Source organism: Rhamphochromis sp. 'chilingali' (assembly GCF_963969265.1).
Source record: "Rhamphochromis sp. 'chilingali' genome assembly, chromosome: 18".
NCBI classification, from domain to species: Eukaryota; Metazoa; Chordata; class Actinopteri; order Cichliformes; family Cichlidae; genus Rhamphochromis; species Rhamphochromis sp. 'chilingali'.
In genome coordinates, this window is record NC_137945.1 from 25,133,289 (window position 1) to 25,198,382 (window position 65,094).

At 42.4% G+C, this 65,094-nt stretch overlaps 3 protein-coding genes and 1 pseudogene across 7 annotated transcripts; 2 read left to right on the top strand and 2 right to left on the bottom strand.

The window, feature by feature from the left end:
* Nucleotides 1–20,950: 20,950 nt before the first annotated feature.
* LOC308385846 (kinesin-like protein KIF1B) lies at nt 20,951–23,765 on the bottom strand. Its single transcript, XM_080865031.1, has 10 exons — nt 23,692–23,765; nt 23,087–23,183; nt 22,735–22,966; nt 22,503–22,636; nt 22,341–22,402; nt 22,101–22,246; nt 21,741–21,922; nt 21,577–21,648; nt 21,355–21,476; nt 20,951–21,261 (listed from the first exon to the last, which is right to left on the bottom strand). The coding sequence occupies exons 3-8, from the start codon at nt 22,756–22,758 to the stop codon at nt 21,633–21,635; spliced, it is 564 nt and encodes a 187-aa protein (XP_080721157.1). The 5' UTR covers nt 22,759–22,966; nt 23,087–23,183; nt 23,692–23,765; the 3' UTR covers nt 20,951–21,261; nt 21,355–21,476; nt 21,577–21,632.
* A 6,161-nt stretch (nt 23,766–29,926) lies between these two features.
* Nucleotides 29,927–44,469, bottom strand: LOC308385845 (leucine-rich repeat-containing protein 31-like; the record flags this gene model as incomplete). Of its 3 annotated transcripts, none has more annotated exons than XM_080865030.1 (5): nt 44,420–44,469; nt 31,723–31,825; nt 31,233–31,397; nt 30,949–31,104; nt 29,927–30,685 (listed from the first exon to the last, which is right to left on the bottom strand). In XM_080865030.1, the coding sequence occupies exons 2-5, from the start codon at nt 31,775–31,777 to the stop codon at nt 30,228–30,230; spliced, it is 834 nt and encodes a 277-aa protein (XP_080721156.1). In that variant the 5' UTR covers nt 31,778–31,825; nt 44,420–44,469. The 3 variants fall into 3 exon arrangements, with proteins under 3 accessions (XP_080721156.1, XP_080721155.1, XP_080721154.1); XM_080865029.1 differs by lacking the exon at nt 44,420–44,469 and adding an exon at nt 37,607–37,645; XM_080865028.1 differs by lacking the exon at nt 44,420–44,469 and adding an exon at nt 32,589–32,655 and having other exon boundaries at nt 30,228–30,685.
* On the top strand, nt 31,257–40,672 carry LOC308385843 (uncharacterized protein). Of its 2 annotated transcripts, XM_080865026.1 has the most exons (8): nt 31,257–31,558; nt 37,261–37,337; nt 37,546–37,843; nt 38,066–38,218; nt 39,207–39,283; nt 39,492–39,822; nt 40,046–40,285; nt 40,443–40,672. In XM_080865026.1, the coding sequence occupies exons 2-8, from the start codon at nt 37,263–37,265 to the stop codon at nt 40,568–40,570; spliced, it is 1,302 nt and encodes a 433-aa protein (XP_080721152.1). In that variant the 5' UTR covers nt 31,257–31,558; nt 37,261–37,262; the 3' UTR covers nt 40,571–40,672. The 2 variants fall into 2 exon arrangements, with proteins under 2 accessions (XP_080721152.1, XP_080721153.1); XM_080865027.1 differs by lacking the exon at nt 31,257–31,558 and having other exon boundaries at nt 37,034–37,337.
* A 3,000-nt stretch (nt 44,470–47,469) lies between the features above and the next one.
* LOC308385844 lies at nt 47,470–52,390 on the top strand (annotated as a pseudogene). The gene is made up of 6 exons: nt 47,470–47,600; nt 47,998–48,100; nt 48,200–48,438; nt 48,534–48,689; nt 48,787–50,749; nt 50,843–52,390. The product of its transcript is annotated as an uncharacterized misc_RNA (transcript).
* Nucleotides 52,391–65,094: the final 12,704 nt, after the last annotated feature.

Here is a 65,094-nt window from a genome sequence, read left to right on the forward strand (position 1 = left end):
GAGGGGTAAATCTGGGATGTCCTTTGGGAACATGGTGGGGTTTCCTTATCCTCACACTCTCTCCTGGTAGAAAAGAAGGTTTCCGTGCGTGACGCCTACCATCAGTGTAACGTTGCATTTTCAACTGATATTTCCGAACTGAGTGACGTGCAACGTATCCAGTGGAGACACAGCAGGAGGCAAAGGGAGTACATCCAGTATAGTACGCATCTTCCTGCCACACAGGAGTTCTTAGGGAGAGGGAAGTAGAGGGAAGTAGTTGCATGCGGTGTTGCACAGTAAACTTGAAGCCAATCCAGCACAGTCGCCTTCCATGGTTTCGACTGCTGGATTGATGTCTGGATACAGGTGCGGAGGGCACGATGAAACCGTTCGATTGCTCCGTTTGCAGCTGGGTAGTAGACAGATGTTCTGCTGTGGGAGATGCCTCTATTCTGGAGGAATGAGGTGAACATTACAGAGGTGAACTGTGCACCATTGTCAGTTATGATGTTCTCTGGGTTGCCATGACGACTAAAGACAGATGAGAGGAACTGAATGACATCATCAGTAGTAGCATAAGGTGAAAAGGCAAGCTCAGGCCATTTGGAGTAGTAGTCAGTCAATGTTATGACGTATCTACAAGCAGGTATTGCAGTATCAAAAGGCCCAACAATGTCAAGACCAAGTTTTTTCCACGGTCCATCAGGCAGTGGGACGGGTTGGAGAGGAGCAGGATTAGTATGTGCAGTTTTGTCATTGGACTGGCAAAGGAGGCATGAGGTTATGGCAGACTGAACTTGCGAGTCCATTTTTGGCCACCAGTAGAGATCTCTTAATCTTTGTTTTGTGCGCACAATGGTGACTTTCATGTGCCAGTGCAATCAGTTTAGGTCTCACTGAAAGTGGTGCAATGAGCCTTGAGCCTCTGAGAACATAATCACTTAGGGTTGAGAGTTCATTACGGATTTTGTAGTAAGGTGCAAGCGTGACATCAAGTGCTTTGATTGAGGCAGGCCAGCCACTTTGTATTTGTGAACGCAAAGCAACCAGTTCAGGGCAAGTTGAACAGGCAGAGTCAAAGCCCGCAACTGGAAGTGAGGACATGGCAGCAGAAACTTGGGCTACCATTTCATGATCTGAATCTGATGTGGAATGGGAAGAAACAGGCAGGGGCAGGCGAGAGAGACAGTCAGCTGTATAGTTCTGAGAACCTGGGCGGCAAATAACATCATAGTCAAAACACAGGAGGCGGGCAGACCAGCGGGCGATGCGCATGCCAACCCTATTAAACCCTTTGGTGCTCAGCAGCGTTGTCAGAGCTTGGTGGTCTGTCGGCAGAGTGAAACGTCGGCCCCACAAATACGTTCTCCATTTCTCTGCAGCCCACACACAAGCATAAGCTTCTTTTTCAACAGTTGAGTACTTTTGATCTGTTGCAGGCAGTGTGCAGGTAGCAAACGCCACAGGTTTTTCTGTGCCATCAAGTTGCACTTGAGCAAATACAGCACCAAGCCCATAGTCACTTGCATCAGTAGAGATCACAACACGCAAGGCAGGGTCAAACAGTGCCAGTGCAGGACTATTCACCAGGAGTTTTTTTACTTCTTCAAAGCTCGCTTGTGCACCTGAAGTCCATGTGAAAGTGTTCTTGTCGTTAGCACAGGCACACATAGGGGCTGCAACAGTTGCAAAGTTTGGCAAAACTTGGAGTACCATGACACCAAGTCCAAGAAGGATCTCAAACTGAGGGAACTGGGGAGGATTAAAGGGGCAGCACAGCAGCGTTTTGGAAAACAGTGTAAAGGCTTTTCAGGAAGCTTTTAGGACGCTGTGAAAATACTGAATTTGAATAGTGGAGGCTAGAAGTAGTGAATGTATCCTTCCTCTCTATCATTAGATGGAGAGAGTGTACAAAGGCCGGCATAGTGGGTCTGTGGCCACTCTTGCTTGCACTTTTGCGTGTCCGTCAGCCAGCTGTGGAGAAGAGCAAAGTTTTTACATGCAAAGAGCTGAAGTGAAAAGCAGTGTTCCAAACAATGAAATGTGTCCACTCTTTGTGCTTTTCATGCAGTAATGTTTGATGTTTGAAGCAATTTCTGCTGTTGTCCCATTCCCGGTGAAATCCGCTGTCCCTCCAATCCCGATCCTCTTGCAAAGCAATCAGCATTTGTCAGACGCATCAGTCATTGGCAGTACTCAGACAGGATCCTGGATGACTACACGTCTGGGGTGGCTAAGAGAGCAATTGAAGGATGCCATGTTTACTGAATATGTGCCTAATTTTGTCAGGACATAGCTGGGTCCATTGCTTCTGCGTGCTCTATTTTCACAAGCAAAGGCCTGGCTCTTTCTCCTGGCACCTTCTCAGGTGAACTCCATGCCGTGGCTTCTTCTCAAATCAACGTCTGGACTGCCGCAAAACAGCTGACCGTTGTCGACAGGATTCGAACCTGTGCGGGGAGACCCCAATGGATTTCGAGTCCATCGCCTTGACCGCTCGGCCACAACAACCACATTTGGTTTTGGAGCTACATACTTGAAAGACATACGTCTTCCAAGTCCTACGCCACACGTCTTTCAAGTAGGATGTGCACAACAACGGCCACGCTGGATTGTAAATGCGGTAGCTGCATGACTTTGGTGAGAAAGCTTGTGGTTTTGCAGTTCCGTGAGATCGGTGCAGCACAGCTGCGGTTGAAGCTAGCTGGCTGACATTAGCTTGCTTGTTTGCATGAACAGTAACACACACAGCTGATGATTTTGCCACCGCAAAGAGCTGATCAGTACATGGTTAGTAAAATGTTATCTTCATTCCAAACATTCAGCACAATATTTAAAGTGGGACTGGGTGTCTTTATGAAGAAGTAGCGTGTCCAATCACAGTTTCATGTAAGAAGGTATATGTATGAAGTGATGAGAACTCAAAGCCTGTGTGAACAGTGTCTTTCCACAGCAAACGGTAGCAGCGAGGCCGATGAAGAATGCACCTGGCCTGACATTGTAAGCCTTTGCAGAAAGAGCGGAGAACGTTTTTACTGTAAAACAGTACGCAGCCCACATGCTTGAACAGCACTGCGAGAAGCAACTGCGATGGCCGGGAATCGAACCCGGGTCAACTGCTTGGAAGGCAGCTATGCTCGCCACTATACCACCATCGCTGTGAAAAACTGCAACATCACTGAGTCATTGTCCGGCTTATGAAGCTTTCAGGACAATTAACAAGGTGGGCATTGTGATTACTCGCTTGTCAGGTTCTAAACTGGTCAAAAGGTAGATCACTAAAAAGACTAGTGCTTTCATGCAACTGCACATTTAATCTCATCAGCTAAGCTTCTTTGCTACTCAAGTGTGGCCTCTCACGCATTTAAACTCTTGTGTGATTTTTAGCACCTTGAGAGTCGCAATGGTCACGCGAGTTCTTCAGGTCACAGCAGACAAGGTGCGAATAGGTGTGAATCTGTCTTGGGACGAATCTGGGACGAGGACGTCTTTGGCTCCTCTCTCTAGTTATTGGACTTTGGCAAAAAGGTTTCACGCTTAATTAAAAAATGAGAGCAAGTGTCTGTGTCCCGAATACAAAGTGGGAGCTGGTTCCACAGAGAGGGGCCTGAAAAGTGATGGCTCTGCCTTCCATTGTACTTTTAAATCCCCTCGGAAGACAGCAGTCTGAGAGCAAAGCACTCTGTTGGGATGATATGGCACTGTGAGATCTTGTAGACAAAATTGGGGGTGATTATTCAAGACCTTGTGTGTGTGAGGGCAAGTATTTGGATTTTTATTTGGGATTTAATTGGGAGCCAATGAAGAGAGAAGTCCATATGGGGGAAATATACTCTCTCCTTCCAGTCCCTGACTGTGCTCTGGATGCAGCGTTTTGGAAAATAGTGTAAAGGCTTTTCAGGAAGCTTTTAGGACACTGTGAAAATACTCAATTTGAATAGTGGAGGCTAGAAGTAGTGAATGTATCCTTCCTCTCTATCATTAGATGGAGAGAGTGTACAAAGGCCGGCATAGTGTGTGTACCAGAGCAGGGCTGTGTGTAAAGCACAGCCAGGCAGCTGAACACTGTATTGTTCTCTATTTTGTCCTCTTTGAGCGCGAGACAAGCCACCACAGCTGGCAACACCTGTCAGTGAACACATTCAGGATGAAGATGGGAAGTGAGGAAGAACTGCTGTCAGTGCTGGAAGAGCTCGACCCCCTCCCCATCACTGCGCAGTCTCAGCAGCCCTCACCCACCCCTGCCTCTCCTGTAGATGCCTCTCAAACTGCATCAGTTCAACCCCGAGTTGAATTATTCCAAGACCGAGATGAGCCCATCTGTTTTGCTGAAATCCAAGAAGACATGTGGTCAGTGCTTGACTACCTCCCCGTCTCTCAGCAGTCTAATGTGCTCTCCTCTCCTCATTCACACAACTACTCGACTCCTAAACAAAATCTCATCTGTCCTGCTGATTCCCCTCCATCCAAACTGGCGTCCTCCCCTGTTGCATTCACTGAATTGCCGTCAACAACCCCCATCTTTTGCCAACTAATGAAAAACAATAATTTCACTATAGACGATTGGACCGATTTCAATTGAATTAAACTGTTACTCCTGTTATTTCAACATCTGTCTTTGTGTAAATAAATGAAAAAACAAACAAAAGATGCTTCTGTCATAAGTTACAGCAGGATGAAACAACCTTCATGTAGTTCTTGTTTTTAACCCTGCAAACCTTCTTTAGTTCTTTTGTTTCCTTTCATATTCAGCACACATCTGTCAGTGTCCACTAACTGTCAGGGAAAAGCCAGATAAAAACACTGTGGGGTCTTTTGGGACACGTGCTCGTTGGGTTTACTCATAGATATCAGAAATGATCTGTTCTGTATTCAAAGGATACACGAAGGACGTTTGTATTAAATGCAATATAGCGACTGATCATATGCTGCTTTCTTTGGGGGCTTTTCACCACCATGTTACACAAATCCAGTTTCTAACTGAAAAGAAAATCCTTCACCATTTTCTAATCAAATTCCCTGGTTTCCCATGTCAGAGATGTCATGGCTGAAAGGATCATCGCATATTGAGCTCAAAGCTAAACTCTTGTGTAGGGCCTCTTTCCATGTTGTACCATTCATTTTAAAAAGTCCTGGTAACAAGAGACAGAGGTGACTTGATGTATTACAGTTACTTCCCAATTTACAGAAATGATGTGACTTCTGACATTTTCCTAGCAGGAAATGTGCTACTGTGGGACACTGAAAGAATAAACAGCAAGGCACGTTTTGTTTTAATAACTTTTCTTTACTTCATTTGTATGAACTAGGTTTACCTTACAAAATCTTATACTGTATATAATGTTTTATGTTTAATTCATGTCAATGTCAGCTCGTGTTTACTCGGGTGAGCAGTACCGGCCCACAAAGAGAATGCTCTTGGTGGGTTTATGTCGGATGAAGAAGATGAAGTGATGGTCAAAGAACATTTCAAAGCCCACACTGAGAAGTTGTTCAGAAAAAGAAGTTGAACCTGACCAAGATGAAATCCAAAATTGGGAATTAATTGTTTTATTGTATTATTTTTAATGTCACATATGGTGCTGTGTAATCCGTGTATGTATTATGTGTCTCTGCTGATGTGTTTCATGCCTCACTTTCATTTTACTGTAATTAGGCTAGTTTTAAGTTTCTTGAGTATTCTGATAAGGATACTGTGTAGTATGATTTGCAAATGAAGAGGAATCAATTAGTCTTAAATTAATTGACTAAGAGAAATGAAGCGTTGGAAGAATGTTATGTTGATGACTATGAGGTTTCTGGGGTTTATTCAATAGGGCAACAACTGTGTGGGATCTTTATACAAATTCTTATATTCTATTTAGAGCTTGCTTTAAAGTATGTTAGCAAAAAAACAGCGCACGCATTCGTTTTCACGATTTTTGTTCTTCTTTAGTCATTGGGTCTTTTTAGGTGGTACCTCCAGGTACCACAAGGGGGGATGTGGTGGATTTTTGTGTGATATGTATAACTATACACTATATATCTATGTGCACTGAACATATATATTTTAACTTTCATGTAGAGTCTTAAGCACAAGACATTTTGCTTCACCATGGTTTATTAAGGTGGTGCAGTAACAGGGCAGTTAATGCTGCTGAGAGTTCTCCTGCATAACTCGCTCTCCAGCTAACTAACCTTCCCTAACGTCTTTCATGCAGCACATGTCTGTATCTATTTTTTCTACTCTTTTACAGAGCATCTTTTTGAGTGTCTTGATTTTAATTGGATCTAAAAGGGTTGGATCTCCACATCGTTGGTGGAAGAAGATTATCAGGATGGCTTCAAAATTTGCGACTACAGCCCCTCTTCTGTGGAACCAGCTTCCAGTTTGGATTCGGGAGACAGACACTATCTCTACTTTCAAGATTAGGCTTAAAACTTTCCTCTTTGCTAAAGCATATAGTTAGGGCTGGACCAGGTGACCTTGAATCCTCCCTTAGTTATGCTGCAATAGATGTAGGCTGCCGGGGATTCCCATGATGCATTGAGTTTTTCCTTTCCAGTCACCTTTCTCACTCAGTATGAGTTAACAGACCTCTCTGCATTGAATCATATCTGTTATTAACCTCTGTCTCTCTTCCACAGCATGTCTTTTATCCTGTTTTCCTTCTCTTACCCCAACCGGTTGCAGCAGATGGCCCCGCCCCTCCCTGAGCCTGGTTCTGCTGGAGGTTTCTTCCTGTTAAAAGGGAGTTTTTCCTTCCCACTGTCGCCCAAGTGCTTGCTCATAGGGGGACATATGATTGTTGGGTTGTTCTCTGTATCTATGAAGCACCTTGAGGCGACTTTTGTTGTGATTTGGCGCTATATAAATAAAATTGAATTGAATTGAATTGTGTTAACTTGTGTAGTTACACAAGTTACACAGGCAGAATGCCATGTGAACACTGTCTCCAGGTGGAAAACAGAATGAGCGATACACCTGCTGTCAGGCCTGCAGGGTTTCTCCCTGTGATGTTCTTCTCTGTCTTGTGGTTGACTTTTTTTTTTTTTTACTGGCACAAATAATTTGTGGGGCGTCTTATTGTGACACCTGATTGTTGTAGTATTTTTAAAATGGCTGTGCAAAAAAATAAAAATAAGAACCCCAGATGCATTGCCTGCATTTTTAGATGAATAGTTGTATATAACTTTATTATTTACAAAATTTTTGTTTAATTTTAATTTAAAATAATTACCACTTATATTTGCATTTCAAGTTATGAAAATAATTTACTAAACATGTCTGTGGTTTTTATAGTAAAGAGAAAATATAACTACTACTAGGGTTTTATGTGTTTGTGTGATTTCAGACCAGTTGTTTTAATAACTGTAAATTTGGACGTGTGAGGTTGTGCTGAAAAGAATGATACCAAGAAAGACAAGGTAAAAAAACAACAACAATCAAAAGCAGCCAAAAATGGCCAATTATATTTTGGACCTCAGAATATTGACCCAACAAATCATGAAAAATGAGGTTTCAATAATTGTTTGTGACAGTGCAGCTTTCTGGCAGTAGTAGTAGTCAGTACAATTTGATTTTTTTCTAACAAAAACAGTATGAAACTTAAGTTAGACTTGTGTTTGGAAATGAGCCCCCGCCCAGTGTTGTGTAGCTTTCTGGATTTTATACTTATTGGTTACATATTTATTTATTATACAGGCTATACAGTACACACATTTTATGTAACTGAAATGTTTAATTATGTGGGCTATAGAAAATAATTAAGTTATAGACCATATTTATATGAAACATATGCTTAATGTATATTAATCATATGTAACACCTGCATATGTCTTTAAAACAAGGCTTTGATTTTGCCACCCCATTTGATTTCCATGCCAGCCTGGAAAAATTTCTCTAGATCCGCCCCCGGACCTGTCCTGGACCAGCAACACCAAATCAGTGACTAAAAGAGCTCAGCAGCGACTGCATTTTAAGAGACGACTGAAGAAGGTGCACATCCCCAAACCCATCTTTAATACTTTCTACAGAGGTACCATGCAGAGCATCCTAACCCGCTGCATCACAGTCTGGTATGAAAACTGTCATGCGTCCAATCGCAGAGCCCTCCAGAGGATTGTGTGGACCGCACAGCGTGTTATTGGCAGCTCTCTACCCAGTCTACAGGATATTTACACCTCACTGGGAAAGCCACTAGCATCATGGCTGACCCGCATCACCCTTCCCATCAACTGTTTACCACACTTCCCTCCAGAAGACGACTGCGTCATCAGGAGCAGGTCGGCAAGATTGTGCAATAGCATTTTCCCCCAAAGCAGTTTGGCTCCTGAACACCATGGTTCCCTCCTCCGCACTGAAAACTTCGCCACACACTTCTTGGACTACATAATACTCTCCTCTAATTATTATTACTATTATGATGTGAACATTTTGTGCACTTAAATCTTACTGTGCTAATGACCCCTGCATCAGCACCTTGTTTGGAATAGCAGTGGAGAAGACATAGATTCAATGCTGCAGACGTCTGAGCAAAGAAAGCTTCTAGAAGAGTAAAGACTAGCTAGAAGAATGAAGATTCACAGAGTAAATGTGAAAATTCATCACAGGGCTCTATGCACTTGATTAACTGACCATGAGCAAGTTTGCTAGTCTGGAGCATTCAGATCCACCACAAAGACTGTTCAGTGCTCACAGAAACTGCACAATACCCAAGAGCTGCATCTGAGCCTCTACAGGCCTTAAACAGCATGTTAATGTTCAAGACAGTTTAATTAGAAAAAGACAAAACAAGTATGGTTGGTCTGGAAGGGCCGCCAGGAGAAAGCTTCTTGTCTCTAAAGAGAACACAACAACTCAGTTGAGGTTTGCAAATTTGCCCTTGAAAGCTTCTGGAGCAACATATTTTTAAAAGATGAGACTAAAGTGGAGGTTTGGTCATAATGCACAGCAGTAACTTCAGCAAAAATCAAACACAGCACAAACACCTCAAATCCACTGTCAAGTACGCTGGTTCAATTGTGGTGATTTGAGCTTGTTCTGCAGACACAAGCAATAAGCACCTTGCAGTCCACGAACTCCTCTGTATGCCAAAGTTTTCTAGAGTCAAATGTGAGGCCGTCTGTCCAACAGCTAAAGCTTCTCCTAAATTAGGCCATGCAACAGGATAATGAGCCCAAGCACAGCAGCAAATCTACTGCATGGAAGTCCAGACCTCAACCTGACAGAAATGCTGTGTATAAAGAAATGCTTGCAAATGTTGATGAATTGAAGTTATTGCTGCTAACTGCTGCTTCTGTAACCGACTCAATCATAGAATGATTATGATATTGAAAAAGACAAATGCCTGAATCCTAAATTGTGGATATCCTTTTGTTGTGATCTAAAATGTAACACTAAATGTGATTAAAACACTAAAAATCTGGACTCTTGGGCTCAACAACTGTAAGGATCACCAGCCCGAGGAAAACACAAAATACACATGACCCCGTGACAAAGACAATTCATTCTTGAATGAAGACATTGATCTGACTTTTTAAAATTTTGCCAATTGTGTTTATTATTAAATTATTGAGGAAATAGAAAGGGGGGAGGGGTTTTAAAGAAGAAGGTAAAGGAAAGGGATAGAAAGGAGGAAAGAGATAGAGGAGAGAAAACCCCAACAATCCCCTCTGAGCAAGCACTAGGTGCGACAGTGGATAGGAAAAACTCCCTTTAAAGGAAGAAACCTATGACAGAACCAGGCTCTAGAGGGGGCAGTCAACTGTCGGGACTGGTTGGGGGGTGAGGGTGAAAAGAGAGAGAGGGGGGGGGAGGGAGGGAGATGGGACAGGTGATAGGAGTTAAAGGGAGACAGGGGAGGGAGAGGTGTCAGGAGAGAAAGGGAGAGAAAGGGAGAGGAGAGGTGAAAATTAAGATGGAACAGACGAGGTGACATTAGCAGTAGAAAAAGTAGAAAAAGTAGAAAAAGCAGGAGTGTCCCTCCTCCAGAAGAAGCAGAAGCGTTTTTTCTTCTTTTCCATGAGCTTTTCCACGAGCACTTTTTTCTCTAGGATGAGGGTTCTCAACTGATCGATTGTTTCTGCATTCTCCTGCTCAAGTCTCTTGCATGTTTTCTCCACTTCTTCTAATTTGGCTTGTTTGTCTTCGAGCCTTTCTTTCATTTCTTTAGATGTTGCCTCCTGCATTAGCTTTGCCTCGTGCAGCTCTGTATAACTCTGTTGTAATTTGTTGTGCGTGTCTTCCAACTGCTGACTTCTGCTCTCGATTTCTTGAAGTGAACACTGCAGGTCTTCGTTTGTTTTCTCTAGTTGTTGCTTTAGCACCTGTATCTCAGTGTTTTTGCACTTCACGTTGTCTGAAAGTTCCTCGACTTCTGTGTTTTTTCTCAGCATGTCATTGAGCTTACTCTGCATCTCTGAGCATTGGTTTTGCAGTTTTTCCTTTTCCTCTTCCAGTTCAGGTGTTTTGTAGTTCAGTTTGTTATAAAGTTCTTGCAGGTTTTGGTTTTTCCTCTCAAAGTCCTGGAGAATTTCTTTGTCTTCTTTCTGCTTTATTTCCTGTTGTTCTTGGTCTTGAAGCAGCTCTTGATATTTGTGCAGTGTTTCATCAAGCTTTACCTGCAGCGCTCCGTATTGTTCCTGCACACCTTGGAGTTGGCACTGCGTGTCTCTCTGGTCCAGTTTTTCTTTCTCTTCAAGGATTTCTTTATTCTTTTGCAGAGCTTCATCAAGCATTACTTGCGAGCCTTCGTTGTGTTTCTCGATGTTCTGAAGTTTGCAATCCAGATGTTTCTGTTTCATGTCTTGCTGTTCTTTCTCTTGAAGGAAATCTTTATTTCTTTGCAGTGCTTTATCAAGTTTTATTTTCAGCGCTGTGTATTTTTCCTGCACGTCTTCAAGCTTGCAGTCCGTTTGTTTCTGTTTAATTTCTTGTTGCTTTTGTTCTTGAAGCAACTCTTTATTTTTGTTCAGTGTTTTATCAAGCTTTACCTGAAGCGCTTTGTATTTTTCCTCCATGCCTTGGAGTTTGCACTGCTTCATGTCCTGTTGTTATTTTTCTTGGAGGAGTTCTTTCATTTTTTGCAGAGCTTCATTAAGCTTGATTTGCAAGCCTTTGTTGTGTTTCTCCATGTCCTGGAGCTTGAAATCCATTTCCTTCTGTTTTATCTCCTGTAGCCTTTTTTCTTGAAGAAACTCTTCATTTGTGTGCGGTCTTTCATCAAGCTTTACTTGCAGCTCCTGATTCTTTTTGTCCTTCAGCACTAGTTTTTCTAGTGCTTTATCAAGCTTTGCTTGGAGCTCAAAGTTTCTTCCCTGCATTTCTAGGAGTTCCATTTCTTTCAACTTTTGAATATCTTCCTTTTCTAGAAGCTGGTTGAATGATTTGTCTACTTGATCAGGAAGTTGAATTTTGTCTTCCTGATCACAAAGAGGAGAGTTGGGCTTTACTGTTTTTTTCTGTTTTCTCTGAGACATGTTTGAATCTGTAAACTGTCACTCTGTTTATATCTAAATTAACTAATTTCAAAAAACTGTTGCAATTACCTGGACTGCCTCAGCCCAGGTGATGTAACATTAGCAGACAGAGGGTTTGATGTTGCAGAATCTTTGGAGCTGTACCATGCTGAACTGAAGAGCCCAGCTTTCACCAAAAGGAAGAACTAACTGGGCCCTAGATTGCCCAATCAAATCTCTTAATGCCACCTGCCCTCTCCTACATTAACTGTGGGCTCACCTTGTAGAACAGAGTTGAGTGTGGAAGAAATGGCAAAAATATGGAGCTGAAAAGCTGAGAGAGAAAAAGAAATGATAAATAAATCAATGTGTCAAATTAACTGACATGTTAGCTGGTAGAGTGCCCACTGCATTATATATATATCATCTCTTTTTTATAATAAATAATCAAAAACTTTATTTAAACTAAGATTTTAAAAAATATGTGCAGTGATTGATGTGCTCTCAGACATGTGCTTCAATCCACACACAAATACAAAACAATCTGACCACACGTACAACTGTTTCACAAACTCTATAAAGCATTCACACTCCAATGGATGCATCAGAAAGCAGCTTGGGATTACAATCTTGTCCAAGGATATTTCGCCTGCAGACTGGAGCAGCCAGGGATCAAACCAGAAAACTTTCTGATCAAAAGCTGACTTGTGCTAAATGCTGAACGGCAGCCAACCCATTTTAGCCATTTAATGAATGTGCCATTTAATCTTGGCTGCAGCCAAGATTAAATGGCACATTCATTAATTACAGAGTTACGGATTGTTACATGGAACTCAAAAGAAATAATGAACCCATCTCGTGTCCTGTGTCTTCTATAGCTGTCTGTACTTTTACTTCCAAAGTTCATCAGCAAACAGTTTGCAGGCCTCTAATTATCAGGCTGTACTCAAGCGCTTGAATTCAACCTAAAAGCTGTGCTGTCATACAGAACCAAGTACCCTCCGCGGAAACTATAGCTAATGTCACAACTGGATCTGATGAGACAGCTATGATTTCTGGACTCGAAGTAAATAATCCTGAATCAATTTATACAACATCAGTTTGTTTGTTTTGCTTTCATAACAAATAGTTTGAGCCATATACAAATACAGAAGTGACAAATGGAAACATATTTACAATCCAAAGTCAGACTAACAGTTTTCAGTAGCACAGTCTTTTATTTACAGTCTGCTTCTCCTGGTGGTAAACCTCTATCACATGTTTGGATTAAAAATTAGGCCTATATAGCTGCTGGTTCCAGCTTAAGCAATATGTTAAAAATACTAAATTCTTCATTGATTTGAGCTGTGGGGTTTGCTATACACTGGCAGAAAATTGTAGAGTAAATGGTGAAAACAAACAAACCAAATAACAAGATCCTTGAATTCCATCTTTTTTATTAACAGAAACTCCAACAAATTTGTGCCCAATTGATGATGTTTGGGACATGAAAAGTCCAGTCCAGCAGGTGGCGGTAATGCGCCTTAAAGCTTTAACCGCCAAAAAATACAAGAGCAGAAGAAGAAGAAGCCGAGTTCCCGCTTTATGGCGTTTTTCTCTCCGATTATAGTCAAGACTGATTTAAAGGTAAGCACCGAGCTAATATTAATCCGAGTCTAGTTAATCTTGAGTTTAGCTCCTTAGTGAGGCTTTCTGTTGCTCTCCTCGGTGTCTCTTCTCAAGTTTTTGTGAACAAGTTGGGAAAAAAAATCTGACTAAATTGACTCAAGCTGCTTTAAACTAATTTACAGAAAGATATCAGCAAAAGGTTGTGAAACACAGAGAAGAAAAGAATTTTATTAGAAGAAAGCTTTTAAATGAGCTCATTGTAATCAGAGTTTCTGTTGTTTTATTAGTCTGTTATTAAGGCTACTTAGCATCTCTGTGGCACCTGCACAGCTTATGAATGCAGCTTGCTAACTAAGCTAGCTAGCGCCACCCTTCTTCCATATAAGGTCACTTCCGGCTCCAAAAGACCCAACATGTTGGCGGTAAAAGTGCTATAATGAAATACATTTATGAGAAATGTAAAAATAAATGTGTTCCAGGCTAAAACACAGCTGCCTTTATCAGCGCAAAGTTGTGATGAGGCTTACTCAGATGATGGCTCAGATTTCTACACCCACTCGGATATACAGATGAAATCAAGACAAGTACATCAATACAAAAATTCACAGGATTGTTCAAAAAATAATAAATTGCATGAATATAGGAAATCTTCCTCTCAGTGACTGAGTTGTCTCATTGTGTCCTCATTTTTTATAAATCAAGGCCTGAGTAACCCAACCTTAAGTGTTCATTAAGGTTTTTGTCACATAGATAGAAAATAAACTCAGAGATTAAGCGGCTGTTATAAACAGAGTGATTAGTTGTTCTGGTTTACATGCTGAAAATGGTTTTATTTGTGTATGTTCAATGTGTTAGACTTGTACATAGTTAAATATATGATCAAATAATGTTGAATCCTGGATATGGATTTGTAAGCAATGAAATTTGAAATAAGGGGGTAGGAACAAGAAAACTTCATCCTACTCCTTTTCGAGCACACACATTCTGTAGACATAGATATTTACATGAAAACTTGATGATTTTTAAGTTTTGTTATTTTTATTTTTTTCTGTTGTTATTTCAATTATATTTGCATGTTTGAAATAAATTTTATCTATCTATCTATCTATCTATCTATCTATCTATCTATCTATCTATCTATCTATCTATCTATCTATCATTTCTCACGGCACACGTATATTGTCGGGTTTTTTCTTGGCCAGGGCATATTTTAAAGAGGAATTGCTCTCCTGGTACTGGTGTGCCATACTGCTGAATTTGGTATCGGTGCTCAAACCTTTTGTGTTTGTTTCAAACAAGTTGTCCACCCAAGGAAGCTAAAATGTGTTCTGTGTGTTCTCAGATGAACATATAAGACACTTTGACTCTTCAGTGCAGTGTGGAGCTTAACAAAGTTCTGTTTTGTGTCCCAGCTGATCAGGAGGAGGAGAAGAGTCTGACGGAGCAGCAGAGGAAATTTCAGCTACTTGGACTCAGCTCAGCCACTGCAGAGAAAACAATGAGCTCAACACAGAAGGTGACAGATACTAGTGTTAAGAAATACTCCATTAAAAGCTGAAGTACTGATATGTATATTTTATGCTAAACTAAGTGAACCTTGTGCAATATTAATGTAATGTAGAAATAATGTATACAATGTATACAATGCCTACATCTTAGACGGTGACGTTGCCTCTAAACATCAAAATGAGCAGGAAGATGTTAAAGTGGGATTCAGCAGGATTCAACCCTAACATCAGCTGTAGTGGCTCAGTGTGGGGAAAAGAGTCACAGCTCACAATCATTTCTATTGAGAGCTCCAGTAGATTTTTTTTAATGTACAGGCTGTGATCAGCTGACCTGCTGCTCTCTGTGAATTCATCCAGATGTCAGCAGATGTTTCATGAGTTGTCCTGGCTGATTTCCTTTCTCTACACTGACAGTACACTGTCTTTATATTATACACTATACTGTTGGTATGTGGGTGGAGCTCAGTGAATGAATGTCAGCATCACGAGCTTAAGTTTAAGTTAATCTCTGCTACACTTGATGTAATCTAACTCTGACATGAGCACCACAGTCACTGTGCACCAGTCACACACTGTTCTTTACTTAAATCCATCACATTACAGTAAACTTGCCTGCTTATCCTGCACTAACCTGCAGAGGATTTTACTGCAGTCTTTACATCACATTGTGAGACAAACTGCACACAAACAGTTTGTGTGTTTACTGATGTTTGTTGGGCTGATAGAATCGCTGCATTTGAAATTACCTGCCACATAAAAAATATTACTCCATTTATTCTCGCTCGTCTTCTGTATTGCTAACTAGATGTTGAAATACCGCGACCGCAACTTATCAGCACCTGCAGTCGTTCAGGTTCTGGTGGTGTTTGGTGCCACACTCCACCTTCAGGTTTAAAACTAGTGTTAATGGAGGGAGTTTGAAGCTTCAGTTTGTTCAATGACTGCATTTCACTCACTGCCTCTGTATCTCTGTCACTGCAGGACCAACATGGACCGAGAAGTCAGCGCTCTCAGGAGGCCGACAAACCTCACAGAAGCAAGAGAGAGAAAAAAAACACCTGTGACGAGTGTGGGAAGGATTTTACCTGGAAGTCTAAACTAAAACAACATCAGCTCATCCACACTGGAGAGAGACCGTTCAGCTGTGACTTGTGTGGAAAGTCGTTTTCCTGGAAGAATGCCCTGAAAACACACCAAGTCGTCCACAGTGGAGTTAAAGCTTACAGCTGTGATCAGTGTGGCAGAGCTTTTACTCACAGTAGCAACTTACAGAGACATCTAGTTACCCACTCTGGAGTTAAGGCATACAGCTGTGACATCTGTGGAAAAACCTTCAGCCGGCTAGGGTACCGAAATATACACGTACGCATTCACTCCGGAGAAGATGTGTACTGGTGTGATCAGTGTGGCAAATACTTTACAACAGACGCACAGTTACAACACCACATGTTTACCCACACTGAGGAGAGACCTTATCAATGTGACCTGTGTGAGAAGACTTTTAAAACTCCACAGTACCTGAGAAAACACCAACAGATCCACACCAGAAAGAGACTCTACAAGTGCAGTTACTGTGAGGTTTGTATTTTTATTTTATTCTTGTAAGTTCAGTCTGACTGTTTGGAACAAGTGTGCTCATTAAATTGTGTTAGCATGTTAGCACTTCTACTGCACCGAAGAGTAGCTCTGAGCCATTACTCAGGTTTTCATTTCATTTAAGTGTAAGTCAGATGTTACTGTAATATTAAATAAGTATTGCTGTAGTATTATGGTGGTAGTATTGTAGTTATTGTAGCCCAGTAAACTGAGTGTGTTAATCGAAACAGTAAAATGTAATTGGACGTCTGCAGAGATGCTCTTTATTTCAGGCGACTTTCAGGATAAAAGTGTTGAAGGACTGACTTACACTGTCTTTGTGTCTTTGTTTAGAAGCAGAGCGACACAGATGGATCCACTTCTCAACCCTGTCATCGCTGTGGTGGTGGGAAAGACTTTCGTTGTGACATCTGTGGAAAAACTTTCAGTCTGCAAGCCAGCCTAAAAATACATCAACGTAAACACACTGGAGACAAACTGAAATACTGCAAAGAATGTGGGAGAAGCTTCCCCACATCAGCTGAGTTAAAACAACATGAACTCTTTCACAGTGGGGTCAAAAAGCACCTCTGTGATCAGTGTGGGTCATCCTTCACCACTGCAGGTCACCTTAAAACACACAAACGAGTCCACACAGGAGCGAAACCATACAAGTGCAGACACTGTGACAAAAGCTTCTCACAGTCAGGTCATCGTAACGAGCATGAACGTACACACATGGAAGGAAACTACAGCTGTGAGCAGTGTGACAAGAGCTTCAGTAATCTCAGTTCATACTCTGCACACAAACGATCCCACGTTACTACTAAACTGTTTCACTGTTACCACTGTGCCAAAACATTCAATTCATCATCTGCTCTGTGCAAACATCAGCGCGATCACGCAGGGCTGAAATCGTTCCCATCACAGGATCAGAGTGAATCTGAAGAGAGAGAAACATCCTCTGGTTTCAGAGTCCAACTTAAAACCCTGGAGATCAGGCTCCACAGAGCTCAGGTCGGCTCTCCTTAAGTTTAAGTTAAAGTTCAAATGAGGCTGTGAATCAAACTTCCTGTAGTTCCATTTTAATCTTTATAAATTGTTCTTCTGTTTGTGTTCAGTCGTTACCTTTTTTTTTCAGTGGTTGGATTAAAAATCAGTTTTCTGTTGTTTAAGTTTTTATTGAATGTATTTTGTTAAATAAAGTTAAAATATTGTTAAATAAAGAATTGTTTGAACGACAAAGATTTTGAGCCATGATGTCATTTCCTGTATTTCAGAGTAAAGACTGAAGTGACAAATGGAAACATGTTTACAGTCATGGAATAAACACTGATGGGTCATCTGTAGGAAGTACTATTGCTGACCTGACAGACTCGACCTTGTTTACAAAGAAAGAAAGGAACTGATGACATGTGTCAGCAGAGGCTTTCAGGGTTGTTTAGAGTAGAACTGATAGTCTTAAAGAGAACATGGCGATTATGACAATTTAACACAATGATCTGAGAAAAATGTCTGTTTCTCTCATTTTTACTGTATTCTGATCAAATTTCCAACATTCTTTTAACATTTCAAAAGAAACCTGCAAATTGTCTTTCTTCCACTTTCACACTTGGCCCTAAAAACACCAACATCCGTGCATCACCCTTGTGTCAGTCTAATGAACCTAACATGTGATTGATACATAACACACATTCACACTGGCTGCATATATCAGTCCGGGGGGGCAGAGCAGAACTGTGTATGAATCAGACGCGCTCACATATTCAGGCTTTCCAGAGGCGTTTACCATCAGAAGAAGCAGAACAATGAATCATCAGCACCCTGCAGAAGAACACAGCAAGCAACAACTCTAACAATAAAGACGTGCTGGAGCCAAAAGATGCAGATAGCGAGTTTTAAACGATAACGCACAGGATCAAAGGGGGAGAGGGTAAAAACCCACTGCCTCCTGAGATAAAGATCAGCAAGTCAAGCTGGCAGCAGACGACACAAAACGCTCTCTGGAGGAGGCGGCGACTGTGGAGCAGGCCGACGGAGAGGCGGATCGGCAGACAGGAAGCTCCCGGGGTCCCACAACAAGATGTTGCGCGTCAGACTGGAGCAGGATATCCCCATGTTGGTGACACTGCCCATCGAGGTACAGCCCAACTTGGCAAACCAACCCTTCCCTTTCTTGGACACCACACTGGCTGATCTGGGCATCCAAGACTGAGTCTCACTCCGTGTGGGGACGTTTTTTTGTTTTTGTTTGTTTTTTAAGAAGCAATCATGTGTATATATTCAGCTCAGAGCTGAAGGAGAGGGTGGTTTGGGTTGACACCAAGAAGACCCATCCTAGAGGTACGGCGGTGGGATCCAACTGCAGGGATGTGGTCAGATGGCAGTCTGTGGAAATCAGGTGACAGTGAGAGCAACTTGATTTTCCTATTTTGTCCTTCAGATACGAGTGAAAGCCCAGATGCCAGGAGACAAGCAGCTCCAGGAGGTCCTGTACAGCACCGAGGTCCACACTGACCGCTCCTTCTGCTGCACTGGAATGGATATCCTGCCCTGGAAACAGACGTGTGCAGGTCTAGAAGCAGTTTAAATCCCATACTTTTTTGATCTGTGAGGCTCTTAATGTCACGTCTGCAGCCATGAAAGTCAGCTCAGGGTTTCTTGATTCTGATTTTTCTTTGCTGTGTCACATTTAGCTCATATCTGTATTGCCATGCCCTGAAAACAAGCTGCCGGGCTTTAGTCAGGCTCAGGGACAACGGGAGATCTGAGGAGCAACACAATGAGAACAACTAAAACTGAACAAACTTAACATCTGATTACCTTTTTTATTTGTAAGAAAAAGTTTAACATGAACGCGCCAACTGTCCACAGCAAAGCTTATTATGACAAGACTGCTTTTATTCAGTGATGTCAAAGTGTCATCACTTCATACCTCTGAACTGACATTAGATGTATTGCATACCTTGTTAGAATTACACTGTTGAAGCATTTGTAAAAAGCTTCTGTCCTTGTTAATTTATGTTTTAGGATAAGTTTTTGGGCTGTGTAAGGTCACAGGTTGCATTTCTGAGCAGAGTAGTAAAGGTAAAGTAAGTGTTTTCAAAACTAGCCACTCAGCATGTGTACAAACAGTGAGAAATCTCTGAAGAAAACCGTTTGAAGGAGCAAGAGCACACGCTTTTCTCCACAGGTTAAAGCCCGCTGACTCCCAAAGAGCAATGGGAATGAAAAACTCTCCTTAGCAGATTAAATCCATTACTTCACACTCTTGAGAACAAAGCAAGAAGTGTGTCCAAACCGCGTAAAGAACAGCAGCAGCGATTTATAGTGAAGCAGGAAATCAAAATACAGAACACAGGATGGTGAACCCGAACTCCTAACATAAGAAAAAGTAAACACGGCATGCACGTTAACAAGGGTCTCTGCTGTGCAGGAAGTGAGGTCACAGCTGCTTGGACCTCAGCACTGTGGTTCTGGGCAAACTTTCTCATGGCTTTCTGTGGAGGAGAAACAAACTGAGAGTTAGAGGTCAACACTGGAGACAGATCACTACAAAAGAACCAAATACTGATGAGAGTGCTGTGCACGATGCTAAGAGACATTAGATATGAAGCTCTGAGTCATGAGGGTTCATTCAAAGGAATTTTAACATGCAATCTGATGAGTTATTCTGCATGTGGCCATAGAAATCTTCACCTTTATCAACATCCTTGTTGCCCACGACATGACTGGAAGCAGCAACTATGGGTTTCATTAAATTCACGACCTGAAAGAGATAAAAAAAATAAAATAAAAACATTTAAGAAAAAAGTGTAATTAAAAATATTTTTAAAATTTAGGGACAAAATGCACAATGTGAAGTAATTCAAGATTTACATCAGAGCATGTCAAAGTTTCTGCATGTGTTGGATTGTAAGAATAACTGATTTAACATTTAATAAAAGAAATGATTGGTTGGAAGTTTTTCCTTTCAAAGCATCTTTCTAAACATGTGAACAGCTGCTCTTTAATAATCAATATGAATCAAAGACTTCTGTCAACACAAAATAAATGTAAGGAAACACATCCAGTTTCTATAACTGACGACAAGCTTGGACCACAGTGATCTAAACTCATCCTCTACATTGGAAATGTAAACAAATGTAAATGTGGTTTTTACTGTACCAGAGCAGGGCTGTGTGTGTAGAGCACAGCCAGGCAGCTGAACACTGTATTGTTCTCTTTTTGGTCCTCTTCGAGCGGGAGACGAGCCACCAAAGCTGGCAACACCGGTCAGTGAACACATTCAGTTTTCAGGCCCCTCTTCTGTGGAACCAGCTTCCAGTTTGGATTCAGGAGACAAGATTTCAAGATTAGGCTTAAAACTTTCCTCTTTGGTAAAGTATATATTTAGGGCTGGACCAGGTGACCCTGAATCCTCCCTTAGTTATGCTGCAATAGATGTAGCCTGCCGGGGATTCCCATGATGCATTGAGTTTTTCCTTTCCAGTCTCCTTTCTCACTCAGTATGAGTTAATAGACGTCTCTGCATTGAATCATATCTGTTATTAACCTCTGTCTCTCTTCCACAGCATGTCTTTATCCTGTTTTCCTTCTCTCACCCCAACCGGTCGCAGCAGATGGCCCCGCCCCTCCCTGAGCCTGGTTCTGCTGGAGGTTTCTTCCTGTTAAAAGGGAGTTTTTCCTTCCCACTGTCGCCAAAGTGCTTGCTCATAGGGGGTCATATGATTGTTGGGTTTTTCTCTGTATCTATGAAGCGCCTTGAGGCGACTTTTGTTGTGATTTGGCGCTATATAAATAAAATTGAATTGAATTGAATTATCTGAAGAAGAAGCAGAGTTGGTTTGTTTCCAGCTGAAATCATCCAGGCTCAGGAATTTGAATCGATCCACATCATTTCTGCTTGAACTAGAGAACATGAGTGTCGACTTACATTTGGTCTGTGAGACACATGTCATAGTGACAGTATTTGGGTTAATATGGCATTACTCACCCTGGTCGCATTTCTTCAATATCAGGCACCAAGTTCAGGAACTCGTTCTTTGCAGCCCGCGCAAGGTAGGAGGTCTCCAGAGTGGGAACCATCGGGAAGTTTTCACAGTCTGAGCAGGAGGGACTGGAGGCACGTGAGCTGTTCTCAGGGGTCCTTTAACACAAATCACACCAAGTTAGAATCAAATGGATAACCTGTCAATAACCGTTTGCAGATCGAGGTCAATGTTCCTAAAAATATGTTTACTTCTGGCCCATGGAGCCACAGCGCGAGTCCGAGAGAGAGGGGCAGGTAGAGGAAGGGGTGAGGGTGGCACTGCTGAAGCTCGTCACGGATGGATCACGTCCGATCGGTGAGATGAGAGAAAGCTGAAGTGAAACAACAGCAGGATGAGGTAGACGTCAATATAGGAACTCCCTGATGTGACACAGAAAGGCTATTTTTTTATTTCTTTGTATTATTTCTCACCTTGCAGTCACTGATGCTGTTCACCAGCTGCTTGTATTCAGTATTGAAGGTGTGTGTCAGAAGGCGCAGGCACTACAACACAACAGGAACAAGACCGATCAGCTCCGAGCAGAGAAGGAAGAAGGCAGCAACAAGAACGCCCACTAAGCCCACGTTTTTCTCACCTTGGTGGCCAGCTCCTTCTCACGCTTTCAAAGGTGGTGCTGGAGATCTGCGAGGAGACGGAGGTGGACGTGGACAGAGTGCTGGAGCTCACGCTGGGGGACAGAGACTCACTCAGGGACTTGGTGGTGGGAGCTGTTCCCACGGGAGCCGCCTCTCCCAGAAGGTGACGGGTCTTTTCCACCTGGACGAAAGATGGGGGCGAATGTGAGGTGGGGAGAAGAGGGGAGGTTAGTCATGTAAAGTCTGTACTCTAAGAAAAAACTTTTTAGAATAGCACTTTGGTCTTTGAGCTGAAAAGTCATTTTTCCCTCTACGATATTAAACAGATTTATTTCTTTATGAATCTTTTAAGGCCCCACCTCCTGCAGCTGCTCCATCTTCTCCAGCTTCCACTGGTGCTCTAGGATGAGGCTATCTCCTCTGGGCCTCCAGCCGGCCAGGTTCTCCTCTCCACGCACATAAGCCACTGATGTGTCCAGGACCTTCCTCCTCCTCCTCTGCATCCCTGCTCAGGACATGAGCCCTCATTAGGATGAAGCTCTCCACAGAATTATGATAAAACAGCTGCCGTTCTTTAAACATGTTTCATGGCCGCTCACCTGGGCTTCCAGTGTCAGACATCTTACACAAGCTCAGCTCGTAGATCCCAGTCACTCGGTTGCTATAATGAAGCAGAAGTTTTGAACAAGGAAACTTTGTAACAGGGCAGATATCTTTGATTGTGAAACAGAGATGGCCACAGTGCAGCAGCCCAGATTTACCAGTCAGGAGTTTTGGAGTATCCAGTCCCAAAGAGGTTCTTGAGAGAACGGGGTGGGGAAATCTTGGCGTCTCGGGAGTAAAAGACCGTGCAGATGTCTTTGGTGATAATGGCAGGCTGGATGCAATGGTCCAGCTGCAGAGAGGAGATAAAGGGTGTGTGTTAGACACGATGACATCAAGAGACTTAAAAACACGTACAAACAGGTACAACACGGCGGAGCAGCGGCTGACCTCCAGATACGCAGATAAGGTCATGTAGATCTTCTCTCCGTAGGGAGTGACGCGGTTGAGCAGGAGGGAACCTTTTAAGGGTGTTTTTATTTGTGCTCCCTGGCCTGGAAATAAACGGTTTCCGATCAGACCTGCTTCATCTTTGTGCCCTTGGTATCTGACTCGCTTGCTCCCCCATGCATTTTAAAAGAATCCTTCTCTTCAGCATGAAGTTCTGGCTCAGCTTTAGTGTCTGCGTTACATGTACACAAAGACAGAAACATTCAATGATAAAAACACACAGTGGAATAAAATTGTAAGATGTCATCAGTTGATGCAGTTTAAGGACACTTGTTGTTCTGTGCAGTCTCACCTGGAGCTCACGCTTCTAGTTCATGCCATCATCACCAAAGATTCTTCAATTAATAGTTTAAAGATGTCCATGAATGCACTGCTAACTGCTCTTCACCCTGATAAAAATCAACATGCATTTAGAATAAGAAACACTTTTACAAAACCAAAAGCTTCACTGTACTTAGTGATTTATACGTCTACAAAACAGGTTCAGTTTGTAACTGAGAGAGCGGCTCAGTGGCGCTGAATTATATTTCCAATAGAAACACAATTTCATATGTTGTAGTAACAACACACTGCCACAAGATGGCAGCCTAGGCCTACTTTAACATGCTGTTCCAGTACAAAAGAAAAAGTGACAGAGCCTTGAAAGAGTGACAGAGACACTTTTTATGAACTCATCTGTAATGTGTCACCTTTTCTGTAGGATGAAGAAGTGCTTCCCTTCTTTTAAAGTAAATACAGGCTTACAAAGATCCTCTAAACATGTTTCTGAAATAATCCTAAACACAATCATTAAATCAAAAATGCAAGAAACTATTTATTTAATCACTCTTCTTAACTTAATTCCTTAACTTAGTAAAAAAAAAAATAAAATAGACAAGAACTTTTCTTCTGTCTCACCTCTGTCAGTTTTCATGCTGTTGCAAGAACAGGTGGAGGTGTAGGTGGAACTTTGACTTCAGTGTGGTTTGTATGTGCAGGCAGGAGTGTGACATCTCAGGACAGCAGAGGATTGTCGAGCACGGTGACTCCTGCTGCGACACCCCCGTCTGACTGTCCTGAGCTCTTGGTCCTCAGCGTCTGCCCACACACTCATTCATCACCATGTCTTTACCCTGCCTGTAAGAAAACCAAGAAAAGGCTAACATTAGAAACAGCCACCAACCAATCCCTTTTACTCCACCACCCAAAAACCAGTGAGAAACACTAGTTAGTATTAACTTGGAATCAAAGTGCACTAATCCCCAGGCTCCCAGCATAACATACAGTCCAACACAAACTCCACAAACTGTCTTGCTTCAGCTGACTTTCCTTCACCTTCTCTCCAGACAATCTGTTGTGCTCTTTTCAGCACAAAGCCACACTCCTGCTCACTGATCCTCACCTCTTTTTAACCTAGTCTCAGCAACTTTGTCCCATAGCTCGCACATCCTTTCCACCTCCATCTTTCTTCCCAGCCAACTGATACATACCTTTTCTCCTTCCTTAAAAGCCAGCCTAAGAAATACGAGTTCATAAACGCCACAGAGAAATAAATCAGAGGAATAAAATGCAAATGATATTGCTTACACTGAACAGCAACACCCAGGTGAGGATTATCTAATGCCAAATTTTCCAAACAATGAAAAAACCGTGCCCTTTTTCTCACCATGTCTAGAGTGTAGAGGTCAGCCAATGTCGCTCGGATCTGCTGCACAGCTTGAGGCTGGTCTGGGAAGAATCTGTCCAGGACTCCAGGTCTGGGGAGCACTTGCTGAACCTTCTTGGTACCAGCCAGGTGAGCGCTGATATCTGGACACAAAGCCATAGAAAAAAAAAAGAAAAAAAATGCATCTATTAATCACCTGGATCACCTGTTGAGAAAGAAAAAAGAAAACAAGCAGAAGAGAACAAGAGTAATAGAATAAACAACATCACAATGATATATGGGAATATGACAGTAAATACTAAATATTAAACATTATTGTGCAGCACATAAGATCAACAGAACACAGTGTGCTTTGAGGTAGGAGCCAAAAAGGGTGAAGTTTGTGTGTGTGAGCACCTGTGAGCATGGACGCGCTTGTTTTTTTAAAAAGGTTCCTTCATGTAATGATCTGCTAGAGGGTGTGGGGGGGCCACAGCCCCGTCCTCCAGGGCATGAAGCAGGTATGGAGGAGATCAAAACTCCAGACATCCAGAGGCCCCCAGAACACAACAGACCAAGGAAGACCAACAGAGGGGCAGCCGCGCCACTGTCCCAGAAAGAGCTGAGGAGAGTCCCAGATGAGGGCTCACTCAGCAGCCGCGGAGCAGAAGCCAGGGGGAGTTGCAGTGACGCGCCCGTGAGCTCCGCCGGCAGTGACCGAGCCCCAGGCCGAGAGGCCGGGGGCACCCCCACCTCCGAAGTGACCCGAGCGAGCCCCAGGCTCCAGGCCCCGATAAGCGGCCGCCAAGGAGTGAGCCGGTGTGTACCTGGACGCGCATCCCCGGACACAAAGAACCACCAACGCACCGATGTCTGAGGGAGTCCGCCACTGGCAGGGGAAGTGGTGGTAGGGGGAGATAGGCCTCCAAACCTTGGAGGGCCTGAGATGTCCCCAGAGAGGTGGCGTCTGATACCCAACCTGACATATAGACACAGACATACAGGCACACACAGACACAAACATCCATTCCCACCCTCATGCTCTCATATGTACTTACTCCACACTCAACCAACGTGGAGACAGACATAAAGAGACGCTGTACACACGATCACACTCCCCAAGCGTACTCTACAAACCGGGTCTAGGTACCCTTGCCCCTGGAGGGGGAACTGCACCCAGACCCAGGTGGTGTTACCCTTTTCCCTGCGGTGGGGAGAGGCAGACCACCCCAACTCCGCAGCAGCAGGGAGGCCCCAGACTCCAGACCGCAGTCGGACGGCCAACTCCTCCTCCTAGCCCCCCCGCTCCAGCAGGCCGCAGAGAATGGGGGTGAGAGAAGACTCCAAACCTCCCTCCACCCGCTCATTGTAGTGTTGATGCATGTGTGTTCTAAGGTGCATTTAAAACCCAGGAGGGCATGGAGCTACCTGCCAGAGAGCAGCAGGTAAGCGCATGGTCCCTCCTGCTAGCCCTCAATGTCTACGTGTATTTAAAATTGAGAGGTGGGCAACGACACCAGGGGTGGGGTGTACATGTATCGTGTATCCATGTATCCATGTATTGTGCCCACCCCCAAGATCCTATATGTATGTGTAATGAGAGTGTGAGTAATGTGAATGTCTAAGTTGTGGGATAAAATTGAGGCAGAGGCAGCCAGAAGGGGACAGAGGGGGGGTAGCCTCCTCTGCACCCTGGTGACACCCCCATACTCCGCGCCCCGCCAGGGAAAGGGGGCCCAGGCCCATCCAGACCGGGGCCCAGTGCAGCAGCGCCTCCCGGCCCCACAGAGCCCGGGACAGTCCACCCAACCCCACCACAGAGAAAACTGCACCCACCCCACCATCCACTCATCTTCCAGACTACATAAGACAATAGACGCCCAGGCTGAGATCTTCCTCCACCTCTCCTGTATCTCCCCCTCCTGCAGAGAGAGTTCCTGAAGAGCGGAAAGCTCCAGAGAGTTGCAGCATGGCCTGGAGGTGTCACTATCACAATCTGCGGGGAGTATGATCATTTGTTATGAAAAAAGAAGACCCAAATGCAGACTCACAGGCTGGCAAGGATAAACTAAAGGCAGCCTGTTTATTTTGGACGGAGAGAATGATATGAAATATCTGACAGGGAACTGAGAAACTCAGAAACCTATACTGGGGGATAACACTAGGAAACATGACCAGTGAAGCTGGGTGACGAAAGGAGAAGATTAAACAATAAACACACAGGACGGTCATTAGGGAAGAGGAGACGGCAGGGACAAATCAGGAGTAATGAGACAGTTACAGCAAAACTCAACATAACCAACAAAATAAAATAGGAAGCACGTGTTTTGATCGCTGGCTCCAGTCTGCATGCTGAAGCTTCCTTTGGTTACAAGATACAGAACCAACGTTAGTGTGAATGAGACTATGAGAATGTTATATAGCATTTGCTCCACTTTGAATTCAGTTTGAAGAAGTAAAGAGACAAACAAACTTAAAAGAGACCATAGGATTAAAAAGACACAGACACCGCAAAAGGACGAAACACGGGCAAGAAGCAAAGTAAACAGAAAAGGAAGCAAGGAAATAGAAAGATAAGATCCACATGAATAGAATAGACAAAATATGAGTGCTTCAAGCAAACTGTGCAGGAATAAAATATAAATAGCAAACAGCAGAAATAAATAACAAATGGGGGAAAATATGTAGGATGAACAGGAACAAAGACACTGGAGAACAAAGTGGTGAGGGTTACTCAGACCACCATTAACTGATTAAATACATGGGAACTGGCAAAGTGAGACGCGGTCACAGAGAGTGACAAGGTACAAGGCGCACAAAAAGAGGGACTGGCAAAATTAGACGTCTATCAGAAGTACAGAATACAGAGACAGACAGGCAGACAGTGAAACAAACATGGAGACAAAACCTGCTACACACAGAGACAACACTAACACGGCCTGAACATGAAAGGAAACAAATTTAGACCAGCAACTAAGAGGAAGCACTAATTTGGAAGGGAAATAATACCAGACATATGGTGCACTCTGAATATCACCAGTCTGTTGCAAAGCTAACAGAGAGACAGACAAGCATTCACACCTACAGCTAATTTAAAGATACCACTTCAGCGTCACAGCTGGGTCCTTCTCTGTGTTATAAACGACACAGAGAAGGCCCCAGCTGTGACGCCACAGTAGTTCATTTGTTGACTGATACATCGATGTAGTCTCTCAGGAACGAGGGCGAAATGCCAACGACCGCCTGTCTGTTTTCAGGGCTGTATTTGAAGCCATGCTCCAATCAGGCAAAGTTTTAAGTGTTGCACATTTCGATGGGTTTCTTTCAGCTGACATAGTTTCCATTTGGGTCATGTGGTGTTAGATACCCCAGCGTGTGGTCATAGGGTGAAGAGCCCGGACGATTAGTGGGATTTTAGGTGTGGTGTAAAAATGACGCTGCAACTTTAAAAACGTTGTTGCTTTAAGGATTAACGTACAACCATACTTGGGCTGAGTTTGACACTGGTTCTCTTCAGTAATTAAAATAGCTTTAACACATGATAAGATCAAATGTCAGCTACACTGTGACAGTCGAGGGGCCACACTCAGATATATTTATTCGCTTGTTCTCTTTGTGTGATAAGAGTTTCCATCTGAATTTAACCCCTGTGTGGGGCTGATCTTTCATTTCATTTTATTTCAAGCTCAGATTCTTTGCCTTTGGCACATTTTCTGTGACGAGACTTCAAACCATTCCCACCGTCCTTATTAATCAACATGGTGAAGTGATTCTTCGCAAGGTGATGGGATAGGAAGAGTTTCAGAAAATGAGGCCTTTTGTCTTTATTGGAGAGGTCAGTGCAGACAGGACGGATGGGGGGAAGGCGAGGGGGGAATGACACACAGGAAACGGTGTTGGTCAGACCCAAAGACAGGCGTGGGCAGTGAGGACTCTCACCTTCAGACTCACTGTCTAATCAGTCTGACAGTGAGTCTGAAGACAGAGCAACCCAACACACGTTACTATGTTCATCATCATCATCATTGTTTATTTATATAGCACTTTAAAAACACACAAGGCTGACCAAACTGCTGAACAATAGAAACATAATAGATACAATAAGAATAATAAATACGATACAATAATAAACATAGCGAAAAACAATAAAATACAAGTCAGTCAACCACTGAGTCAAAAGCCAGTGAATAAAAATGCTTTTTCAATCTGGATTTAAAAACCAGCACTGATGTCGATTGCCTAATGTGAAGAGGAAGATTATTCCAAAGCTTAGGAGCCACGATAGAGAACGCTCGGTCTCCTCTCAGTTTCAGCCGTGATTTGGGGACTGAGAGCAACAGCTGCTCAGCTGACCGGAGCGAACGAGTGGGGACATAGGGCTTCAGCAGGTGCCAGACCATTTAAAGATTTAAAAACCAATAAAAGAACTTGAAAATGAATCCTAAATTCAATTGGAAGCCAGTGCAGGGAGGCCAAGAGTGATGTTATCACTAAGCAGGACATTAAATCAAATTAATGAGACACCAAAACAAGAGCTGGAGCCCAAGACAGCCATGAAGTCACAGTGTACACAAATACACAAGAAACACAGAAACCAGCTGGGTGGATGTGGCTCGGGAACCTTCTGTTACCTTGAACGTCGGTGTTTTGAACGCTGGCTGCTCCAGTCTGCTTGTATTTGTCCAAGATTTCCCCTCATATCTTGGTTATGGTTATTTTTTCTTTTATTAAACTGATCACACTCCTGTTCATGAATAGAAAAAAACCCCATCAGTGTATTTTCACTTAAACAAGCAGCTGTTTTTTTTGCATTAAAGTTATATAAAAATGTAACAGTGCAAATTCCTCGCTGACAGTTTAACCAAAAGGCATTTCCAGTGGAAAGTAGCCGACATATTCTCAGCATAACCATGTATAATATCCACAAAACCTGAGAAGGTTGGAGAGAAGGTAGGCGAACTCTGCTGGGATCTGCGTTTAACAAAGTGTCTAAAGACGAAACAAAGAAATCTTTCTGTAAATGTTCAGATGCACAGACTGGACTGAAAAAGAGTGAAAAAGCAGCTAACGTCCAAAAATAAGAAAACTTTGAAAGAACTCCAAAAAAACCTGGAGAACTTTTGCTCAAAAAACAGTTTTGTTTTTTTTAAATTACAAGGCAATCTGACAAAATGTCATCAAATGAGACTCAAGACTTCTGCAGGTCTCTGCCATGACTCAATTTTTTTTTCTTAACAGCAGAAACAATTGTTCCTTTTTTACTTTGTTTCTATTTTCTCTTCTTGTTTTTATCTGTTGAACAACAAACAACATTCATGCTGATTCACATAATATCCTGTCTCTAATCTCTGGGATTTCCTCGTAGCTCTTTGATGCAAAGAACATCCATCAAACGCTCCAGCTTGTGCTCAACATCATCGTGAACGGTGAAGGTACTCTGACGAGAAAATACTCAGTCGACCTTTTGGTTGATTTGTTAAAGAACCCCAAAATAGCTGATTACCTAACAAGGTATGCAGATAATTCACAGCTCTTTTCCTGAATAGCTGCTTTAAAACTCTGCTGAAAGCCTTTGTCCATTTCCAGGTATCCCCACTTCTCGGCATGTGTGTCTCAAGTGTTAGGACTGCTGCATTGGAAAGACCCAGACCCTGCAGCCAAGGTGAGAGACGACAAATATGATAACCCACACCAGCTGTGCTTAACTCTGTAAGTTCCCAGTATTCCCTGAAACCATCACGTGTGACACAGTTTACATCAGACGTGATGCAGCTGACCTCAACACTGACCTTCTTGTGGTAACAGAGACTTAAAAAAATAATAATAAAGCAACAAAGTGGGTCGCTCTTTGACAGTAAATTCCAGTGCGGTCCGCTCCAATCTCCTCAGGCTGACTCTCTTCTAGGCTCTCCTGACTGTTCCCTTTACATGCTGATGATGTGTCTTGTAAATCTGGATCCCTTTCCAGCAGGACGCTCCTCTTTTTCAGACAGTACCTGAGCTGCTCTCTCTCCTGACAGTCAGCTGTCCACCTCTGCATGGCCAGTCGAGCCAGCGCCGAAATTTGAGGCAGAGCTCGGAGCAGAGCGGGCAGCCAGGCTGAGCACGGAGCAGAGGTTGAAGGTCGCAAACTGACATCCACGTCTTCCAGAGAGCCCAGACCTCCTGCTGCAAACAGACTGCACCAACCGTTGTCTCCCACCAAGCTGTTGTAGGACAGATCCAGTGCACGGAGTGAGGAGAGACAGCCCCGTCTGCACACGGCAGCTGCACAGAGGAAGAGGACCCATTGATAACTGATCACTTCACTTTACTGTTTTGTTCACAATGTTTCTGATGGAGACAAAAATAACACCGAATAGTTTCATTGTTTTGTTTTATACGACAGCTACAGATGCTGGCAGCATGAAATAAATGAAAGAAATATCAATTTCGTTCAGGCTTTACTTGTCTTAATATACATTTATGCAGCCTAATGATCCACTACAGACCAAAAAAGAAAAAGTATAATGTCATTGTGTGTTAGTTACCCAGATGTTGCATGTCATCAGTGGTGAGCTCGCAGCTGCAAAGACGGAGCTCGCTGACGACTGATGGCTGCAGAGCATCCAGCAGGAGCGCCAAGTGACCGCCAACCACTTTACACCAGGAAATATCCACCGTGCGCAGATAGGACACCGCCAGGGCTGATGCATAAACACAAAGTTTTCACCATTTCAGGCTAGAGGGTGGAAGAGGTATTCAGGGAGAATGACTTGAAGGAAAACTTCTATAAATAAACAAGTGTGTGTGTGTGTGTGTGTGTGTGTGTTACCCAGAGCAGTGAAGGACTTGTTGCTCATGTAGCAGCTGTTGAATGGCAGCCTCCTCATTTGTGTCGCAGGGAGGGCGGAGACCAGCAGGTGGACCACACCTCCCACTTCCTTATTGGATGACACATCAAGCTCGGTCAGTGCAGTGAGAGAGGGCAGCACCTGGACTGAAAAACAACGAGTCACATGACTGCTGCAGCGAGCATGCGATTAGTGTCCGGCGTGTGAGATTGGTAGCAACTGACTCAGAGCCTCTAGATCATCTCGCGTGAGGCAACACAGGTGGAGGTCGAGTCTCTCCAGGTGTGTGACGTGAGCCAGGTGAAAGGTGAGGCGGCTCAGTCCACCAGCTAGAAGCAGCTTTACAGTATATTAATCAGAACAATGCTGCTCTCTAATGTATCTTGGTAAAGCGCAGAAAAATCTAATGTTTTATATGATACAGTGTGATTTCAGTAACATATCATAATGGAGGCTTCAGCAAGTACTTACGAAGGAAATCTTTCCTCTGCTCTTCAGTTAGTTCATCAAATACCTCCCAAAACATCTGTATGGTGGGGTGGCGGTCATGATATCTCCAACCATAACTTGTGTTCTGAAAACAGTGAAAATGACTGTTATAATCATAGAGTTTGTAAGGTCAGGCATACACTATGTTGCCAAAAGTATTCCCTAACACATCCAAATCATTCAATTAATGTGTTCCAATCACTTCCATGGACACAGGTGTATTAAATCAAGCACCTAGGCATGCAGACTACTTCTACAAACATGTGTGAAAGGACGAGTCGCTCTCAGGAACTGAATGAATTCCAGCATGGTAATGTGATAGGATGCACCAGTGCAACAAGTCCAGTCATGAAATTTCCTCGCTATTAAATATTCCATAGTCAGCTGTTAGTGATATTATAACAAAGTGGAAGTAATTGGAAATGACAGCTAGTCAGCTGATGCTAAGGCTCATAGTGCACTTAAGTCACCAATATCTGCAGTCTGCTGTTGTTACAGATGTCCAAACTTCATTGGTTTCCATGGCTGAGCAGCTGCATCCCAGCCTTACACTGACAAACACAATGCAAAGCGTCAGATGGAGTGATTTAAGCATCTCAACACTGGACTCTAAAGCAGTGGAGATGTGTTTACTGGAGTGACGAATCACACTTCTCTGACTGGCAATCCGATGGATGTGTCAGGGTTTGGTGGTTGCCAGAAGTACTTGTCTGACTGCACTGTGCCAAGTGTAAAGTGTGGGCATGTGTGCACATGGCTGGGCACCAGTGCACAATACAAGGTCCATAAAGACATGGATGAGTGAGTTTGGTGTAGAAGAACTGGACTAGCCTGCACAGAGTCCTGACCTCAACCTGATAGAACATCTTTGGGATGAATTAGAGCAGCAACTGTGAGCCAGGCCTTCTCCTCCAACGTCAGTGTCTGACACCACAAATGCACCTCTGGAAGAATAGTCAAAAAATTCCCATAAACACACCTAAACCTTGTGGAAAGCTTTCCCAGAAGAGTGGAAGCAGTTATAGCTGCCAAGGGTGGGCTGACTATTATATTATACTATCATACAAAAGTCTGGATTAAGACTGAGATGTGACTCAAGTTCATATTTGTGTTAAAGCAGCCGACTGAATGCTTTTGACAGTATGCAGTACACAGTTATTGTGCTACAGGACAGCTGTGAAACTACAGCCAAATCCTGCTCACACACCAGGAAGAAGCCTCGCTTGAACTCCTGGAACAGATTCTCCACTGATGTGTTGAAGGCATGATTCACATAGGCCTCCACAAACTCCTTCCTGTTTAGGAGGGAAAATGTTAAATTAGCAAACATTTCACAGAGACAAAGGTGCTGCAGATGAACCTCACAAACACTTCATGTTTTATATGCTTACTTATTTTGACCTGTCAGTGGCTTTCCAGGAGTTTGAGGATCCAGGTCAACATCTGTTCCATCCCAGATTATCTGTAAATTAGTTATAAATCAGATGAGTTTAGCTGCAAAACCTGAGAATGAGACAGATTACTGATCATCTTCTATAGTAAAACACATACCAAAAGTCCATGTAGAGATTATCCAGAACATCATCTTCATAGTTAGATAAGATATAAGATAATCTTTGATTTTTTAACTTGCGAATAATCTTTCTTGCTGTAAAATGATCGACTTAAAAGCCTTCCCACATTCATGGGTATCAACAACTGCTTCTCTCCTCCTCAGTATGTTACCACTTACCTGAATACGCCACACCAGCAAACTGACAGTAGTGGTTACACTTACTGATGATCTAGTGCACTTGATTAGCACTTGGCTAATACTGACCCTCTTAAATAATTATGGAAATAGTCTTGGATGTCTTAGCTTTTGAAACATCTGAATTTCGGCTCAGTGTGTGTTAAATAAATAATGACCTGGTATAATGTGTTCTGTGCTGTTCATCTGAGGTTGCATTTACCTCATATTAAGACCTACTAAGGACCTGATTGTTTTTAATTATGTCCTGATACATAAAACCTGAGAGCTCACATAACTGCATATGCTCAGAATAGACAGCACAGATGGATACAAATTACTGCCTTGCAGCAGCAATCTTCAGACCATCACTATGAGCTCCATACAAGGTTACACTGTTCCTGTTATTAACAGCAGGGGGCACTATCAGCCACAGACTGGGAGCCAGATATGCTCTGCTGGTGCCTCATTGTTACAGAGGAAAGACTCTATAGTGAGAAACAGCTGAGGGGGAAACACTGATCTGGAAACGTCTGAGTGTTACAGAGGATATACATAGCACTGTGGTTCAGTGTCACACAATCACAAACAAATACAGCAAAGTACTAAAAAGGGTGTTGCCTCCAAAGATTGCTTTTACTGGTTTGGAGCTTAGGAGGCTTAATAACAACAGGCATGAATGAAGACAGATCAGAACAGCTGTTTGATCACAGCATCCAGTACCAACACAATCATCCACACTCAAGAGCCTGTTGGCTTCAGAGTCAGCAGCTGAATGTCTAAAATATCAAATGTCATTTTTGGTCCATCAGCTACAGCATGAACTGCTTAAAGTGAGAAGCAGCCTGAAGCCCGACAGATTCATCTTTCCAGACTGAAAATATCTCAGAGTGAACAGAGTGGTGCGTTTTCAGGGTGATCTCACAAAGTCAAATCCCTTTAATGATGTTCTGTCCTGTCTTCCTCTATCAAAAGCACACAAACACTATAAAACATTGTTTCGGTGCTTTGGGGTTTTGTTTTCTACACAGAGGTATAGCACGACTAGACCCTAAAGGCAGGCTGCTCACCTACAACCAGCTCACGAACATCTTTCCAATGGAGCTCGCTGCCTTTCTCGTGGATGAGGGTCACTGTGATCCTCCGCTGGATCCCCTGCAGCAAACATAACAGGAGCTCAGGATTACAGTGAGCACAGCTAGAGCAACATTACGCTTTAAAAGAAGATATTCAACTGTGTACAAAGGAAGCAGTTACCACTGTGTGAGTAATAAGGAAACAACATGTGCACCAATCCTGTACCTGGTGCAGCAGGTAGGTACCATGACAGGGCAGGCCTCCACTGTGATCCACGATGGCTGGGATGTACCTGTGCATGGAGGGAGGAGGTGACACAACATCCCAACTTATAATATTCTTCCTGGAGATCATTTTTATGGTTCCTTTAAAGCTTGTGCGTGAATATAACACTCCAGATGGATACTCACTCTCCAGTGGGCTCCAGCTTGCTGATCTCAAACCAGACCAGCAGGTCGTACTTGCTGACACACTGACCCAGGTTGGATTTGGTGATGGTGTTCAACTTGGAGGCTGCAACTGGCACACACACACACACACACACACACACACACACACACACACACACACGCACACGCACACACACACACACACACACTCAACGTTAACAAGTGGGAATTTTTCTGGATTTAAGAGAAGGTGAATAAAAGTGAGCAGTATTTACTACATGCTTTGGGTGACTAAATGGAGGATGGATAGGTGACATGAAAACACTACTGACCCTTTATACTGAGCCAATAGCTCACACACTTCTATTAAATCTGTCTAAAGAGCCAGTAATCACAGAGGATAGATACTGGAAGAAAACTGAAATGTTAGGAGGAACTAAATCACACATTACAACACCAGTGGCAGCACCCTGCTGTCTCACACATCGGGATCACGGTCCTGTTGAAGCGGGATAATTGCTAAAGCTCACAGTTGCATTCCTCTATACTCAATATGATGGAAAAAAACTATTTTAACAAACAATTAAAAAATGAACAAGTAAAAGATCTACTATAGCCAAAAGAAGACCATTTACAGACTATAGCCCTGTGAACAAGTATTTGCCTCCTTTCTCATTTCCTATCTTATTCCATATTTGTCACACTTACACCTTTCACATCAATACATTTATAACATTAGACAACAATGTCTAATATTCAACGGCAGTTTTCAAGGGCAAAACGCTATCCAAACATACTTGGTCCTATATGAAAAAGTAATCGCACAGAAAACCTGATACCTTGTGTGTCACCTCTGACACCAACAGCTGCAGCAAGCGTTTGGTGCTAGAGGTCACATTTGGACTCTGGACCTCTGTGGAGTGTGCACATGATCTCATTACTGTCTAAAAATCCAAGGAGTGCTGAATCATTGAAAAATACACAGTAACAGGTGTGTAGCATCGCTAACTAGGTAGCAACAAGCCTCTAATTGGATAATCCAAATTGTCACTAGGTGTGAATGTGCAAATGAATGTGAGTGCGAATGGTTGTCTGTCCCTATGTGTTAGCCCTGCGATAGACTGGCGACCTGTCCAGGGTGTACCCTGCCTCTTGCCCTATGACAGCTGGGATAGGCTCCAGTGACCCCCGCGACCCTGAAAAGGATAAGCGGAAGCGAATGGATGGATGGAATTTTTCTTCCTTTATGCTTACAGCCACGCTCTTGACACAATCAGGACAAAATGCCATGGCGACTGTCCCTTGGTGACCTTCTTGGTTACCTCATTGCAGATGTTTTTCTATATTGCATAACTACTTTGGAATGATGCATCAAAAATAAATAAATAAATGAATACATGCCAAAAAAAGAAACATTTGTTTTAATGTGGGGTTTGAAAAAGCCCACCTTTTGAATTATAAGCCGTGAAAAATGACAGACTTTTTCTCATTATTTGGTAAGGATTAAGACGCACAAAGAACCAGTAATTCTTGCCCTTCAGCAGTCACAGAGGTTTAAACCATGCTGGTGAAATTAGTGCCATTATCTGACAGGGAGAGGAGCTGCAATATTTTCTATATGGCTCCAAGAGTGATAAAATGCCTCACAGCGATGTTCATAAATGTCAGTCATGCCCTGGCAGAGAACTCCACTGCTGAATTAATATTATATGTCAAACAATGCTCCATCCAGTTTTATGGGTTGCATACACAGTCTGAGCCTCCAGTCACGCAAACCTGTCCTGGCTTGTAGAGTGAAGCCAGACTAGATGCTAATGGAGCTCTCTAATACTCGAATTTTAGTCAAGCTTGCAGCTTTCTTCACTATGTTGTATAATGCAATGAATAACATGAACATTTTTAGTAAGGTTTGTTTGCTTGTTAACATTTTTCCCTTTAATGTTTTCATTAATAAAATCCAACCTTGAAGCATAACAAACCAACCTTCTACTTTCTTAAGTTCAAGCAAGTCTACAGTTTAAATAAAGGTCTAAAGTCACAAATATTATTCTGACAATAGAAATCCTAGAATAGTGGTAACACTCTGAATACACATGCCAATATAAATTTATCTCGCTGTCATGTGTTATTTTGCCGGGTTGTTTCCTCCCGTTGCCATGTAAACACAAAATAGTGTATATATATGAATATTTTCAAAAAATGCTCTGTGAGTTCCACATCATAACAGTTATTTACTGAGCAGCTCAGTTAGAACTTGCCACTCACACACTGAGCAGCACTCACTAACTTTCTATTTCTAAACAATTTGTTCACTTTTTATCTCAGGCATGTCTGAAAAGACATCAGATAACTTTTTCCATCGCTTTGAAGATTTGATTCAGAGAAAGCGCACAGGTGGAGATGTAAGTAACTAAACATACTCATTCTTGACTTCTCTGCTGATCAAATGTAAATGTTTCTGAGAGATGTGTTATATTTTGCTGCTTTGCACAGTGTAATTTTTGTGTAAGTCACTGTAGACAGAGCAACTGTCAGCGCTTCACCACAGAGTCCAGGATCCTGGACTTTCACAAAGCTCAGAGCAGTAAGACAAATGTGTTCTTTCAACAGGCAGACACATTGCATATCGCACAGAGACCCAGAGATTATGCTGTGCAACTCCCACCTTTACCTGAGCAATGCGCAGGCTCTCCACAGAGAGTCCAGAGAAGCTGGAACTGTTTGGATGACCCCTTTTGGAATCAGGAGGACCCTGAAAGAAGTCTGAGTAGCCTCAGCTCTGCAGACACACACACACCAAGTGATCTGAGGGCCATTCCTTTCATTGTTAGTCCTGTTGAGATGACACCGCTCACTCCAGTTCCTCCACCTCCTCGAGCAGCTTGTCCATCGCAATTGCGGTTCAAAGGTGATGCTTTTCTTTAGTGGTTACACCTGCTGTTAATCAGTTAGTTTAGATTTTAAAATTTGACACTGTAGATTATCTATTTTAATGCTAAATTACACATTCTTGCTGTCCATTCATTTTATATGCTTTTTTGAAGAAAAAAAAATCAGGAAGAAAAATGTTTATTGTTGTTTTTGTAAGATGTCAATTTGTAGTTATTTAGTTATTTTTTTGTCTAAACAGACACGAAGTTCATTCGTGGAATAAGAGTCTTGACAGCAAAAGACAAATTTGGGCCTATTTTGACTCCAAAACCTCCAACAGTTCCCATACCGCAAAAACGAGGACCTCGGCCTGGGACGCTGCTGCCCCGTGCAAAAGTCGTCCCTATAGACAGTAAGTGGTTTTCCTCAGTAACTGTAGAAGATGCTGAATAATCAAACTTTAAATTAAGAGATTTTTTAAAAAGATTTTAATGAACAATTAATCACTGCATCATGCTTCGAATTAGAAGAAATGACAGTTTCTTTTTACTAACCTCGTTGATTATCAGACAAGAAAGCAGACAGTCAGTGCAGTCAGAATAATCCAAGAGAGAGCAGGGTCAAACTCCCGCCTGTAGCTACACCTGTAGAGAGCCTGTCCCACAGCTTTAGTCTGCTGTCTTCATTAGAACTTTAAAATGAATACTAGATCTACTTCTACTGAATGGAGAAAAGGTTCCTGAGAAGAGATTTAATTTTCAGTATCTAAGAAATTTGAGGCGTTTCTGAAGGTACTGTACCATGTTAGAGCATCTTAACATAGAGTCCTTGAATACTAGGCAGTTGTAGAGGATGAGTTACTCTACTTTAAATGACTCCCACCCCTTATTGGAGGATTTCAGCTTCTTCCTGTGGGACAGAGGTTTGCAGACCCTAAATGCAGGCGAAGCTTGAAGAAACAGCTTTGTCCAAGCTGCTATTTTGTTGTCGTTGTAACAAATGACACATGTTTTTTTTCTATATTTTTTAAAAACTGTATTTATTTATTTACTGTACTTATTTCTCTATTTATGACAGTGCTTTTATCTCCTTTTTGCTGTTTTATATGAATTTATCAGTATAGTGTTGTCTAGTTTTAGAAGCTGTGATTAGGACGTCTATTTAAATTTGTTGATTAAAGATCATAATTAGAGATCATAACCTGCCTTTGATTTAGACATGTCTGATATTTTTGTAAACACAAAATAGTGTATATATATGAATATTTTCAAAAAATGCTCTGTGAGTTCCACATCATAACAGTTATTTACTGAGCAGCTCAGTTAGAACTTGCCACTCACACACTGAGCAGCACTCACTAACTTTCTATTTCTAAACAATTTGTTCACTTTTTATCTCAGGCATGTCTGAAAAGACATCAGATAACTTTTTCCATCGCTTTGAAGATTTGATTCAGAGAAAGCGCACAGGTGGAGATGTAAGTAACTAAACATACTCATTCTTGACTTCTCTGCTGATCAAATGTAAATGTTTCTGAGAGATGTGTTATATTTTGCTGCTTTGCACAGTGTAATTTTTGTGTAAGTCACTGTAGACAGAGCAACTGTCAGCGCTTCACCACAGAGTCCAGGATCCTGGACTTTCACAAAGCTCAGAGCAGTAAGACAAATGTGTTCTTTCAACAGGCAGACACATTGCATATCGCACAGAGACCCAGAGATTATGCTGTGCAACTCCCACCTTTACCTGAGCAATGCGCAGGCTCTCCACAGAGAGTCCAGAGAAGCTGGAACTGTTTGGATGACCCCTTTTGGAATCAGGAGGACCCTGAAAGAAGTCTGAGTAGCCTCAGCTCTGCAGACACACACACACCAAGTGATCTGAGGGCCATTCCTTTCATTGTTAGTCCTGTTGAGATGACACCGCTCACTCCAGTTCCTCCACCTCCTCGAGCAGCTTGTCCATCGCAATTGCCTGTTTTCTCTGCTAAACATTCAGGAGCAGGTCGGTTCAAAGGTGATGCTTTTCTTTAGTGGTTACACCTGCTGTTAATCAGTTAGTTTAGATTTTAAAATTTGACACTGTAGATTATCTATTTTAATGCTAAATTACACATTCTTGCTGTCCATTCATTTTATATGCTTTTTTGAAGAAAAAAAAAATCAGGAAGAAAAATGTTTATTGTTGTTTTTGTAAGATGTCAATTTGTAGTTATTTAGTTATTTTTTTGTCTAAACAGACACGAAGGTCATTCGTGGAATAAGAGTCTTGACAGCAAAAGACAAATTTGGGCCTATTTTGGAAAAACTGCAGCATTTCCAGGATGGGATTGTAACCTCACCTGGACACACAGTACCAACCAAAACATTTACTGCAGTAAAGCCTTTGACTCCAAAACCTCCAACAGTTCCCATACCGCAAAAACGAGGACCTCGGCCTGGGACGCTGCTGCGCCGTGCAAAAGTCGTCCCTATAGACGGTAAGTGGTTTTCCTCAGTAACTGTAGAAGATGCTGAATAATCAAACTTTAAATTAAGAGATTTTTTAAAAAGATTTTAATGAACAATTAATCACTGCATCATGCTTCGAATTAGAAGAAATGACAGTTTCTTTTTACTAACCTCGTTGATTATCAGACAAGAAAGCAGACAGTCAGTGCAGTCAGAATAATCCAAGAGAGAGCAGGGTCAAACTCCCGCCTGTAGCTACACCTGTAGAGAGCCTGTCCCACAGCTTTAGTCTGCTGTCTTCAGACGACTGGTAAGAAACGTAGTAAGGAGACATTAAATACTGCACAGAAACAGTGCTGCATAATGTGGCTGTGTTATTTGTGGTGTTCCTGAAGTCGTGTTCAATGTTGTGTTGTGTAAATACAGGATTAAGAAAAGACAGGGCTTACAAACTATTCAGTCTCTGGCAAAGCACCACTCGGACATCCTGAAGACTAAACTACATGAAGTGTGTCTGGTCCTCATTGAGGAGGTATTGCACACTTTATGTTTCTTATATGCGTTTCATGCAGCTAGTTTCCCTTCAAGTGCATACTACAGCCTCAACTGATGATTTTCACTCACATTTTAGGTGAAAAACCAACGCTCAGCAATAGCCTTTGAGGCCATACATGCCATCAATGAGCTCTACATTCAGCTCCAGAGAACAATGGACCCAGAAGTTGAAACAACAGGCCGAGCTCTATTGCTGAAGCTTGCAATGACCAACAACAACTTTCTACATCAGGAGGTCAATCTGGCGCTTGATGCCATGGTGGAAAATTGCAGCCATGGACGGATTCTGAGCGCTCTGTTTAACACAGGACTGACGTAAGAGGAGAGAAGAAGCTGTAGTGATTTTATTAGAAGACATGAAAGAGAGATCATGTTCACTGAGTTGTGTGTCTAATATTGTCCTTGCTCAGCCATCGCTGTGTTGCAGTGAGGAATAGCACGGCTCAACACCTGCACCAGCTGGCTGACAAACTTGGAGCAGCCGTCACCCTGAAAACAGGAACCTTCACTGAAAGATTTCTAATTGCTGCCTCTAGAATGGCAGGGGATGCTGCACCTGAAGCCAGGTGGGTACTTTTAAATGGGTTTGAAGTGCATCAATGTTTTATTTTCTGTGAGTTTACACAATTAATGAAAATTAATGACAACTGTAATCTTCCACAGGTACCATGGGCGAACAATCATTGAGAAACTGACCCTTCACAAGGACTTTATGAATTTGTGGGTGAAGATTGTCCCTGAAAAAGACAGGCGTCCTGTGGAGAAGAGCCTGAAAAAGACAGGCGTCCTGTGGAGAAGAGCCTGAAAAAGACAGGCGTCCTGTGGAGAAGAGCCTGAAAAAGACAGGCGTCCTGCGAAGAAGAAAGAGCTTAGGGAGTTCCTGTGTGTCCAGTTGACGGACAAGGGGACGCACAGGTGGAGATGTAAGTAACTAAACATACTCATTCTTGACTTCTCTGCTGATCAAATGTAAATGTTTCTGAGAGATGTGTTATATTTTGCTGCTTTGCACAGTGTAATTTTTGTGTAAGTCACTGTAGACAGAGCAACTGTCAGCGCTTCACCACAGAGTCCAGGATCCTGGACTTTCACAAAGCTCAGAGCAGTAAGACAAATGTGTTCTTTCAACAGGCAGACACATTGCATATCGCACAGAGACCCAGAGATTATGCTGTGCAACTCCCACCTTTACCTGAGCAATGCGCAGGCTCTCCACAGAGAGTCCAGAGAAGCTGGAACTGTTTGGATGACCCCTTTTGGAATCAGGAGGACCCTGAAAGAAGTCTGAGTAGCCTCAGCTCTGCAGACACACACACACCAAGTGATCTGAGGGCCATTCCTTTCATTGTTAGTCCTGTTGAGATGACACCGCTCACTCCAGTTCCTCCACCTCCTCGAGCAGCTTGTCCATCGCAATTGCCTGTTTTCTCTGCTAAACATTCAGGAGCAGGTCGGTTCAAAGGTGATGCTTTTCTTTAGTGGTTACACCTGCTGTTAATCAGTTAGTTTAGATTTTAAAATTTGACACTGTAGATTATCTATTTTAATGCTAAATTACACATTCTTGCTGTCCATTCATTTTATATGCTTTTTTGAAGAAAAAAAAAATCAGGAAGAAAAATGTTTATTGTTGTTTTTGTAAGATGTCAATTTGTAGTTATTTAGTAATTTTTTTGTCTAAACAGACACGAAGGTCATTCGTGGAATAAGAGTCTTAACAGCAAAAGACAAATTTGGGTCTATTTTGGAAAAACTGCAGCATTTCCAGGATGGGATTGTAACCTCACCTGGACACACAGTACCAACCAAAACATTTACTGCAGTAAAGCCTTTGACTCCAAAACCTCCAACAGTTCCCATACCGCAAAAACGAGGACCTCGGCCTGGGACGCTGCTGCGCCGTGCAAAAGTCGTCCCTATAGACGGTAAGTGGTTTTCCTCAGTAACTGTAGAAGATGCTGAATAATCAAACTTTAAATTAAGAGATTTTTTAAAAAGATTTTAATGAACAATTAATCACTGCATCATGCTTCGAATTAGAAGAAATGACAGTTTCTTTTTACTAACCTCGTTGATTATCAGACAAGAAAGCAGACAGTCAGTGCAGTCAGAATAATCCAAGAGAGAGCAGGGTCAAACTCCCGCCTGTAGCTACACCTGTAGAGAGCCTGTCCCACAGCTTTAGTCTGCTGTCTTCAGACGACTGGTAAGAAACGTAGTAAGGAGACATTAAATACTGCACAGAAACAGTGCTGCATAATGTGGCTGTGTTATTTGTGGTGTTCCTGAAGTCGTGTTCAATGTTGTGTTGTGTAAATACAGGATTAAGAAAAGACAGTAGAAAACTATTCAGTCTCTGGCAAAGCACCACTCGGACATCCTGAAGACTAAACTACATGAAGTGTGTCTGGTCCTCATTGAGGAGGTATTGCACACTTTATGTTTCTTATATGCGTTTCATGCAGCTAGTTTCCCTTCAAGTGCATACTACAGCCTCAACTGATGATTTTCACTCACATTTTAGGTGAAAAACCAACGCTCAGCAATAGCCTTTGAGGCCATACATGCCATCAATGAGCTCTACATTCAGCTCCAGAGAACAATGGACCCAGAAGTTGAAACAACAGGCCGAGCTCTATTGCTGAAGCTTGCAATGACCAACAACAACTTTCTTCATCAGGAGGTCAATCTGGCGCTTGATGCCATGGTGGAAAATTGCAGCCATGGACGGATTCTGAGCGCTCTGTTTAACACAGGACTGACGTAAGAGGAGAGAAGAAGCTGTAGTGATTTTATTAGAAGACATGAAAGAGAGATCATGTTCACTGAGTTGTGTGTCTAATATTGTCCTTGCTCAGCCATCGCTGTGTTGCAGTGAGGAATAGCACGGCTCAACACCTGCACCAGCTGGCTGACAAACTTGGAGCAGCCGTCACCCTGAAAACAGGAACCTTCACTGAAAGATTTCTAATTGCTGCCTCTAGAATGGCAGGGGATGCTGCACCTGAAGCCAGGTGGGTACTTTTAAATGGGTTTGAAGTGCATCAATGTTTTATTTTCTGTGAGTTTACACAATTAATGAAAATTAATGACAACTGTAATCTTCCACAGGTACCATGGGCGAACAATCATTGAGAAACTGACCCTTCACAAGGACTTTATGAATTTGTGGGTGAAGATTGTCCCTGAAAAAGACAGGCGTCCTGTGGAGAAGAGCCTGAAAAAGACAGGCGTCCTGTGGAGAAGAGCCTGAAAAAGACAGGCGTCCTGCGAAGAAGAAAGAGCTTAGGGAGTTCCTGTGTGTCCAGTTGACGGACAAGGGGACGCACAGGTGGAGATGTAAGTAACTAAACATACTCATTCTTGACTTCTCTGCTGATCAAATGTAAATGTTTCTGAGAGATGTGTTATATTTTGCTGCTTTGCACAGTGTAATTTTTGTGTAAGTCACTGTAGACAGAGCAACTGTCAGCGCTTCACCACAGAGTCCAGGATCCTGGACTTTCACAAAGCTCAGAGCAGTAAGACAAATGTGTTCTTTCAACAGGCAGACACATTGCATATCGCACAGAGACCCAGAGATTATGCTGTGCAACTCCCACCTTTACCTGAGCAATGCGCAGGCTCTCCAGAGATAGTCCAGGGAAGCTGGAACTGTTTGGATGACCCCTTTTGGAATCAGGAGGACCCTGAAAGAAGTCTGAGTAGCCTCAGCTCTGCAGACACACACACACCAAGTGATCTGAGGGCCATTCCTTTCATTGTTAGTCCTGTTGCGATGACACCGCTCACTCCAGTTCCTCCACCTCCTCGAGCAGCTTGTCCATCGCAATTGCCTGTTTTCTCTGCTAAACATTCAGGAGCAGGTCGGTTCAAAGGTGATGCTTTTCTTTAGTGGTTACACCTGCTGTTAATCAGTTAGTTTAGATTTTAAAATTTGACACTGTAGATTATCTATTTTAATGCTAAATTACACATTCTTGCTGTCCATTCATTTTATATGCTTTTTTGAAGAAAAAAAAAATCAGGAAGAAAAATGTTTATTGTTGTTTTTGTAAGATGTCAATTTGTAGTTATTTAGTTATTTTTTTGTCTAAACAGACACGAAGGTCATTCGTGGAATAAGAGTCTTGACAGCAAAAGACAAATTTGGGCCTATTTTGGAAAAACTGCAGCATTTCCAGGATGGGATTGTAACCTCACCTGGACACACAGTACCAACCAAAACATTTACTGCAGTAAAGCCTTTGACTCCAAAACCTCCAACAGTTCCCATACCGCAAAAACGAGGACCTCGGCCTGGGACGCTGCTGCGCCGTGCAAAAGTCGTCCCTATAGACGGTAAGTGGTTTTCCTCAGTAACTGTAGAAGATGCTGAATAATCAAACTTTAAATTAAGAGATTTTTTAAAAAGATTTTAATGAACAATTAATCACTGCATCATGCTTCGAATTAGAAGAAATGACAGTTTCTTTTTACTAACCTCGTTGATTATCAGACAAGAAAGCAGACAGTCAGTGCAGTCAGAATAATCCAAGAGAGAGCAGGGTCAAACTCCCGCCTGTAGCTACACCTGTAGAGAGCCTGTCCCACAGCTTTAGTCTGCTGTCTTCAGACGACTGGTAAGAAACGTAGTAAGGAGACATTAAATACTGCACAGAAACAGTGCTGCATAATGTGGCTGTGTTATTTGTGGTGTTCCTGAAGTCGTGTTCAATGTTGTGTTGTGTAAATACAGGATTAAGAAAAGACAGTAGAAAACTATTCAGTCTCTGGCAAAGCACCACTCGGACATCCTGAAGACTAAACTACATGAAGTGTGTCTGGTCCTCATTGAGGAGGTATTGCACACTTTATGTTTCTTATATGCGTTTCATGCAGCTAGTTTCCCTTCAAGTGCATACTACAGCCTCAACTGATGATTTTCACTCACATTTTAGGTGAAAAACCAACGCTCAGCAATAGCCTTTGAGGCCATACATGCCATCAATGAGCTCTACATTCAGCTCCAGAGAACAATGGACCCAGAAGTTGAAACAACAGGCCGAGCTCTATTGCTGAAGCTTGCAATGACCAACAACAACTTTCTTCATCAGGAGGTCAATCTGGCGCTTGATGCCATGGTGGAAAATTGCAGCCATGGACGGATTCTGAGCGCTCTGTTTAACACAGGACTGACGTAAGAGGAGAGAAGAAGCTGTAGTGATTTTATTAGAAGACATGAAAGAGAGATCATGTTCACTGAGTTGTGTGTCTAATATTGTCCTTGCTCAGCCATCGCTGTGTTGCAGTGAGGAATAGCACGGCTCAACACCTGCACCAGCTGGCTGACAAACTTGGAGCAGCCGTCACCCTGAAAACAGGAACCTTCACTGAAAGATTTCTAATTGCTGCCTCTAGAATGGCAGGGGATGCTGCACCTGAAGCCAGGTGGGTACTTTTAAATGGGTTTGAAGTGCATCAATGTTTTATTTTCTGTGAGTTTACACAATTAATGAAAATTAATGACAACTGTAATCTTCCACAGGTACCATGGGCGAACAATCATTGAGAAACTGACCCTTCACAAGGACTTTATGAATTTGTGGGTGAAGATTGTCCCTGAAAAAGACAGGCGTCCTGTGGAGAAGAGCCTGAAAAAGACAGGCGTCTTGTGAAGAAGAGCCTGAAAAAGACAGGCGTCCTGTGGAGAAGAGCCTGAAAAAGACAGGCGTCCTGCGAAGAAGAAAGAGCTTAGGGAGTTCCTGTGTGTCCAGTTGACGGACAAGGGGACGCACAGGTGGAGATGTAAGTAACTAAACATACTCATTCTTGACTTCTCTGCTGATCAAATGTAAATGTTTCTGAGAGATGTGTTATATTTTGCTGCTTTGCACAGTGTAATTTTTGTGTAAGTCACTGTAGACAGAGCAACTGTCAGCGCTTCACCACAGAGTCCAGGATCCTGGACTTTCACAAAGCTCAGAGCAGTAAGACAAATGTGTTCTTTCAACAGGCAGACACATTGCATATCGCACAGAGACCCAGAGATTATGCTGTGCAACTCCCACCTTTACCTGAGCAATGCGCAGGCTCTCCAGAGATAGTCCAGGGAAGCTGGAACTGTTTGGATGACCCCTTTTGGAATCAGGAGGACCCTGAAAGAAGTCTGAGTAGCCTCAGCTCTGCAGACACACACACACCAAGTGATCTGAGGGCCATTCCTTTCATTGTTAGTCCTGTTGCGATGACACCGCTCACTCCAGTTCCTCCACCTCCTCGAGCAGCTTGTCCATCGCAATTGCCTGTTTTCTCTGCTAAACATTCAGGAGCAGGTCGGTTCAAAGGTGATGCTTTTCTTTAGTGGTTACACCTGCTGTTAATCAGTTAGTTTAGATTTTAAAATTTGACACTGTAGATTATCTATTTTAATGCTAAATTACACATTCTTGCTGTCCATTCATTTTATATGCTTTTTTGAAGAAAAAAAAAATCAGGAAGAAAAATGTTTATTGTTGTTTTTGTAAGATGTCAATTTGTAGTTATTTAGTTATTTTTTTGTCTAAACAGACACGAAGGTCATTCGTGGAATAAGAGTCTTGACAGCAAAAGACAAATTTGGGCCTATTTTGGAAAAACTGCAGCATTTCCAGGATGGGATTGTAACCTCACCTGGACACACAGTACCAACCAAAACATTTACTGCAGTAAAGCCTTTGACTCCAAAACCTCCAACAGTTCCCATACTGCAAAAACGAGGACCTCGGCCTGGGACGCTGCTGCGCCGTGCAAAAGTCGTCCCTATAGACGGTAAGTGGTTTTCCTCAGTAACTGTAGAAGATGCTGAATAATCAAACTTTAAATTAAGAGATTTTTTAAAAAGATTTTAATGAACAATTAATCACTGCATCATGCTTCGAATTAGAAGAAATGACAGTTTCTTTTTACTAACCTCGTTGATTATCAGACAAGAAAGCAGACAGTCAGTGCAGTCAGAATAATCCAAGAGAGAGCAGGGTCAAACTCCCGCCTGTAGCTACACCTGTAGAGAGCCTGTCCCACAGCTTTAGTCTGCTGTCTTCAGACGACTGGTAAGAAACGTAGTAAGGAGACATTAAATACTGCACAGAAACAGTGCTGCATAATGTGGCTGTGTTATTTGTGGTGTTCCTGAAGTCGTGTTCAATGTTGTGTTGTGTAAATACAGGATTAAGAAAAGACAGTAGAAAACTATTCAGTCTCTGGCAAAGCACCACTCGGACATCCTGAAGACTAAACTACATGAAGTGTGTCTGGTCCTCATTGAGGAGGTATTGCACACTTTATGTTTCTTATATGCGTTTCATGCAGCTAGTTTCCCTTCAAGTGCATACTACAGCCTCAACTGATGATTTTCACTCACATTTTAGGTGAAAAACCAACGCTCAGCAATAGCCTTTGAGGCCATACATGCCATCAATGAGCTCTACATTCAGCTCCAGAGAACAATGGACCCAGAAGTTGAAACAACAGGCCGAGCTCTATTGCTGAAGCTTGCAATGACCAACAACAACTTTCTTCATCAGGAGGTCAATCTGGCGCTTGATGCCATGGTGGAAAATTGCAGCCATGGACGGATTCTGAGCGCTCTGTTTAACACAGGACTGACGTAAGAGGAGAGAAGAAGCTGTAGTGATTTTATTAGAAGACATGAAAGAGAGATCATGTTCACTGAGTTGTGTGTCTAATATTGTCCTTGCTCAGCCATCGCTGTGTTGCAGTGAGGAATAGCACGGCTCAACACCTGCACCAGCTGGCTGACAAACTTGGAGCAGCCGTCACCCTGAAAACAGGAACCTTCACTGAAAGATTTCTAATTGCTGCCTCTAGAATGGCAGGGGATGCTGCACCTGAAGCCAGGTGGGTACTTTTAAATGGGTTTGAAGTGCATCAATGTTTTATTTTCTGTGAGTTTACACAATTAATGAAAATTAATGACAACTGTAATCTTCCACAGGTACCATGGGCGAACAATCATTGAGAAACTGACCCTTCACAAGGACTTTATGAATTTGTGGGTGAAGATTGTCCCTGAAAAAGACAGGCGTCCTGTGGAGAAGAGCCTGAAAAAGACAGGCGTCTTGTGAAGAAGAGCCTGAAAAAGACAGGCGTCCTGTGGAGAAGAGCCTGAAAAAGACAGGCGTCCTGTGGAGAAGAGCCTGAAAAAGACAGGCGTCCTGCGAAGAAGAAAGAGCTTAGGGAGTTCCTGTGTGTCCAGTTGACGGACAAGGGGTTGTTTGGTGAGCCGGGTCCTGCGGGGGAGGTTGAGCTGGGGGCTGTTGCTGGTGTTTCTGCCTTACACCTTATTGCGGTTTGCCCTGCTCTGAAGAGAAAAGAAATGACCAGGGAGGGTACATCTCCTTCCCCAATAATCCTTCTACAGACAAACTCTCCTACCTGGGGGGAGGTGATGGCACCCGAAAATAATAAAGTAGATAAGGAGTTTAAGCCGTTTGTGTCAAACGGCTTTGTTTCCTTGATAGGAGAAGATCGGCGGACTCCTGTCAGTATTTTGCGAGACACTGGTGCGAAACAGTCGCTCATTCGTGAGGGGGTCTTACCGTTTTCAGCTCAATCCTGTTGTGGGGCGGATGTGTTAGCCTGGGGAGTTAGGATGTGTGTAATACGGGTTCCTTTACACTTGGTGCAGCTTTCATCTCAGTTTTTGTCTGGTGAGGTTAAGCTTGGGGTGCGACCCCAGTTACCGGTTGCAGGTATTGACATCATCTTGGGAAACGATCTAGCTGGCGGCACAGTTTTTCCGTCGCCAGAAGTAGTTGATATACCACTTACAGATAACAGTGGTTTCGATCGTGCCACATCAAAGGCTGTTCAAACCGTCAGTGTAAAGACATTTAGGCAGAGGAGAGGTGCGAGTGGATCCCAGCAACAGCAGCAGCAGAATAGGAGGCAGCCCAAGGGGACGAGAAGAACAAATATTCAAACCACAAGGGTCACTGAAGCCACCATGCAATCAGACCCAAGTAGAGTCACTTTTCAGGACAGTCAGCAGCAAAATGCTGAAACCAGGCCACCTGCTAGAAAAAGACAAGGACCTCGACAGCACAGGAACCGCAGAAGAGGCCAGCTGATGGTGGCTAATGCTCCATCTCCCACCCCTTAAATTTGACACAGACTTTGATTTTGATTCCTCCAACGCGCAATTCATTAAGGAGGCGCTTGAGAAGAAGTTACAGGAGGGGCTGAATCTAAAAGATGGGAATTCTGAGGGAAGAGAAAAGGTGGGGTTGCAGCTGAGTTCGGGGGAGGATCATTTTGGTCCAAAGTGCTACTATGACAAAGCAAAGTCTTTCTTTGACAACATCTCATCTGATAATGGGCTCAGACTGACGTGGGCAGAGGAGCGAAAGCGCAATCTGGAGACTTTTGGTGTCCCTGGGCGGTTCCTGAGGGGCCAAGGATTCAGAGGTGGACGCCAGTGTTTTGGGGGCGGGTGCAGTGCTCGTGCAGGAGGATGAAAATGGCATTGACCACCCAGTCTGTTTCTTTTCTAGAAAATTTCTAAAACAGCAACCAGCGCCTCATGCGTTGGTCCTTACTCCTACAGGATTTCAACATTGAGATCCGATATATAAGAGCTTAGAGAATGTTATGGCTGATGCCCTCTCTAGGTCGTAAATCAAACATCTTTGTGTGGGGTTGGATGTTTGATTTTTTTTGGGTGGGGGAAACTGTTATGACCCAGTGATGTGTTTGTTGGTGTTGTGCCTCCCACCGGAGGATGGCTGGCGGTATTTTCCCTTTTTTCTCTCCTAGGAGGTGGACACCTGGGCGTGGCTGCTAGGTATCTGGGTGGAGTCTCTACATATCTTCGGACTGGATAATTGATGGACCACCTCCAGTACTTAACGTCCGGATGACAGTCACCTGGGAGTGCTTTTTGGAACCCCGTTGACTCGGTCAGTTGTGTGTTGTGTCATTGTAGTGCAGGCTGTGTGTGTGTCTGTTGCTGGTGTTTTTGCCCCACTGAAAAATCTCCCTTCTCCACCTAGCCCTTCTGCGGAGGAGCTGCGGGTAACGCTGCGCATTAAGGAGGTGGAGCTAAAGAAACAGCAGTTGGAGGTGGAAGCTATGCACTTGAGGATCAGGGCTCACCATCCAGTCACCATCCCCGCAGGCACCCTCCCCGGAGTCATTATCCCCGCAGTCGCCATCTCCGCAGCCACCGGCCTTGATGCCAGGTGGTGGCTTTGATGCGAGTAAACACATCAAAATGGTGCCGGCGTTTCGGGAAACTGAGGTGGATTCGTATTTCACAGTGTTTGAGCGTATCGCAGGTGCGCTGCACTGGCCAAAAGATGTGTGGTCTCTTCTACTCCAATGTAGATTGGTGGGGAAAGCTCAAGAGGTGTGCACCGCTCTTTCTCTGGAGGACAGTTTTGACTATGATATGGTGAAGGCTGCTGTCCTGCGTGCTTACGAGCTTGTGCCAGAGGCTTACAGGCAGAGATTTAGGAATGGGAAAAAATCCGCCAACCAGACCTATGTGGAGTTTGCCAGAGAAAAGAAAACTCTGTTTGATAAGTGGTGTCATGCTACAGCAGTAAAAACCTTGAATGACCTGGGTGAGTTGGTGACGTTGGAAGAGTTTAAAAACCAACTACCAGACACTGTGGTAACCTACTTAAATGAACAGAAGGTTACGACTCTCGCCGCTGCTGCTATACGGGCTGATGAGTTTGTGTTGACACACAAAGTGGTGTTTTCGGTTCCTGCTCACAGTTTTCCGTCTTCCGGTAGCCCGCCCAGATGGTCTCCAAGGGGCACCCGCCGTGCCATCCCCTCATCCATTGAGAACCGCGTGTGTTTTTTTTGCCATGAGCAGGGAGTTGTGTGTTGTGTCATTGTAGTGCAGGCTGGAGTATTCACGTGTACCTCTAGCCTTGCCATGTAAATAATTGTAAATAAGTTAACAAGTGGCGGTCACTTTTTGTTCCTTTGCTGTATAACTTTCATTGTCGCAGCCTAGTAGCCGTGAGAAGCCGTTTTCTTTTGTTGAACAAGTTTTCTCCTGTTTTTCGTTAGATAGTTAGTTAAGTGACTTGTCTTTTGTTTTGGCTTCTTTTTATTTTGGTGTAGGGAAGAGTAGGGATTGTTTTATAGGGAGTTTTGTTTATTGTTTTGGCATTGCTCACTGCCGATGAAAATAAATGGCTGCTTAAATACTTGAAAAAGGTGTCGTTGTTGGGGTTTGTGCGTGGGTGGGAAGTGAGTGGGGCAAACTATTTGTTACGTTTATTTACTTGCCGGGACCAGAACGTAACAAGAGCCTGAAAAAGGCTAATAATTACAGGCAGCAGGTCAGCATCCAGACTAGGCTCTCCTCTCCAGCAGGGCCTGGGTTCCCCAGATGTGACAATGCAAGTCCTGACGAGTACAGAGGAGAAGAGTGGCTGCTACAGTAGCAGCAGCACTCTGAGGCTAAGCTGGGAAAGTCGTTGGAGGTTCAACCATCATGACCACAGACAGTCCCAGTCGCTCTGCGGGAGTAAACTTCTCCGTCTTCAGGACTACAAACTATTTCTCTGAAGGACAATATTATTTAGATTTACATTAATTATTATTACATCATTCTTATTATTACATTATTTGTATTATTTCATTATTATTATCACATTTTTAAGATCCTGAATGGACAATGAATGAATAAATCCCTTTTTTTTCATCTGAATTAAAACGGCACTTTGGTTGCACATATACAGTTTCTGTTTTTCTGTCAACAAATATTAATACATTCTTAGTTCTCTTGTTTTCATTTTTAACCCATGATTTTGAATTTTTATCAGGATTCAAAGTCATTTTTATAACATAAAGAAATATTAAATAAATACTAGAAAGCGAAAATTTCAGAAAAATTTTTAAGTCTGCCTATGCTGCTGCTAATCAGTGTAGTTTGCCATTCATACGGCTACAGAGAGCAAAACTCAGCAGAGCAGCCATTCTCCACCATGAACTATGGTAAAAACAAACACCGCTCGCGCCTCACAGATGACAGCTTACAGTTTTGTGTAAAGATGAGGTGACTTCGTACAGCCCCGATTTGCAGACGCTGTGCACAGAGGTTCATGAGCAGAAGTCCCATTGTACCACGGCAGACCCAACAATGTTTGCATGAACACGCTTTGAAGCATTACGTTATGGACCACTTTTCACACATGGTTGGTGTACCCACACAGCCGGCTGTAGCTTTTCAACTCACAGCCCAACACACACCAAAAAAAAACCAGCCGAGAGAGCACAGACTTTACGCCCGTGGGTCCACCTCCCCTGCAGCGGCACTGCAGACCACGCCCTGCCACACACATCAAACACGTAAAATAAATATTTATGCACTTTTGCATTCACTTTTTGTTTTTTGTTATTTTTACACAGTGTTCTGAATGATTAACAATGGTCTACAGCCAATCTTGTGTATTATTATACAAACTTTGGTTGTAAGATTCAGATAACTATTTAATAAAAGGTAAATATTTTATATGAGAGCAAGAAAGAAAAGTATATCTTTGTGTCCCCCTCTCCCTGTTAATGCCCTACCTGGCCCCCTGGCAAAAGCTTTGCTAGATCCGCCCCTGCACAGTTACCAGCTGTCAGCTACACAAAAAAAGGAGCTTGGTGTTATTTGTCTCTCAGAAACAGTTGATAACTTTCCTTCAACTCATTCATGTCACCTAAAAGGTAAACCTGTTTCTCCATCACCAGTTCAGCTCTGATGATTCAGTAAGGACATCTCCTGGTTTCGACCAGCCCTTTTTTACAGCTGTGGCTCCAGCAAACATCAGCTGATACTAGAAATTAAAATTAAATGAATTCTAACAACAGCTGATCAAGCTTAACCGTGCTGCTGTTGTTTAGCGCAATGAACAAACGAGAGAAAAGCCGATCATTGATCAGTTTCATGATTGAAGTTTCAACAGGCGAGAGAATGACAGGGGAGGCTGTCATAAAGTTCAACATCAGTAACTTAGGTGCACACAGCTGTCGTGCTAGCTAGCACGCAGAACGAGTTATTGTAACTGTCAGCACAACGAAAATAAACTACACCTAAACTCGGTTTATATCTGACCCAAATAGAGTGCAGTTCGTAACTTCTTACCTGAAATTCAGTTCACCTCACGCTCGGACCGGCAGCAGCCTGCTTCTCCTGCCTTCGGTTTCCCTTATCCACGATTGAGCTCCACGTTAGCCACCACCGGTCGATCAGCGGCCGCCTCGCCACCGGTGTATGTGTCTTTCCCTGCATAGGAGGGTTAGTGGTTAATGTGCTGCCCATTGTGTTGGATTGTCAATGCAACCCTCTTCTCCCACTCTTCACACACTGATAGCAACACCGCAGGAGAAATGCCAGCACAGGCATCCAGTATCCATAGTTTCAGGTGCTGCACATCTCGTATCTTCACACCATAGACAATTGCCTTCAGATGACCCCAAAGATAAAAGTCTAAGGGGGTCAGATCGGGAGATCTTGGGGGCCATTCAACTGGCCCATGACATGACCAATCCACTTTCCAGGAAACTGTTCATCTAGGAATGCTCAGACCTGGCACCCATAATGTGGTGGTGCACCATCTTGCTGGAAAAACTCAGGGAACGTGCCAGCTTCAGTGCATAAAGAGGGAAACACATCATCATGTAGCAATTTCAAACATCCAGTGGCCTTGAGGTTTCTGTAGCCAAGTACAGGATAGGGTAGGGGAAATTAAAGTAAGATGGAGAGAATGGGCCAATAGCTAGATTCGTAGGAGGGATGAAGTGAGTTGCGTGGAGAAGAATGACTGGAGCCACAGGTAAAGTTGCTATGAATTGTATTAAACTATTTAGCAACAATTTAACAGCATTTCATGAACAGGAATGAAAACATAAAATAAAATACAGTGACAGCAATAATAATAACAGTCAGAATCCTATCTCAGCTCAGATATGTCAGTCTTGCCGGCTTAATAGTCAGTGTTCAAGTCAAGTCAAATCCAATAGGTCAAAAGTTTGTGATTGGTGCGATTTCGTCCTACCGCACTGTTGCAATTGTTCGTGAGAGAAGAGCAACCTGCCCTTCTGGGCCAACTCAGAATGGCTGTGGTTCGGTTCAAAGGGAAAGGTTCGCCATCTTCCTCGTCAGGAAGAGATCCAGGTCTCACGATCCCATAAAAAAACCTAGCCTGTAAACAACAGGACTATTACTAATTCAGTTCACACTCTAATGATATACATGGCCATGTGTAAATAATGTAAGTGCTATAACAAAACAAGCACAAAACATTAATTCTAATTTCTAACTATAGTCTATACAGTGCATCTTAATCATGAATGCAATCTTTAAGTCACAATCAGCTTATTCTATCATCAATGTGCACATTTCTATCAGAAATCAGAAATAAACCATAAACTATGGTAGATTTTTTTTTACAGTATTGCCCTTTAACTGAATTAAAGGAGCATTGCTTTACACTGCATAGCAATGAAGCAATATATTATTTACACTCAATGTACAGAATAAAATTATGAAAAGAATATACAAAAACCCACAGGCTGTAGTTTTACAGTATGTGGTAACGTATCAGCACAGTAAGAATACACACAGACATCTATCCAGTGCCGCTCGAGCATCAAATGTAACAAAATAAAGTAGATTCATGACCTTTAAGATCAACATTAACTTATTCCATCATCTAATTTTAGTGCATTTAATATTCAACAAGTAATACTAGAACATCATCAGCACACAAGCTGAGTGCTCAAAATGGCTGAACTCCGTGAGAAACCCCGTGTCACTACCCGATCCGTACCGGAAACCCAATCGGTACCCCGCATGCGCGAAAGGTTTCTACTTCCGGTCATAGCGTTTTACGATAGTTAAAGGTCAGAGTATCTGTTAAGATGTTAAGAATAACAAGTATATCTTAAAATGTTTGCAATAATGAAGCATTTCAGTACAATGTAGACAAAAACGAAAAATAAAAAGACAGTTACGGATCAGGACTCCCCGATCCTTACTGCGCATGTGTAAAGTCTGACCGTATAAATCGAGTCTACCCGATCCGTACCGCGCATGTGCAGATGTTTTCTTCTTCTTCTGTTCGTTTAATGGCAGTGTACTCCCCAGTGTACGAGGATACCGCCACCTGCTGACCGAGCGAATAAACCCTATTGTAAACTGAATTAGCGTCATTACAAACGTGTGTTAAATTTGATTTAGCGATAGTCGAGTGTGTTTATGCTTGTCTGTGAGGAGAGGATTGTTGGAATAGTGATGATGATGTGCGCTATCACTGTCAATTGTCAGTAAACACTTCATCTGGCTGATGAATCTACACGTGAGATATTACAAAGTCTGCATTATTAACTCTGTAATTAGGCGCCATTCTCCTTATTTTACGGCGCTGTTGCTCAATGATACGGTTAGCGCCCAGTTAGCTCCTAGCATTTCTCAACAGCTCTGCCTCCTTTTCGACTGCCCGGGACATTTAAACAATGAATAATCGGTGTTAGGTATTTTAGTACCATGGTAGCATTTACTGGATATTGTTTTATAGTGACATTATGCAGGAAAACTCTGTCATTCAATAAGGCCCCTTTGTTTTAGTTATTTTTCTCTTTGACCCAAGAATTGATGTGTGAGAATCACAGGCTGGTACAAGGTTGAAATACCACAGAGATCACTCCCTCAGCTACATTAGTTTCTTAATCTTTTAGACGCCTGTTGAAGGCCAAATGGTTTGTTTCAGATTTCACTAATGTAAGAACTCTTCGTTTTGTGCCTTGAAAATATGTCGCTGAGATAATCACAATTGTAGCTGAACTAATAAACTACACAAAGGATGCTTCTTCACCCAAGGGCAGGAAGACGCTGCCTTATCTTGGTCTGTACTGGTTTAAACTGATAATCTGCTGTCTCATGAATTTTACCCTCTATATAAACTGTTGTACTTGTGAATAAAGTTGAGTCACTTTGGGAAGACAATCTAAAGCAGTCTCTGTTTTCTTGTTCTCCCAAGCTGCTCCCGAGCTGCTCGTACTAACACGCTGAATGGCATGCTTGAATATTACTTGAGAATATATTTGACTGTGTTACAGACTAAGGGACATTCTCTGCTGATAGGTGAAGGTACATTCTCTGCTGATAGACGTCCACGCCTCGGAGGAAGCCGATCCACGGAGTAGGCCCTGGAAACGGTTTCCTTCAATCGGTATACAAAGAAATTCATGCTTTTCTCCTCAACAGAGAGTGTCCCCCGATTGAGCAACAGCACCGTAAAATAAGGAGAATGGCGCCTAATTACAGAGTTAATAATGCAGACTTTGTAATATCTCACGTGTAGATTCAGCAGCCAGATGAAGTGTTTACTGACAATTGACAGTGATAGCGCACATCATAATCATCACTATTCCAACAATCCTCTCCTCACAGACAAGCATAAACACACTCGACTATCGCTAAATCAAATTTAACACACGTTTGTAATGACGTTAATTCAGTTTATAATAGGGTTTATTCGCTCGGTCAGCAGGTGGCGGTATCCTCGTACACTGGGGAGTACACTGCCATTAAACGAACAGAAGAAGAAGAAAACATCTGCACATGCGCGGTACGGATCGGGTAGACTCGATTTGTACGGTCAGACTTTACACATGCGCAGTAAGGATCGGGGAGTCCTGATCCGTAACTATCTTTTTATTTTTCGTTTTTGTCTACATTGTACTGAAATGCTTCATTATTGCAAACATTTTAAGATATACTTGTTATTCTTAACATCTTAACAGATACTCTGACCTTTAACTATCGTAAAACGCTATGACCGGAAGTAGAAACCTTTCGCGCATGCCGGGTACCGATCGGGTTTCCGGTACGGATCGGGTAGTGACAGTGACACCCCGTGTGTTCTCCCACAGTGAAAACCTGGTCGGGGGGGGGCGTTCCAAGATGGCCGAGTAAGTACACGCTTACTGCCGAGCTTAGCAAATGTAACCTTATAATACGGTAGCAACACTGTGTCAACTCAGACCTTAGAAGCTTTTACGGTATTTAAGCCAGAAAAGGACTGATTTTGATCAATTAAGAGATAAAATGTCACAGCGTGACAATAAAAGACCCTCGTCTAGCTCCAAGACGAAGCTACTGCTAAAGGCTAATGCTAGCCAAACAACCGGGTCAGTGAAACCACTGCTTGACAACTGCCATGACTATACGGCTCTTTCACTACCTCTCCCAATAACTGAGGACGTAATGGACGAGTTTCCACCTCTACCCGTCTCACCCAGCCAGTCTCCGGCGCCAAAGAAAGCGATGCATTCAAAGGGAGATAGCGTGGATATTGTTGAAACTCTATCAAAACTAATAAACGAAAGAATGGATAACCTTGCACTACAGATTGACGGGATCAGAAAAACTGTGGACTTTGCATGCGAAGAGATAAAAGATGTCAAATGCAGAGTGGGCACATTGGAGCAGAAAATCTCCAAAGAGGAAGAGCGTATGGATAAAAACCAGCAAAGAATCACAGATCTCGAGCGATATTCCAGACGGTGGAACCTCAGGCTGTTTGGTGTCAAAGAAGAACAACAGGAGGATACATGGAAGGTTGCTGTTGAGATTTGTCAGGCTACGTTGCCTGAATGTAAAAACCAACTTTATGACACCATTGACACCGTACATCGGGTCGGCTCCAAACGCCCAAACAACACCAGTCCCAGACCTATTATCATCCAGTTCATCTCCCGCAGAACCAGAGATAGCCTGTGGAAAGCAGCTAAGACATCTCCATTCTTAAAGGAAAACCGGGACTTGAAGTTTGCTGAGGACCTTTCCAGAGAAGAGAGGGAGCGCCGGAGCAAGTTGTGGCCCATTATCGAGAAGGCTCGCAGAGAAAATAAAAAGGCCTATTACGTTGGATGCCGGGGTTTTGTTAATGGGACAGAAGTTTTCCCGTCTTCAGAATGAGAGGTGAATATGGGGGAAGCTAAGGAATGGAAAAGACCCTACAATGTTGCACAGTTGCTTGGACTTGGTTGGCTGTTTTTCATTGATCCTTCTGGCGTTTTGGATCATTAAGTCTATGCCTCATTTATAGTGTGAGGACACTTTAAGTTTCAGCACCAGAGTTGTATCCTAAAAAATATTTCGTGTATTTCTGCCGAGTTATTTTCATCCTTGCAATGCTCGGTCCCTTAGTGAGGTTTATTTTTTGTTAAGCACACAATATTGGTTCTTTAAATTTCTAGCTGTTTATTTTTTGTTTTCTTAATTGTCATTTTCTATTGTTTCCCTAAATGCCAGGGGGTTGAGACAGATCTGTAAACGTAAAGCCTTATTTTTGTTTGCTAAGAAATATAAAAGTCATTTTTGTTTTTTCCAAGAAAGCCATTCTGTATCTGCTGATGTGAACTTCTGGAAGTCTCAGTGGGGTAACGATGTTTGGTATTCGCATGGCACAGAGAGGTCAGCTGGGGTCACAACTCTCAAAGGTAGCTTCGAAGGTATTGTTCTACATTCAGATTGTGACTCTTTGGGTCATTATATTTGTCTGATAGTAGAATACAATCACTCCATTTTCATAATTGTCAATTTATATGGCTATAATACCAAACCTGAAAATGATAATTTAATTGACTCTTTAGATACAAGGATTAGTTTTTGGCTCTCTAAATATCCCAGTTCAAACTTAATAATTGGAGGAGATTTTAATGTTTCACTAAATGACACTATAGACAGATGGCCACCAGCACAACATTTTAGGAATAATTTGAGATTGGAAACATTTATGAATAAATTTAATGTAACTGATATTTGGAGAGACAAATTTCCTGATGATATATCTTTTACCTGGAGTAACCGTTCTGGTTCAAGGAAATCACGTATTGATTTCTGGTTAATATCAAGTAGTCTATCAAAGGACAGTGTTACGGTCAATATCCTTACAACTCCACTTACGGATCATAGAGCAATATATATTAATCTGCAACTCTTTCCTACTATTGCAATTAATAGATCCTCCTATTGGAAATTAAATAGCTCGCTTCTGAGCCATACAATTGTAAAATCTGAAATTACACGACTGTTAAAACACTTTATACACAAGGCTAATATTGAGAATTCCTATAGCACAAACTGGGAAATTTTTAAATTTGAGACAAGTAAAATGTTGAGACAGTATGGGGCAAAAATAGCTAAGTCAAGGGCAGCAGAAGAAGAAAATCTAATTGTTCAAATTTCCGCAATATATCAACTCCCACCAGACGAGGTCTCGGAAGAGGATAGATTACATCTTAGGTCCTTTCAATCTAAACTGGATGAGATTTACCGCCAGAAAGCTGAAGGAGCTTTCGTTCGTTCAAGAAAAAGGTGGATAGAGGAGGGAGAGCAGAATTCTGCTTATTTTTTCCGCTTAGAAAAACATAGATCTAAAACCAATACTATTCATAAATTGAATATAAATGGTACGGTCAGTGATGATGCAAAAATTATCTCTCAATTTTGTTGTAATTTCTACTCAAAGTTGTATGGATCCAATTATAACGCAAAGGTCGCTACCCAATTTATTGACTCTGTAAACAATGTTAAAATGATTAAAAGTGCTGATAGGCTTTTTTGTGACAGTCCAATTACTGAAAAAGAGATATTGACATCTATTGAATTTCTTAAAAACAACAAATCTCCGGGCACAGATGGGCTGGTGGCTGAATTCTATAAATCATTTTCTTGTCAGCTTGCACCCTTTTTGTTGCAGGTTTATAATGAAAGTATTGAAAGGGGCACTCTTCCTCCCAGCCTTACTCAGGGACTTATTAGACTCGTCTTGGATATTCTGGACTACTCAGCATTAATATCTGATGACTCATTTATCCTTCTCCTGGACTTCTATAAAGCCTTTGACTCAATTGAGCATGAATTTATATTTCTTACACTTCAGAAATTTGGTTTTGGTGATATCTTCTGCAGAGCTATCAAAACTCTGTATTCCAATGCTAATAGTTCTATTAGAATGAAAAATGGCACCACTTCTCGTTTTAGTCTTAATCGAGGTGTACGCCAAGGTTGCCCGATTAGCCCTTATCTTTTTTTACTTTGCACCCAAATTCTTGCCTCTCATATTTCGAATAGCCCTGTGAAGGGTATAAACATAGCAGACAGAGAGATTGTCATCAGTCAATTGGCAGATGATACCACAATTTTTCTTAAAAATGCTAGCCAAGTGCCAATTGCTTTAAGTGTAATAGAGGATTTCTCAAAAGGGTCTGGATTGGTCCTAAACTTAAATAAATGTCAGTTATTACCTGTCAAAGAGTGTAATGTTCAGAGTATTTGTAATATAACAGTTAAAAATGAAGCAACATATTTAGGTCTGATTATCTGCAAAGATCCAAAAGACAGAATTTCACTAAATTTTCCCCCAATTATTAAAAAATCTCAAACCAATTTAAATCAATGGTTGCAGAGAGATTTAAGTTTAAGAGGAAGGGTATTGCTCTCAAAAGCAGAAGGTCTGTCTCGACTGACTTATGCAGCGATTTCTCTGCACGGCAAAACTTGTAAGGATATTGACCGAATGCTCTTCAACTTCCTCTGGAAAAACGGGACATTACATCAGAAAGAGTGTAGTGATGAATGACTATGAACACGGTGGTCTCAATGTTTTGGATTTTGCTACAAAAAAAAGATGTTTACTTTATAATAAACTTTTTATCTTAGCTAAATTTTATTTTCACAAATACAGTAACCAAAAACCTAATTTTAAATATTACTATAATGATGTTTTATGTTACATAAAATTGGTTTGTGGATTACTTAACAAAATGCTATGAAAACTATTACCATTTGTAGTAATTACAAATTATTTGAATGTATGTAATTCTTTGTATTACACCCCCTGGCATATGTTAATTTTGCTCTGGTTGTATACACGTTCTGTATACTGTTTCTCAATAAAGTTTAATAATAATTTTTTTAAAAAGGATCAAAGAGCGCTGTGGATCATTCTGCGCATGCTCAGATCATACATAATGAAATTCATTTTTAAATACTTTGCTATTTAACAAAGGTGACTTCCCTCTAACAAAGGTGAATTTTGCAACACCTGGTGGCGATTCACCGTTATCAACCCTCAAGCTCGTGAATTGGCTCTCTCGCTTTTACGTTTATGATCGATTGCTACTGTTGTCTATCGCATATGTATTATTTGGAACCCAGCATACCTGTAAAAACAGAGAAACAGGAGGTATCAGGAACTACCTGGTGCGCCAGCTCTGCACTACTCTTCTAGCGAGACACCGCGAATGGGGATGCACAGTACAGTAGTGCAATTCATCCTGATTGGTGATTGGTCAAAAGTCTAGAGTGAAAGGAGAGGCTTGTGATTGGTGGAAAATGTGCAATGAAGAAGCGTTCTTTCATTCATTCAGTCTGTTGTCTGTTTTTTCTTCATCAGGTGATGTTTCCATCTCCTTTATCCCACCTGACACCTGTACTGCTGTCTGTGGTCTTCACCATGTTCACAATGTGTTATTTATGTATTTTGACTGGTTTACAATGACAGGACAGTAAGCATTATCAGTGCACATACAATTAAAGCATCTAGTTGTTATGCCAATAGTGATGATGATTATCCTTTGGCTCTTTTGAACCAAAACAGTTTGGAAAGTCCCCTGAAATCAACAGCAATTGAAAACAAATAGCTCTCTTTTCTTCTGTGTTATTATGATGTGCAATGACTATCCATAAGAGGAGTCTTTTATGTTGCCCCCATGAGACCATGTAATTGTTTTACTTTTATACTGGTAAAATGTGAAGAATTATTCATGCCATTGTACTGTCATTTACAGACAGGCAAGAAATTAAAGGCATACCCTGAACTCTTGACCCCCAGATGGGGAGACATTGCACTTTGCTGCCATGTTAGGGTGCACTTTTGCTATGACAGATTATGTTTGTCCTGTGACAAAGTATTTGAAGAAGTGTCAGTGAATAGTTGATTATGAAAATGGTGTGATCATATACCATGGCTTTCACAGTCACCAGATCTCAACCAAGAGCATCATGGGAAATTTGACTGACATAACAGATAGATAATAGCTCTGTTAGTGTTTCAGAATCAATTCCAGTAAACACTGAAGCTCTTGCAGAGACATGTGTTGTACAAATACTTTATGAACTTGACTTTGCCACCTGCTTGTACACATTGCTTCTTTGGTTCAGGTCTGTTATGTTTCTTCATATTTGTGTCTTTTAAACCTGTTGGCAGAGTATGCTATTTGTGTGTAACTTAATAAAAAAATATACAACATGTTTGTCTTTCTATAGATTTTATTTATTTATGCTTGTATGTTTTGTCAGTGCCTTTTGGACTATAGTGATGCTGATTCAAAGAAGGTCAGTAAGTCCAAGTCATTCATTCATTAAGTTATTCCACAACTCACTGTTACTGTAATACAAAACACTTTATTAAAATAAATGAAATGGTGAAACACAAGGACAACACTGCAAGCAATCAGTAAAACACAAAGACAGCACTACAATCAATCAGTGAACTTGATTCTGACTGTAATGTTTTTTAAAAGATCAATTGTAAAGATCAAATGGCACCACCAGCTTTCCCAGGCACTGTTGACTTAAAGGCGCGTGGATACCCTCGGCTTGAAGAAGCTTCTCTGCGTGAGTCAAGGCAGTGACTTGGCTGAGCAGCTCCTGTGGAGGTTTGGGGAAGACCGTACTTCTCACCCGAGAGTAACGTGCCTCTTTGGTTGCCATAAGTAGCGCCTGCTGACGATGTGCAGGGGCATCTGGATTAACTACCCGAATCGTCGGTGTCGCCATACCAAGACTATAAAATGGAGTTAAAAAAGGTTAAATTATGTATTCAGCGTGGCGTCGTGTACTTCCAGCTAAATCCAGGAGCGTCTTAGAGTCGATAACTTACTGTAAACATAAAAGAAATGCTAGTTTCCATAAAGAATAGCGGACTTGCCGGCTTCTTCGCTGTACCGCCGTATGTTGTTGTTTTGGTGACGCAACTTCCGCCGAGCAGACGATTGGTCGTCTACAGTGGGATTCGGCGCTCCCATTGGCCCGAGTCTACAGTGTCTACGCTCACCGTAGACTCCGGGCCAATGAAAACGACGTAACCGTCTACAGTCAGCGTAGACTTTGCACTACCGTAGACTCGACCGCCCTCTGCTGGCGGAACTTATATTGCAGCAAAATAAACACTAACAGTAGTTTTTCCCAAAAGGAAGCATGAAGCATAAAAATAAAATGGGGGGGGGGGGCTGCAATTTTCATGTATTCATCTATATCATGGTGCCACACATGCCCAAAACTTAATTTAGCATATTAAATAAATGTGAATGACCAGAAACAGTTGTTTCGTAAAGAAAACTGCCCAAAATCAAAATATGTAACTCCAAAATAAAGTTTATTTCAAGCCACTGAGGTTACAGTGATCCTGAAATATATGTACATGTGCTTTACAGTACATAAGGCAGGTCAGTTCTTTACTAATGAGGCCACATATTACTGAATAAAGTGAATAATCGATGGATCTACGTCCATAAGCACATTTCTCCATTTGTTTACGTTTTTAAACCAGGTCAAAACATTTTTTTTTATTTTATTCTACACAACGAAACCAGAATCTGCACACTTTTTGTTTAGAAAGAAGAACCGTTTAATCTGAGCAAATCCCTCCCGCCTTCCCCAGGACCTGAAGACAAAACTTAATTTAGCCCATTAAATAAATGTGAATGACTAGAAATTTTCTGATCTTTCGGTTTACAAAGTTACAAAACTCAGTTCACAACTACGCAGTCCGATCTACAAAAATTGCTGCACCCGTTTCCAATTCTCCTGCAAAATGTAAAGAAACGAGGGCACAAGACTTTTGCACACTGCCGTCTATATTAAAGTAAAGCTGGATTCATTCTCATTTAAACACAGTGAAGGTGTTGCTGGTCCATCAGGTAATAAATCACAGAGCTTACAGTCATCACATGGTTTCAGACTCCAACACCTCCAAATCAAGGGTTCATACGCTTTTTTCTGGCTCTAATTCAAGCACTTTTTAAGCACTTTCAAGGTCCATGTTCAAGCTTTCCCAGCACATGGCCAAAAGAACCCACAGAAAGCATGTTTCACTTTGCATCACCTCACTAAGACCATGTGAAAATGAAAACGAATCATCTTAGGTTGGCTTAAAAAGCCTTTCTTCCCCACAAAACAGGAAAACTGCACCGAAGATCACATATTTCAAGCACCCGTGTG

Excerpts from the sequence above, each read along its gene's own strand:
- LOC308385846 (XM_080865031.1), bottom strand. The coding sequence starts at position 22,758 with ATGACCTTATCTGCGTATCTGGAG. Across the intron at positions 22,403-22,502 it reads TACTCCAAAACTCCTGACTG|CAACCGAGTGACTGGGATCT; the intron begins GTAAATCTGGGC and ends GCTTCATTATAG. Across the intron at positions 22,247-22,340 it reads GTCTGACACTGGAAGCCCAG|GGATGCAGAGGAGGAGGAGG; the intron begins GTGAGCGGCCAT and ends TGTCCTGAGCAG.
- LOC308385843 (XM_080865026.1), top strand. The coding sequence starts at position 37,263 with ATGTCTGAAAAGACATCAGATAACTTTTTCCATCGCTTTGAAGATTTG. Across the intron at positions 39,284-39,491 it reads GAAAGCGCACAGGTGGAGAT|GCAGACACATTGCATATCGC; the intron begins GTAAGTAACTAA and ends TTCTTTCAACAG. Across the intron at positions 39,823-40,045 it reads AGGAGCAGGTCGGTTCAAAG|ACACGAAGGTCATTCGTGGA; the intron begins GTGATGCTTTTC and ends TTGTCTAAACAG.